This window comes from Cheilinus undulatus, linkage group 21 (assembly GCF_018320785.1).
Source record: "Cheilinus undulatus linkage group 21, ASM1832078v1, whole genome shotgun sequence".
Taxonomy (NCBI): Eukaryota; Metazoa; Chordata; class Actinopteri; order Labriformes; family Labridae; genus Cheilinus; species Cheilinus undulatus.
The window spans coordinates 4,843,530-4,914,668 of record NC_054885.1 but is presented as its reverse complement, the minus strand read 5'-3'; the positions used below and the strand labels follow the sequence as shown (position 1 = coordinate 4,914,668).

At 39.6% G+C, this 71,139-nt stretch overlaps 4 protein-coding genes and 1 non-coding gene across 5 annotated transcripts; all 5 read right to left on the bottom strand.

The window, feature by feature from the left end:
• Positions 1-3,926: 3,926 nt before the first annotated feature.
• Positions 3,927-7,278, bottom strand: spc24 (SPC24 component of NDC80 kinetochore complex). Its single transcript, XM_041778204.1, has 6 exons — positions 7,216-7,278; positions 5,082-5,257; positions 4,657-4,801; positions 4,445-4,549; positions 4,255-4,331; positions 3,927-4,168 (listed from the first exon to the last, which is right to left on the bottom strand). Exons 2-6 carry the CDS (start codon positions 5,245-5,247, stop codon positions 4,062-4,064), a joined length of 600 nt encoding a protein of 199 aa, XP_041634138.1. The 5' UTR covers positions 5,248-5,257; positions 7,216-7,278; the 3' UTR covers positions 3,927-4,061.
• Positions 7,279-8,171: 893 nt separating this feature from the next.
• On the bottom strand, positions 8,172-12,584 carry LOC121503638 (nuclear factor 7, brain-like). The gene is made up of 2 exons (XM_041778143.1): positions 11,962-12,584; positions 8,172-10,024 (listed from the first exon to the last, which is right to left on the bottom strand). Exons 1-2 carry the CDS (start codon positions 12,439-12,441, stop codon positions 9,098-9,100), a joined length of 1,407 nt encoding a protein of 468 aa, XP_041634077.1. The 5' UTR covers positions 12,442-12,584; the 3' UTR covers positions 8,172-9,097.
• A 2,317-nt stretch (positions 12,585-14,901) lies between these two features.
• kri1 (KRI1 homolog) lies at positions 14,902-26,481 on the bottom strand. The gene is made up of 18 exons (XM_041777732.1): positions 26,316-26,481; positions 26,108-26,181; positions 25,911-26,013; positions 25,128-25,221; positions 24,981-25,035; positions 24,858-24,907; positions 24,675-24,777; positions 24,518-24,595; positions 23,392-23,504; positions 22,023-22,251; positions 21,761-21,931; positions 21,021-21,096; positions 19,812-19,915; positions 19,534-19,696; positions 19,072-19,202; positions 15,941-16,005; positions 15,755-15,850; positions 14,902-15,632 (listed from the first exon to the last, which is right to left on the bottom strand). Exons 1-18 carry the CDS (start codon positions 26,398-26,400, stop codon positions 15,143-15,145), a joined length of 2,280 nt encoding a protein of 759 aa, XP_041633666.1. The 5' UTR covers positions 26,401-26,481; the 3' UTR covers positions 14,902-15,142.
• On the bottom strand, positions 16,100-16,196 carry LOC121504025. The gene has a single exon (XR_005991409.1). It is a non-coding gene; the product is annotated as a Z30 small nucleolar RNA (small nucleolar RNA).
• A 13,981-nt stretch (positions 26,482-40,462) lies between the features above and the next one.
• Positions 40,463-69,530, bottom strand: ldlra (low density lipoprotein receptor a). The gene is made up of 18 exons (XM_041777722.1): positions 69,293-69,530; positions 58,337-58,462; positions 58,109-58,231; positions 57,618-57,998; positions 56,189-56,311; positions 55,956-56,078; positions 55,693-55,812; positions 54,308-54,433; positions 53,773-53,944; positions 53,458-53,685; positions 53,082-53,200; positions 51,067-51,206; positions 50,788-50,929; positions 49,831-49,968; positions 49,443-49,736; positions 49,009-49,089; positions 48,760-48,923; positions 40,463-45,609 (listed from the first exon to the last, which is right to left on the bottom strand). The coding sequence occupies exons 1-18, from the start codon at positions 69,348-69,350 to the stop codon at positions 45,553-45,555; spliced, it is 2,715 nt and encodes a 904-aa protein (XP_041633656.1). The 5' UTR covers positions 69,351-69,530; the 3' UTR covers positions 40,463-45,552.
• Positions 69,531-71,139: the final 1,609 nt, after the last annotated feature.

The following is a 71,139-nucleotide window of genomic DNA, read 5'->3' as shown; positions in this document are numbered from 1 at the left end:
TGAGGGTTTCCACCCACTTCTCCTGATGTTGCCAATGAATTTGTGCAATTAAGACACTGTGTGGGAGTACATCTGCAATTCTAGATAACTGAAAATAAAAAATTGCCCGATATTGGGCGTCTATGACTTCTATTTTTGTTGCCGTGGTATCAAACAGATATCAACATTATATGATTTTTACTAATGGTAAAAAAAAAAATTGCACAAAAATGTTGGCAACTTTGGAAAACAGGTGAAAATTGGGCTCCTTGCCAGTTTCACTCTCTTCCAATATTTCTCATCGTAATTGTGCAATTTATACTGTGCAGGAGTGTGCCTGTAATTATGGTTAATTCAAAGCAATGAATCTCCCCAAATTGGGCAACTAGGTCTTGAAATTTTTTGTTGCATTGCCTTGGTTAAGTTTATTGATTAAAATGGTGTTCAAGTAAGATTTATGTCTTATTTTCCCACCAAAAGACAGAAATCAATGTCTTAATTGCATAAATGCATTGACAATATTTGGAAAAATAAGTGAAACTAGAGAGAAGAGACGGCTTCCACACACTTTTCCAAGTGTTGCCAATTAATTTGTGCAATTCAGACACTGTGTGGGAGTACACCTGCAATTCTGGATAATTGAAAACCAAAAAAAAAGCCCAAAAGTGAGTGCCTAGTATCAAGCAGATATCATTTTGTTTTTACAAATGATATAAAATTGCACAAAAATGTTGGCAGTATTTGGAAAGGTGGATGAAACTGGAGCTCCTTGCCAGTTTCACACACTTTCCAAAGTTGTCCATTGTAACTGTGCAATTTATACAGTGTGCAGCAGTAAGTCTGCAATTTTGGATAATTTAAAGCAATAAATTGCCTCAAATTGGGCAACTACTGCTTTATTTTTATTGCATTGGTATCAAACGGGGTTCAACAGGATTTCATTTACAACTTATAAAAGTGGTCATCAAATAACATTTATGCTAACCAAAAGAAAGAGAGCAATGTCTGAACTGCACACTTTGATTGGCATTATTGGAAACAATAGGTGAAACTTTTGAGAAGTGACGGTTTCCACCCACTTGTCCTGATGTTGCCAATGAATTTGTGCAATTTAGACACTGTGTGGGAGTACACCTGCAATTCTGGATAACTGAAAACAAAAAATGCCCCAATATTGGGCGTCTATGACTTCTATTTTTGTTGCTGTGGTATCAAACAGATATCAACATTATATGATTTTTACAAATGATAAAAAATTGCGCAAAAATGTTGGCAACTTTTTGAAAACAGGTGAAAATTGGGCTTCTTGCCAGTTTCACCCTCGCTTCCAAAATTTCTCATCATAACTGTGCAGGAGTGTGCCTGTAATTTTGGTTAATTAAAAGCAATGAATCTCCCCAAATCGGGCAATTAGGTCTTTAAATTTTTTGTTGTATTGCATTGGTTAAGTTTATTGATTTAAATGGTGCTCAAGTGAGATTTATGCCTTATTTTCCAACCAAAAGACAGAAATCAATGTCTTAATTGCATAAATGCATTGGCGATATTTGGAAAAATAAGTGAAACTGGTGAGAAGCACAAGGTTTTCCAATGATTTTGTGCAAATCAGACCATGTGTAGAAATCGGCCTGCAATTTTAGATCGGTGTCAACAATGTTACCAAATATTGGTGGCTATGGCTCCTGACTTTGGGAACCTTTTGGCAGCTGGATGGCGAGGACCTTCGCTGATTAATGAGTGATCCCGGATTGCTCTGGCAGCGTTAAACAGGAAGAGCACTTTTAACCGCTTTTCTCCTACATTATGTGAAATTCATCAGTGAAACCAAAATCGTGGTGTACTGATTAGTAAATACTCCTCATTGAGAGATATTTTTGCTGAATACAGTCCTCCATTAGAAATGAGAGGTGAGCTACAGAGGTGGGTAGGGCTTGTTACTCTAACCTCTGTTAATTGTTTTAAATAAGAACCCACTGGCAGTGCAATGAGAAGTCTTTAAAGTCATTTTTCTTAAGAGTTTATATTTTTTGAACTAGTGTAGAAAATACTGTGCTCCCCTTTTTGTACAACACAGAAAACTTATTCTGTTCTGATTTTAAAATGCCGTCCTGGTAATAGAATTGAACAGCCGTTCTTCTGATGCTAAGCTGATGTGACACATGTTCTCCTCTGACAGAAGACTGTCGGTCTGCAGAACCAAAAACCAAACCAGCTTCCAAACTACATCATTCAACAAAACAAGACCAGATGTATTTTTTACTCTTGCATGTTGCATAAGCGTGTTGCATTTTACATGACAAAATCAATCATCTTTTGCTGTTTTTATGTTTAGTTTTATCTGTTTTTTTTTCTTATGAGTTTATCACCTAAAAACTGCAGCAGAGCTCTTCTGCAGGCTCTTTAAGAAAGCAAGCATGTCCTGATTGTTTGACTTCAATCACGTTTTTGTGTGTTAGAGGGTGAAACATTGGGGGAGACTCATGAAAAAGGCCTTTGCAGGATGATGCAGATCAGAAGCAACAACTGCATTAAGGTGAGAGCTTCAGCCGAGGCAGGGAGTTTTGGATTTAGAAAACTTTCTACAAGGCTTACAGAGGCTCTAAAAAGTTAGCTGGACGGGCCTCTCATCTTTAGTGAAAAACAGCTTTAGCTCAAATGTGACTTATAAACAGTTTTTATATTTTAATGTGATTATGACTTTGAAACATGATCTGTATCTGAAGGACTGCATTGAAGAAGGCTACTTCTCTGTGAGGGATGCCATGGTGCACTGAACAAAAGACCCACAGCGACATCTAGTGGCTAATACAACACCTAATAATGCTGCAGCTATAAAATGCACTGTCTCCTTTTTCATCTGTTCGGCTTCATTCTTTTCTAACAGAAAGACAGCGATGACAAGGAGGAGATTAAAACTTTGTCAAATGATTATGAGAAAGCTGGTTATTCTCAATCAAAAGGACATTTTGAGTACAAAGGAATATATTCTCAATTTCTGTTGTTGCACACAATTATCACATCCTTTTTACTGAATTTTAAAATTCCACCACTACATTTAAAACTGTTTTATTTTGAATTATTCTACTGGCTCAACTAAGGGTAAATGACTTCCTGTTTGGAGACAGGCCTGCTTTTACAGGTACAGCCCCAGTTAAAAAACACTGGGACCAAAAAGAATGTTACATTTTGATTCATCTGACCACAGAACAGTTTTCCATGATGCCTCAGTCCATTTTAAATGGCCCAAAGATGGCCATGTTTCTGAATCATGTTCACACACAGCTTCTACTTAGCATCATATTTATTCATTTCAGAAGTGACAGTGTTTAAAGAGTTTCCCTTTGTTAGATTTGTAGTTTGCCTAACCAGACAGTTAGGCAGTTCTACAGATGAGCAGTTTTTTATTTTCTGTCACTAAAAGAAACAATTCTATCCCAATAAGTAAAAATTACACCTGAACGCTGGAAATAGTTTTAGACCTCCTGTATTTTAAAACCTAAATGATGGCAGCAGGCTGCATGAAGGGATCTGGGGTTAGCGCTGTTGCCTCACAGCAAGAAAGTTCTTGGTCTTCCCGGTCAGGGCCTTTCTGTGCAGAGTTTGCATGGGTTCTCGCCAGGTACTCCAGCTTCCTCCCGAAGACATGCTCGTTAGGTTAACTGGTGACTTTAAATTGGCTGTGAGTGTGAGCGTGCTTGGTTGTCTGCCTCTCTGTGTCAGCCCTGTGATTCACTGGCTACCAGTCCAGCATGTAACCCCCCTCGCCCAATGACTGCTGGGATAGGCTCCACCCACCCCTGCGACCCCCAATGGGATAAGCGGCATAGAAAATGGATGGATGCTGGCAGGTATTTGCTTGTGTCTTAAACAATATACATAATAAAACTGTCTAAAAACGTTCAGTGGAACCCTTTTTTTTTTCAGAATAATACAATAAGAAAACATGCTCTTAATGACATATGTGAGATATTTAATATTAAAAACAGTGTAAGTGTTATGGAGGACAAAAAAAACTAACAAACATGTCTACAAACAAACAAATATACACAGCGCCTCTGCACTTCACCGCCACCCTCCATGATCTACCATTCTGTGCTGACGAAGCCCCACAGCTGGTCGCTGATGTCACTCCGAGACCGCACAGACGTGTCGATGTTGATGGGCGTGGCTAAATCTGCACCGTAATGAACTGTAAGAGGAGAAAACACGCTAAGAATCTAGAGCCATAAACAACTAGAGACACACACAAAACAGAGGCAGAAGAATAAACCCTACCTCCCCTTAAGATGTTGGGCTGCGTGTCATATTCCCACTTGATCTTTGTTATCAGGTAGTACACCTTTGCCACGTACCTGAGACAGGTAGATGGAAAAACAACTTTATCAATCTACAAGAGGGGAGAATTGGTTGCAAACAGAAAGTTGAAACGACAGCAAAAACAAGGCACTGAACCGTGAGTGCTTACACAGCAGAGGGGATGACCTCCGTGGTGTCTTCGTCCACCTCGTCCTGCAGAGTCTGCAGCTCATGTTCAGCGTTTCTCAGACTCTCAAACTCTCTCTGCAGGAATCTGACAGAGGGATTAAGGAAACCGGCAAAGAGGAGGGTGAAATAATCCAAGAATTCCAACTTTTTTTGTTTAATGTCTCACCAGTTAACGCATGTTAAAAAGGATACTGTAGCTCTGACTCTGTGATCTGGTTCTTGGCTGAGCACTGCCTCAGCTGCTCCTCCAGACCGTCCAGCTCCATCTCTCTCTGCTTCTTCTCCTCCTCCATGTCCAGCAGCCTCTGACCGGCACTCTCCTCGATCTGAGCCACATCTGAAACACAAAGGAGAACCACCTGATGCTCGCTGCCTCCAACTTGTCTTCAGGAGAGGTGGGATTTTTGAAGCTGCTGTTGTCTGTGCCTGTCATTTACAAATGCTAACTCTATTTGAATATTTAATGCTGTTAATTGGTTTACTATGCAAGTCGGTGGTTCCTGACCTTATTTTAAAATTTGAAGTGAAGATGTACGACTTTCTTACACCCACAGTAACCCTGAAATTAAAAGCAGTTTGATGAACAGTTTCTCTGGTGGAAATGTGTTCTAACTAACCTTTTAAAATCTGTGTGACGATCTTTTTGGTCTCTAAATGTTGGTCAGAAAGAGCCTGGTGTTTATCTTTAACTCGTCTCAGCTGCTCCAGCTGTCCACTGTTGATGAAGGTCACCAAGGTCTCGGCCATCTCCTCCAAATCCTGAAATTTACTTCCTTGAGACATGGTGGTGAAACTGGGAACAAGAGGAGACTCATTAAGAGAGTTTTTATCCTGAGTGAGGCACATAGTTAAACAAACACTCGAGAGCACGGGTGTCAAACTCAAGGCCTGAGGGCCAAATCCGGCCCGTGGAACAATTATATCCCGCCCACAAGATCATATCATATTTGTATTATAGCTGGCCCACCAGTATGAGGTCTGCAGATTTCCTCCAGTATAATAATGTAAACTTCAACTTGATTACTTAAAATATCCTTGTTAAGCCATAAAAATCTGAAAAAGTAAAGAGATTTCATAAAAACTCAAAATGTGGGGAAAGAAATTCATCTGTTTTATTTCATATCTAAATTTTGCATCTCAAGATTACAACTCAAACTTGTGATTTTGACTTTTCATTTCAAACTTTAACCTTTTCAACCCAGAATTTGGACTTTATGTGTAACATTTTTATCTTTACGATTCCCGATTTTATACTTTAGGTCATACTTTGACCTTTTCAACTCCTTACTTTAGCTTTTTAATCCCATATTTTGACTTTTAAAAACATTATTTCAATTTTTTCTCATATTTTGGCATTTTGAATGAATAATTTGTACTTTTTATATCATATTTTGACCTTTTACATTCCCAATTTTGATTTTAACTCATCATAACTCATCAAAGTCTACATTTTTAACTCTTAATTTTTGGCTTGGCATGTTATGACCTATCAGACTCATAATTTAAAATTTTAAGTCATATTTTGACTTTAAATTCATGATTTCAAATTTGATCTCATATTTTGACCTTTCAAACTTATGATTTCAACTTTCTCCTCATATATTTGCTCTTGAAAACATCATTTTTCTGTTTTTAATATCATGTTCTGATCTTTTGAATCAATAAATTGGAATTTTATCTCAGATTTGAGGCTTTCCACTTATCATTTTTACATTATTGAATTTCCAAATGATTTATCATCAGTGCTGTTTTTTTGTTTTTGTTTGTTTTTATTACTGGTGAGGTTGATTTTGTGGTAAATGTTGACCCTATTAGGCCCTCAGGTTAGACCTAAATCCAGAATCCGGCCCCTGCTGTGATTGAGTTTGACCCCTGTACTAGAGTGTCCTTATCACAACACTAAAGATCGGAGATGTCATGAAACCAGACGTTATCTTAGATACCTTATATGCAAGGATCAAACAAATCTAAACTTGTTTCAGTACTACAGCCAACTAAATACAAGCCCCAGGCATCAATATAGAGCAATTATTTGTTTTGATTACCAAAAAGTTATTGACGCGATTTCTGAAAACTTTCCATTCACATCCATGCTGATCTCATTTATATCTGAGCGGGGAAAGTGTTCAGATATTGCCTAAACGGCTCTAAAAGGCTTCAAATGCAAGTTTACAGAGGCGCTGTTATGGTTTAATGCGTTACCGTGTTCACCGGTGACTTTCAGCGCCGTCATTGAGGACGTGAGGAGTCTTTCTAGTGACCCTTTGATCGGCTTTTAATTTTAGAAACATCTCAGAATATATTTTTACGTGTTTTGAAGAAAAGGGGAGCTTATTTGAGAACTTCTCGTCTTCGGGTTTTGTTACAAACGATTCAAAGGTCGGCTGAAAGTCTCCAATTGACACGGTCACAATTTAAATTGTAACACTGCACCAGTTCCAAGGGGTTTCATAAACGTACGTTAATTTAAACGGCAATGTATTATCTACGCTTTCTTTTTTACAATCAAACTGTGACATCTGTAACATTTTCAGTGATTTAAATGGTTGAAAACTCTCAGTATGTTTTGTTTACATGCCGCTTCGCCAGTTACACGTAGTTACAGCGTTACCAAACATAACGCTTCATTATGGTACGGTGATAATGGCACCGATACAAATAATAAACAATATTTATAGCTCAAAAAATCGATTTTGTGTTTTCAAAAATTACTTTGACTTGTTTCTGGTCGATGAAAACAAGATAACCTACCAGACGGATCTTCTTCCGGGATTCAAATCAGACCGCGCAACACTTCTTCTTCTTTGGTTGTTGGCGGACTCTCAGTGGCAGCTTCAAAGCACACCGCCACCTACCGTTCAGGCGTTTTATCAGGCTAATTTGGAGGATGGGCAAATGTTTTGACATTCAAAGCAAACAAAACCACATCAGCTCTTTTCATTGGAAAGAACTGTAGAGGAAGATATCAAAAATATAATTCCTTTAGGGGGACATGCCATTTGTGGTAGTTCTTTTCGAAAATAAAGTTATGTATATTCAAACGTCCTCAGTCTATCTTATGAAAATAGACCACTAACCCAGTCCTGGAGATAAACAACTAACATGTTTCCTCACCATAGTTACCATTCTATAGTATTACATATTTTTCTTATAACTAGGTGTTTATTTTTCTGTATCCTGATAAAATTTGTGGGCTAAAGTCCATGTTCAGACAATGATTTAGTGTTGTAATCTAATTTTTAAGGTATATCGCAGCATTGCATTAACACATTTTAACATTTATGATTTAAAAAAAATCATAACACATTAACAAACATGTGGCCTGCAAAGGTTTTTGTGTCCTACTTTAGCTCTGCAGAATTTCTAAATTCCTAAATGTTGTTAACTTTTTGAAGTCAAACTGATATTCATAAACTTCTGTTATGATTTTAATGTTAATTTAAAAACCTGGCTAACAATCTAAAACTTTTTAAAATATCTATAAACATGTGCTTCAGTCCATATCATGGAGATGTCAATAAAACTGTATTTTTCATTGTATTTAAAAAAAAAACAAAAAAACTTTAGAAATGCCACAGGTAGACACACTGATTTATAGTCACTCCAGTTTCTTTAAAGGTGGAAATTAAGATTAAACACATGAAACTTGTTTTTAAAAAATTGTTTTAGGGAGACAACAAACACCATATACATAACATCTCTTTCTCATAGCTCTGGTCTCCTTTTTCAACACCCATTTAGATGATTAAAGTTAAATACAAAGAAAAATAAAATGACATGTTAAAGGAGCAAGTTAAGAATGTAAAACAATACAGTGAATATAGTCACTTCTGTACATCCATAAATTATACTTTCAAAATCTCCCTGTTATATTGTGTAAAAGGCCCTTCAAAGTTAAAAATAGTTATTTTAAATTAGTAGCAGTGAAAATAGAAGAAGGCACAGTTAAGAATTCTGAGCATTCTCTCATTTTTAAAACTCTTCATTCACATTGTCACAGTATCGCCCCAAATTCCTTTATTCCCTCAGGAATAAAAATGTAAAATTTGTTATCACATAATTAAAAGCAAAAACATTTCAAATTCTGCAGCCATGTAACATCTAAACTATTAAGAAATAAAAAAAGGAAAACTTGAGGTTTAATCGGCATAAGAAGAACCAACTAAGATGACAGAAACCATAAATGAGAAACATTTTTAAGATTTATATTCTGATTTTAAAGTTCGATCAATGTCCCATCTGTTAACATGGAGGAAGCAGCGTTTTTGACATAGTCAGCCAGTAGGGGGAGCTCCTTGTGTTTTGGCTTCACTTTTAGGGAGCTTTCATGTTGTCCATCTTTTAATCAGGTAAAATCGATTTTGTAAAATAAAAATGTATCAATATATTTTAAATCCCATGCAGTAAAAATAAAAGTATTGAGATATTTATTGTTTCCAATTCCCAAAAATTGCAGGGAATCTCCTGCACATTACCTCAGTTGCACAAAAACATTGACAATATTCCCAAATGAGAATATTTCAAACCTAAACAGCAGAATGATTGTCTTAAAATGTGAGGTACTGAATATTCTGGATAACCTCTGTCCAGTTTATGATAGTCTCTGAAATATCAGCCTTGTATAAAGTAACGATTATCTCCTGACTAAGGAGTGTGCTGGATCTTTTTTTTGAGTCACTTGCACCTTTCGAGGTAAAATCTTTATTTTGTCAGTACATCCGATAAACGGAAACATCTTCTCAGTGAACGGGTATCTGAAGGTGTGAAGGTTTTCATTGGAGTCAGGGTCTGAGAACGTCAGCTTCCCTCTGGTCCAGTCCAGTTTCACTCTGACCCTGAGGAGCCGATCCCTCAATGAGAGAAGAACGGTTGGAGAAATAGGTGAGTAGGCTCTGTACTGACCTTTTTGGAGGCGTATCCTCCACAGAGCCGCCTCTATGTCTCCCTTCCTGGGTCCAGACTCTGCAAACACACCCAGAGACCACCCTTCACTGTCTCCGACCTCCACGTCCCAGCTGTGGGTCCCCCAGTCGAAGCCCACAGAGCTGAGGACGCACCGTGGGACAGCCAGCCTCTCTGGGTTGTCAGGAGTCTTGTTGCCCCACTCTCCTCTCCCATAGGTCAGATCTTCAGACAGGATGAAGTTTGGACCAGCTGTGTTTGGGTCCAGAATGACAGGGGTGTAGGAGACCATGTCCTTCATCTTGATCCAGATGTTGAAGCCCAGGTTGCCCAGGTGTTTGGCCTGGTCCATCAGAGCTCCAGGAGGCAGCTGTGGATCCTCCAGCAGGAGGCGCTGCTCGGCTCTCTGCTCTGCAGCTCTGTAGTTTTGTAGAAATGTGACGTCGTCGTTCCTCAGCTCCTCCTCAGTCGCTCTGACCGCCTCTGATAGAGCGTCTACCTCTCTGCTCAGAGCCTCCATCACCTCCGTCATCCTCTGAGTCTTCTGCTCCTCTTCCTCCTTCACCGCGGACAGCCTCGCCTCCTCTTCCTCCTCCAGAAACTGGCGGAGCTTCTGAAACTGTTCCTTAATATGTGCTTCTGTATGTCGAGCCTGGACCTGGATGAAGGGTTGTCATGATGCCAGAGTTTAAAAGTCGATATTTTCTCTCTATTTAACCTTTCTTATGAGGTAGATGTAGTTCCTGTAGGCTTTGTTACTGTTGGGTACTATTGATCACATGATGACTGGTCTCAACCTTTTCATCCTGATTCTTGATTATTTATATAACCCTGATCGATTTAAACAATTTACATAAATGTATAGATTCCACAGCTTACAAATATAGTAGACCAGAGGTGTCGAACTCAAGGCCCGGGGCCAAGTCTGGCCCGTGGTACAGTTATATCCTATTCTTATTATAACTGGCCCTAAAATATAAGGTCTGCAGATTTCCTTCAGTATAAAAATGTAAACTTAACCTTGATGATATCAAATATCCTTAAGTCAGAAAAATGTAAAAAATAAAATAAAATAAAGAGTAAAAATAATTAGATAAAAAGAAATGTGGGAAATTTATTTGTGTTTTCATTTTATATTTTCAATTTTGCATAGCACAGTTATGACTTCTATCTATTATTTGGACTTTTATCTTATGTTTTGAACTTTTATATTTATCATTTTGACTTTTTATCCCATATTTTGACCTTTTACATTTATTATTTTGACTTTTTATCCCATATTTTGACCTTTTACATTTATCATTTTGACCTTTAGCTAATATTTAGGCTTTTTAAATTGATTATTTCGATTTTTTATCTCATATTTTGACTTTGTCAATTTATATTTTGACTTTTGTCTAATATTTTGGCTTTTTCTATTTATAATTGCCTTTTTATCTCATATTTTGACCTTGTACATTTATTATTTTGACTTTTAGCTAGTATCTAGGCTTTTTAAATTATTTCTTTGATTTTTTATCTCATTTTTTGACCTTTTCAATTTATAATTTTGACTTTTTATCTCATACTTGTACCTTTTATGTTCACAGTTTTAAATTTCAAGTCATCTTTTGGCCTTAAAAACATGATCTTGACTTTCTTTTTATATATATTTGCCTTTTAAAAGCATTATCTTAACATCTAATTTTGTGTTTTGACCTTTTGAACTAATGAGTTTGTTTAATGTGGACCCTGTTAGGCCCTCAGGTTAGACCTGAATTCAGAATCCGGCCCCTTCTGTGATCGAGTTTGACACCCCTGTAATAGATGATCTAGACATCCTGTGTTGGTTGATGTCTTCATTGTTTTTTGGAGCTGAAAGTGTGTCACACTATTATTGGGTTCTAATGCTGGAAATATTTATTAGTGCCACTTTTGAACCACTTTTCCCACCCAATATTGCAATTTTTTCCACAATTTGGACAAAATTTTACCTCTTTTTGTACCCACGTTTGCAAATTTTCACTCATTTTGACCCCTTTTAATAACTTCTCCCACAAATGTTGCTGATTTTAAAAAATGTTGCCATTCTTTCTCCATATTTGCAGGTGAGGAGGTAAGCCCTGACAACAGCTTGAGCTCTCTCCTCTGTTTGCATTGGGCTCCTGTAGTGCAAACCTTCCCCTATCCTGAGCGACAAAAACAACATGGCTGCCAGCATTAGTGTTCATGCAACTCATCTGAAACTACACAGTGTACCTTTAAAGACAGATTTACTACTTAGAATTTACCCCTGGAAGAGAAATTCAGCTTGCCTTTTTAAATCATACTGATTAAATTAAAGCAAAGCTTATTTTGAGTGATTTCTGCTTATTTAAGATGGATCAAACATTTAAAAAACAATTTAAGTTTGATAGTCTGAGATGTTGTGCTTGGGCCATATTGCCCAGACCTAGACTGGTTTTCTCCTGTTAAATTAGCTTTAAAAATTAGATGCTTTTAACGAACTTTATTGTAATACTAGTGAAAAATCAAAGCAACCAGATGAACTGATTCATTCAAAGGAGATTGCATTGTGGTATCTAAAGGTGTCCCAACATTTTTCGACGATCTTACTTGAATGTGTTCTTTGGCTTCATCGAGATTGACTCTAACGGTCTCTGAAAGTTTAAGTTTCTCCTTCAGGTTTTCCAGAGTTTCCAGAAGTTTCTTCCTCGGTTCCTGAGCAGCTTCCCCCAAAGGTCTGAATCCGTGTCCATGGTGTTTCTCCGAGTCCCTGCAGATCAGACAGACCGGCTCCTGGTGGTCCAGACAGAACAGTTTCAGCTTCTCCTCAGGATGGAGACAGCAGAGAGACTCTGAGGCTCTTCGGTCTTTCTCTAATAAAAATGCTTCACAGAGGTTCTTTAAAACCAGGTTAGACGGAGGATTGCCGCCTGAAAACACGGTTTTACAGACAGGACACTCTCTCTTAGTCTTGTGACTCCACCAGCGGTGAACACAGTCTTTACAGAAACTGTGAGAACAAAATAAAAACACCGGGTTTCTGAAAACCTCCCTACAGACGGGACAGCACAGGTCCTCCTCTGAGGCCATTCTGTCTGCTTTAACCGAGATTTACAGTTTCTGAAAGTCCACAAGATACTTAAAGACTTCAAATAACTATAAGTTTCTGTGATAAAATCGTCTTTAACGGCTTAACAAAAGCAGGATGTTGCTACTAGACCTCTAAAGTTTCCTCTATCAGAGGGAGCAGTTAAGATAAACAAACTTTTCTTCTTGTTCTTTTCCCGCTGTTAGAGAACGAGGCTGCGGCGCGCTGCCGCCACCTACAGGTCTGGAGGTCAAACCGGGAACTACAGTACACAAAGGAAGTTAGTCTTTTTTTTTTTGCATCGTTGTCGTCTTTTAAGATTTTAACTTCATAAAATGTATCTTTATATTTCTTATCTATTCTTTCTACAGTCTATGGATTTTATCTTTTATTTCCTGTCTGTTCAGCTCTTTAGGTTAGGACGGGAAGAATAAAAGAAATTTAAAAAATAAATAAAAGATTAAAAAAAAAACATTTAAAAAATATATATATATTTGATATTATGAGAATGAAGTCATAATATTACGAGAATAAAGTTGTAATATTACGAGGTGATATTACGAGAAAAGTCGTAAATTTACAAGAAAAAAATCGAAATTTACGACTTTATTCTCGTAATGTCAAAGAAAAATGTATTCTTTTTTTTTCTCTCTTGTGTGGCCCTAATTATCCAGTCGTATTAGGTTGCCTACTTTCATGTACAAAAGTATTCAGATCAGTGTTAATTTTTCTTGGCTAAAACTCTGACTAAATATATTTGTCGACAGCCTTTTTCCCGTGACAAAAAACAAGACCAAGACTAACCAAAAATAGATTGTATGACTAAAAGGTGTTTAGTTTTCATTAAGATGACTAAAACTAGACAAAAATGTAATTTAGCTTTGTCTGACATTCAAAATCTATGATAGTTCTCCACTGTGGGTAAATCTGTCAAAAAACAATGCATCTGTATGTCTTAGTTGTAGAAAGCTGGGAGCCCAGGTTTGACAGGGTGCATAGAAAAATTTAATGTATATGGTTAAAGAAAATAAGTGCTTGGACTAAAAGTAAAGACTAAAATGTGAGGACTTTTTATGGACTAAAACTAGACTGAAATGTTTTCGAGTTTTCATGACAAAAAATAAAAAGACTAGCATTTAGAAAGAATTCAGACCCCCTTTAATATATATATATATTTGTATAAATTTTATATTTCAGCCTGATGCTACAGTTAAAAAAAAAAATCATTTTTATTTTCATGAATCTACACTCAGTACCCCACCATGTCAACATGAAAACAGAATTTTAGAAATTTTTGAAAAATTATAAGAAATAGAAAACTGAAATATCACATTGACATAAGCAGTGGTGTAGTGCAGGCTGTACCTGAATAAACAGAGGAGTATACCGAGTATACTCTCAAAGACTGACAAAAACTAAAAAGGGTAGAAATGACTTAAATGTGACTGACACGAAAAATAGCTGTCAAAATTAAGACTGATTCAGACCCCCTTTACTTTTTTTCGTTTTGTTATGCTACAGCCGTTTAAATTCATGTTTATTATCATTAATCTAAACTCAGTACGCTATCATGACAAAGTGAAAACAGAATTTCATTTTTTTTGTAATTAATCAGAATAAAAAACTGAAATGTCATATTGATTCAAGTATTAAGAACCTTTGCATTAACACTGTAAATTTAGCTCAGGTTTCTCCCATTTTTCTGGATCACTGTTGACGTGATTTGGAAAGGCACACACCTCTCTAGAGAGGGCCTCACAGCTGACAATGAAATCAGAAAAAAGTTTTACAGCTCTGAAGCACAGTGGCCTCCATAATCCTCACATGGAGGACGTTTTGCACAACCAGGACTCTTCCAAGAGCTGGTCACCCGGCCAGTAATCGGGGAGAAGAGTCTTAGTAATAAAGGTGACCTAGAACCTGGCGGTCACTCTGACTGAACTCCAGAGATCTTGTGTTGAGATGGGACAAAGTTCCAGAGGGACAACCATCACCATTTATGGAGTAGATGGAAGCCTCTCCTCGGTGCAAAACACATGAAAGCACACTTGGAGTTTGCAAAACACACCAAAATTAAAGTCTAGCTACTGGAAAAAAAAGTTTTAAATAAAGGTTCTTCTACAAAGTGGAATAACTGCAGTACTGTAAACATAAAGGCCTTTCTGCAGCATTGTTGCAGACCTTTCATGCACCACTCAGTGCAAAAATAATCACAGTCTTTTATGTGGTCATGTAAATGCACAGAGTGTCACTGCTACTGTGATAACAATAATCATGCACAAACACTCTAGGCTGTCAGATCTTTTCAAGACTAAACACTAATCCAGAAAGATCTCAGCATTTCAGCAGAGTTACAGTGGGAAAGAAAATCTTATTCTTCATTTTTGGACAATTTTCACACAGTTCAAAGTTCACTTGAATCAGAGAGACACGTGTTGAACAATCAATCACAAATGAGACACTTTCTATGACAGACTTTGTCAGAAATAATTGGTTTAATAAAATTACAGCACAATTACAGAACAGAAATCTGTTCAGCACACTGCTTTATTTCCACTATGTTGGTATAAACTTTACAAACAATGTGAGGAAAAAAATCACATTTTTGCTATCAGTAAAATGTTTTCTTTAAATTCTTCTCAGTGGTGAAAAAAGTGAATTTTATTATTTCTTTATCTAATTCCTGGACCATAAAAGCTGTTTTCACTGTTTGTTTTTCTGCTTCTCTCTCTTCTCCTGAGCTTTCCGTTTCTGTCGTCCCAGCTGTCTGAAGAAAAGTCTCTTTGGGTTCAGACCGTACGCCTTCAGCCTCTGTCGGCTGAACTCCCGCCCGCCTATTCTCAACCCCCCGGCTCCTTTAACCATGGCGTGCTTGTGCTTCTTCTTGGACCACTTCGGCCTCTCAGTCCTGACTTTCATCTCTTTAGTTTTATCTGCTGAATCTTCATCGTTAACCACCACCTGGGGTTGCTCTTCTTCTACTTTCTGCTTCTTCTTCACAGGTACCATGATCTCCTCCTCTTCTTCGCCCTCGTCCTGTCGGAGAGCCTGAGCCAGACTTTCTCTCGTAGAGTCCACGGCAGATGCGGGGTCTCCGTCTTCTTCAGCTCGGCTTTCTTTCTCAGTATTCTTCAGACGGTCTCTGCGCTTCTTTCCCACTTTGGTTTTCCCATCTGTGGCCTCCTGATCCTCCCTGTAGAGTTAATTCAGATGTTTATTGATCAATTAAGATCAATTTTGAACCTTAATGTTTGAGTTGTAAAACCTGCAGTAAAACAAAGTTTTAATCACTGACTTCCTTTTAGTTTTACTCACTCTGAATAGATGGAGCTCAGGATCTCTTTCTTCTTCCTTTCATTCTGAGCTTTGATTTTATAATTCTTCAAATCGCTCATCTCCTCCTTTTCAGACCTACAAGAACATTAAAAACAGAGCATGCATTAGCTGATAACTTCACCCTGGATAACAGCACAGATGTCACACTTTAGCTGAAGCTGGTACCTGAACATGCAGGTCTTCTTCAGAGAGCACCAGGAGTTCAGCTCCTTATCATTCGCTTTGAGAATCTAGAAAGAAAAAAACAGTCACTCATTAGTTTTAAAGAAGCTTTAAAGATTATTAACCCTCCACATGGTCTGCTGGCTTTTTAAAGCATGTGATGTGCTCAGAGAGAAGATTAACGTCAGATCATTCTCTGGTCAGAGTTTTCCCCGGAGAGAAACCAATACCAGATCAGAACAAACCCTCATCACAGCAGCATCCTTCACCAGCATCCACTCAGCCTCTCCTACATCTGCTTGCTGAAACCCCTTCTTCGTGTAATGGCTGTCCAATAACTGCTCAGCAAACCTTCTCTGTTCTAGACTGGGTCATTTGCACTTTAAAACTGCACATCTTCACATTTCAAGACCAATGGCGTGCTGCAATTTACAAATCCCAGAAGCTGCAATATTTCTTTAACTTAAAATGCTTTAAAATACCTGTTTAATAAATTCCTTTTTTGCAGCACATTATGCAAACATTCAAGTGCCAATTTTTTTTTTTAATGGCTGAAAAAAAATCCTCCTTTTCTTGTTTTATGTACATTTTTCTTCATCAAAACAAATTACATAAAATGATAATTTCCTTCAATAAAGCAACAGATAACAAATTTGCAGTATGAGCAAAAATAATTGCAATTAGATTTTTTTTTTGTTGTTATTATTGTTCTGCCCTGTTCATTGAAACGTGGCGTTACTTCACAGAAGTCATACCCCCCAGCCACAATGAGCTCCCACAGTCATTCACACCTCTCTCTTTCTCACTAATCCCTGCCAGCATTAATGCTAACGCACCAGACTGCTGCTGCTAGCAAAGCTTCACCTCCTCCACCCCAGCCTCCTCCTTTATAGCTAACACGTATTCAGAGTCAAGCTACTATGGATTAATTACTTCTGAAATAACGTCATTATTTTCAATGCACATTGTCATAAACGTATCATTTCATATTTCTAGCCATGCACTCCCTGGAAAGTCAAAGCATGCTGCTTGACAAACCCAGGAAGAATCTTTTGAGCTTCTCCGCTGAGTAAAACTGTACATTCATTTTCCAATAAAATGGTTAAATGTATGATGAGTGTTCCTGGCAGAATGCAGGTTATGTTATCATGAGATTTATTGCTTGAATTTGTTGAAAAATTCATAAGTTAGGAACCCAATAACAATCACATATGCAATCGCAATATAGGAAAAAAGGATTGCAATTAGATTATTTTTGCACATCATTCAGCTCTACTACTCAGCATTTAAAACCATTCAAAACAAGAGAATAAAAGAGCAAAAAAATGTGATAATCCACAAAAAAAAAGCTGCAACCTTTACCAAGTCTGGCTCACCAGCTGGCTCAATAAAGCTTTAAGAATGATGTCTGCAAAAATATCGCAAAAACTATTAAAACTGAAATAACAGTAAAAGTCAGAGACAACTGGTCACTTTTTAAAATTTGCCGTGCTACATTCTCAAGTCGTTTGGGGTGTCTTTATCTGAGTCTCGGGGCGTGCTCTTCAGGAAATGATCCTATTTACATTAAAAATGGGTGATTAACAGGGCACTGATGGCCCAGTGGTTCGGTCACGCCCCATGGAAGCAGAAGACTAAACTACCATCAGACCATTATACCTCTATGATAGGGATGCACATGGTTAAATGGTTAAATTCTTTATAAATTAGTCGGCACAGGATTTATAAGTGTGTTGGAAAGTGTATGCATTGGAGAGCTGGTCTCTCTAAACTGCTTTAAAAGTAGACTGAAGGCACTGGAGGGAGATGCATCAGGCTACGGAGGTTTCTGATCTGTGTTTTGTGGTGTTTCTGGCTGTCTGCTGAGATCAGCCCTACACACGGGTCAGTGTGTGACTGACTGACTGAGTGACGTTCATACAGAGTTGCGCTATGGGCGGTTTACTTGTTCTGAAAGCTCTCGGTAATGGCTGTGATTACCTCGGATGAAGCTTTAGCATTGCGTCAGTTTTACCAGAACTGGAGCATGTTTCTGTATGAAATAAAGAATTAAAACACCCTAAAAGCTTTTCATGTTATTAAAGATGTTTTCACTCCTTTGCTGACCTGCTTCACCACGATTATGTGATAGTTAAGGGGAAAGGGTAACTTCTTGTGTGACTGCTTGTATACAAAGGCTGCTAGTGGAGTGATTAGCTAAGAACTAGCCACAGCAGCACTTTAGTCAGAAAGAGACAGCATTTATTTTTCAAACAAGCGCTAAGGGCAACACTTAAAGCTTTCCATGACAGAAAAGATGTTTTACTCTTCTCCCGCTGTGTTTCGGCATGGATATGCAATCGTTACGGTGGGGTTTTCTGATGATTAATAGGGGCTGCCGCCGTTGTAGCTGTTAGCTCGGATATAGCTGTTGGAAAGCAGCAGTTTAAATGGATCTGGACATTCTTTTTAAAATCTATTTCTTTTTAAAACAAGCAGAAAGAGACCCACTGGAAGCTTGTCTAGGCACAGAAGTTGTTTTTTGCACAGAGCGGCCTTGGCGTCAATCTTACATGAAGCTCCGCCATTAACAATCTAAAGCAGCAGTGGCCTGCACAAGAGTAGTGCATGCGCACAATGTCATTTGTCACTCTGATTGGCTCGTCATAATTGTGAACACTCCTTCAATCACCTTCTGAAGATTTTTTGAAAAGTTCAGCCCTTCCTGAAAGTTTTCCATGGGAGCTTTCCCAGAAGAATGTCAGATATATTCAGTCGGCCTGGTACGCCGTTTCTTTCAGACGGTTTTGAACTTTCAGCATCCTTCAATTCTTAACCAGCACGATCACACACCCCAAACACTAATCACTCTGCCAGAAGTGTCAGGCTTTTCAACAGGCATCCCAGATAGCTGCCTGTTGTCTGAAACTCTACAGTAGCAGCAGTGACCTTTGACCTCCAAAATATAATCACTTCACCCTCAGGTCTGAGTGTAGCTTGGTGCCAAATTTAGCAAAAATCCTTCAATGAATTCTTGAAATATTTGAGGTCACAGGAGCTTTTACCCCCAAAACCTGATCAGTTCGTCCCGGAGGCAGAGTGGACATTTCTGCAAACTATGAAGAAAATCTGAGTTCACAAATTTAAGTCCTCACCTCGTCCGTGGTCAGGCCGAAGTCGTTGGGTAGCACCTGTCTGTAACGAAACCTGCAGGGGAGGTCGTCTATGATGTCCTCATAGTCCAGTTTATAGTACTCATCCAGGTACTGCTCGAAGGTTTTCTCCTCTGGAAACACACAAACCAAAGTTAGACTATGACAAAGAAGTACTCTGTTTGACCCTCTGGACCCTAGGAGCCTGAACTTGTGTTTATAGAGTGACGTCTGAATAAAACATCTCTAATTCAAAAATGGTAAATGGTATATTTTTCTGAAACCCCCTTAAATTAGAGCTGAAAGTCTCCTGTCCTATCTTGTTTAGTTACATCCCACTGTGGTGATAAATCAACATAAATCAATTAAACTGTTCAAATATTGTAGCTGCAGAAACATCTTATGACTGTATTTGTGTCTGATGGGGTTAAAAATCCAGGACGGCTCTGTTGTACTGACACTTACGTGGATCAAACACAGGTTTCTCTTTGGTGATGATTTCTGCAAAATGAGACTTTTTCTTCCTTTTGCCCATCTGAGGCAGATCCTCCTTCTTCATCTTCTTCCTCTCCTTTTTCTTCTTCTTTTTAGAGGCTGTGTGCTGGCTGGGGTCGAAGTCGGCATCCATCTGTACCCAAAATAAACTCTCCTGGTGAGTGGGTCTACCTTTACCAGGACTTAAAAACTAAAAAAGTGGTCTCCAGTATAATAATGGCACTCGGTGTGAAAATAATCTTGCTCACATTGAAGTTTTCATCGTCACAGTGTGGCTCTGAGGCGTCGTACTCCTCTCCATCGTACTCTTCCTCCTCTTTCTCTCCGGTCCATGTGTCCCAGTTCCAATGCTCTGTAAAAACCACAATTTCACCATTAATATACAATCACAACCCTGATATTGCTGAATTATTTTAGCCCTGCATGTACACCTTATCCGCCTGTTTGTGATAACACACTCTTCCTTTTTCTAGTTTTTTGTATTTATTCAGTTTTTAACTGCCTTTTGAAAGTATGTATTTTTAATTTGCATTCTGCCCTTGTCTTTTTGGTCTGGTTTTTGAGGTTTAATTCATAATCCCTGAATTCCTGCCTTTTCTTTGTCTGTAAAAGCTCCCAGTAAACATCTACTTCTAAAGAAGTCTTTAAATTAGCATTTCTGATATTTCAACCTCCATCATTGGTCTTCAAAACTTCCCTTTAGAAACCAAAGGTTGGCCGACTGCGTCCATGTTTTATACAGTCTATGGTGTGTTTTCAACCTTTCTTGCCCAAGGCACACCATATCCATTCAAAACAGCCTCTTTAATACATATTGCAGTATCTTTAGTTCAGTCAGCACCACTCAGTCAAAAAACACATAGTCTGCAGTTATGATATTCTATTTTATTAGCAGCTATTATTGTGCATTTATTCTGGCTGTTTTAAGATCTCCCTGCCCCTTCCACGAGTCTTCATGGAAAGCAGGATCAGCACATGCTCCCGCTCTACCTGTGCAAGAAAAGCCTGAGGCCGGGAGAGAAGCCACAAAACCCACGGAGCAGAGCGGGCATCAGTGACAGCAGAATGACATCAAGTCAGATCTAGCATAATGGAGGAGCTGGGGTGGAGGAGGATTGCAAAAGAAGCTTGCAGAGGGCACAGCGAAGAGTAGGCAGCAAGAACAATTTAAATATCGCGGCAGGAGTGCATTTAGCCAATAGAAAGCTTAGCATGAGATCAGCTTATCTCAATGAAATGGCAGCGCTCGACACCGCAGCCTGCCTGAACCAGCGCTAAATGCTCAATTTTGTTGTATAGTCTAGTAATATCCCACGGCACACCTAGACTGGTCTCATACTCGTTGAGAACCACTGTTCTATTGTGGAAATGCACATATATAAATAGTATATTACTGCCTGTTGTGGCATTAATCGCCTTTAAATGTTGCTAACTTTGCCAGCATAAAAACATCTTACCCTCCAGTTCATCATCATCATCAAACTGAGGTTTCTCCTCTTCTTCCTCTCCGTAATATTCATCCCCAAAGAACTTCTGAAAACAGGAAAACATGGATGTTGAAGTCAATGAGATCAAATAAAAACAGGAAAAGGAAAAATTAAATGCAATTTATCTTTATGAAGCGATCAGAAAAACTTAAGTAATCCTGCATGTATGTCAAATTAAACGGCGACTGAATAAGAGGCGTTCCTGCAACTACAAGACTCAGCAGCCAAATGAACTGATTGATTCTTTGTCCACAGCATTTAAACATCTAAGCAACATTTTAGCTTCCCTCGTTAAAAAATGACACCATAATCCTAAAAACTAGAAAAGCACTCGGAGAGCACAGACCTCCGCCATTAGCCCTATCTCCCAATAGTACAGAATCCTTCACAAAATTCCTGAAACCAGACGGTGATCCGGATCACTCCAAAATCTAATCAGTTATTCATCATGCTGTTTCTGATATTTCCTGAAAATTTCCTCAAAATCCATTCACAACTTCTTGAGTTATGTTGCTAAGAAACTAACAAACAAACTAACTAACAAACAAACAAACCCTCCCGATCACATAACCTCCTTGGCGGAGGTAATAAAGCGACTCTGATACCTGCTTTGTCGATAACTACAAATATAGTCCTAAGTCCTAAGCACCAATATCAGGTCATTTCTTGTCCTAAATGATCAAAAGTAAGAGTGAAGGTGTCTTATCGACCTGCATGAGCATCTCGTGCTGCTGTGGGTCGAAATCTCCCTCCAGGTCATCCTGACTGAAGGCGAGCTGCTCGTTCCCCGTCAGCTCCTGGAGCCTCTTCAGCTTCTCCATGATCTCGTTCCTCTTCAGGTTCTTCAGCTGCTTCAGCTGCTCTCGCTTCTGCTCTTTCTCCTGAAATTCAAACATGACGGGCCTGGTCAGCTCATGAATGGAGATCTAAATTTATATTTCCAGGCCTGGTTAGACTAAAATGTTTACACACCTTTTGCTTCCTCTCTTTCACCTCCTCTCTCTTCCGTTTGCGGCGGTCGTCTTTGGAGCGCACAGACGTGGCGATGTTACGCGGATACGTTTTGATCTCCTGGGCGTCAGGTTCTTCAAAGCGGAAGTTGTAGCTTCTCTCAAAGTCCGCTTGGCGCTCCAAGAATGTCTCCCCTTCCTCTTCAGAGTCCTCCACGTCATCCTGGACCACCTCATCATAAGTAGGGATCCTAGAGGAACCAGAGATAAGTCTCTAGATTATTCTGCATCTAAGCTTTTCTTATCCCTTCAGAGTTTTTGGGGGGGGGGGGCTTTTTGGGACTGATGTGACCTTAAACATCTGATTTTGTCTGATTATTTGACAGCTTTGGAAAGGTTCATACAAAAGGTGTTGATCTGTGGAGTTTTTTATGTACTTATCAATGCACAAGAATCTCTAAAAACACTAAATTAGTCAGAACAACATTAGAAAACCTTACTATAGAGACAATGATGAATGTCAGCAGCATGATAAACCTTTTCTGCAAAGCAAGACATGCTTATTTATCACATTAAACAATAAACAAAACTTGACTGATGGGGGATTTTCCTTCTGTTATTTTAAATGTTATGTACTACATGATTGATAAGGGAACTGAGGGTTTATGATCTTGCTGCACCCTTAATAAAGATTCAACAACAGCAGCAACATCTGAAACCTTCTGCAATGTTCGCCTGATAGATGCTTTATATCTCTGGGGACAGAGGTGGATTTTTCTTGGTTTCTAATAAAATATGGAGCTATTATTATTGCAAAACTATTTGCAATTGCATACAAAGATCTGTACACAAATCTGCAAATGTGTGTACCGAGAGTGTGAAAATTTGCAAATTTGTGCAAAGATTTACAAACGCGTGCACTAATCTGCAAATGTGTAGACCGATGTGTAATTGTGGACTCAGTTCATTGTGGTTGAGAAAACTCACTCTTTTTTGCTTTAAGTTGTCAAAATGCTCACAAGACATCAGTTACAACTGAACTGGCTGTCATACACGTGACTTCTCCAACACTTATGCCGTGCATGATCTGCACATGTGTACTCAGATCTGTAAGTGTAAAAGCACTGGGTTCTGTTGCCCTCAGTGCAGGCTCACAGGCAGGGCTGCCTTCCTCACAGCATGGGCATCACACAGACGGAAGGCAGCAGATTTGTTCACGCATTTGCAGATCTTTGCACAAATTTGCAAATCATATCTATGCATTTTCAGTTTTGTGTACAGAACTTTGTACGCATTTGCAAATAATTTTGCTACAATAGCTCTGTAGTAAAACTAGTGTTTTATGTCCCCTTAATTTCACCAGGAGAACAAACTAACAGATAGTAACCCACCGTTCATCACCATCGTCGTCCTCATCCAGGTATCCTTTGTTGAGGACGTAGTCTCTCAGGAAACGCTCTTTCTCGTCCAGCTCAGGGTCGTTCCAGTAATCTCTTAAATATTTCTGTCACATCAGAAAGAAAATGCAGGTTTATAAGCATCTCAAACTGAATCTTCCATCATGCTTTTGGTTTTTATTTGAAGAAAAATATTTAGATCAATACAGGAACAATGTGTGCATGCAATGTCTCAAGCTCAATGGAACTAACTTATCACAGGAAAACCTGCAAATTTAGCTTTTATCATATGAAAACAAAGTAAAATATGGATTTATGTTCTTTTAGGGTTTTTATAAAATGTACATTAAGATGCACAATAAATGAAAATCCACATAGAAGTTAAAATGCATGTGCATTATCAGCTAATGTATATTATCAGGCACAGCAAGGCTTCTACGAGGCTTTCCCAAATCTTTGCAAACATAATGGACTAATTAAAAAAAGGCTGTTTCTTTTTGGTTAGAAATGTTCCGGCGCACAGATGGTTGAGTGGTTTTGGGCACGTCTCATGTATGCGGGCGGCCCGGGTTCGGATGCGGCCCTTTGCAGCATGTCTCTCCTCATTCTTGTCACTGTTTCCGAATCTGACCACTATCCTTCTCTATCTAATAGAGGCACAAAATGCCCAAAAAGTACATCTTGAAAAAATAAAATATTCCTAATATAATGTTTTCAGGTTTTCTGGTTCTGGCTCTGGCTCAGAACTTTGGTGCTTTCTGGCAAACGTACCCGCGTTCACACCAGTTTAAATGGAACCAAAGCAGGAGGGTGTTAGCCTTGAGGCAAATTCGAGTGCCTTGAGGAGTTTATTTTAGTTAAGTCACTCAAACTACTCGAGGAATCTTTTCAGCCCTAGATGCATATTTTGCAGTCCATCTGTGGAAATTTGTTGTTTTTACACAGTAGTGCAGTAGGATTCCCATATCACTGCAGTCTTTTCCTAACCTTTTATCTACATCTTTTATCTTTGTGTCATGTTTTCATCAAGATCAGTCAAGGAAAAGTAAACAGGAAATGATTAAAGAAGCACATTTCTGGATTTCTGAAACAAACTCTTACAATCTTCTCTCACACTCACCATGTCCTTCACCTCCTCTGGACCCTCGAGATCTGCCTGACCTTTCAGCCACTCCATGTAGTCCGCTTCTTCTTTATCCTACAAACACATCGGATTAAAAGGCGCTCTAAGACATTCTCCTTATCAAGACAATAAGTTCCCAAAAACATCTCCAGACCTTCTCCTCCTGAGTTTTTATCCTCCTGGTGAGCAGCCGAGAGTCTTTCTCTCCATCGCTGCCTTCGTCGTCTTCATCACTGTCCTGGATGAACTTACGGAAGCTGAAACATGGTTTCAGTTTCAGTTAGAAGTCTTAAGCTATGTTTTCATGTCGTACACTTTTATATTGTTTCAGTCTTACCTCTCCTTCAGCTCCTTCTGCTCCTGGATGTAACTCGGAGAGGCGGCTCTCTTTAAAAGAGAACAATGATTATTAAAGCACCCATGACTGATGAGGATCTCATCATCTGAGGCCACAGTTTACCTCTAGTCTCATGGCGGCCTCTTCATCATCACTGTCGTCATCATCCTCATATTTTCTGTTCAAATAAAATGGAAGAATCATGGTTAATACAGATATACTGTTATTAAATGTTTAGAAATAGCCTGAAATCATGAGTATGTCACTAACCCTTCTCTTTCCAGTATCACTTTTCGTTCATAGTCCTTCAGATACATGGGCTTCGTTTTCTTTGAGGTTGAAGGTTTCTCCTCACTGGTGGACGCTGTAAAAGACGTGGGATTTATTTGAAGATGCTTCTAAAACGGTGGTGCAAATGTGCAGCCCAAATGATACAGGAGAAAGAAATGTTTTTGGTCATAAACGCCCAAATTTGATGATTTCTGGAACATTTAGTGCCTCTATTCTATCTATATACAGTATTTTCATATATATCCTAACACTTTTTGCAGGTGTGCTGAGCTGATTCTGAACAGTTTAACTATCTAAAAGAAGATTCATGCTTTTTTTTAAGGAAAATCTGGTAACATAAGGGTGGGCTGAAAGGATTTTTAAGAGGGCAACTTGGTAGCCCAGATGTTTAGAGAATTTGACTAATGTTTCACAATAGATTAGGGCATGTCTTAGTCAAAAGGCCTTCCAAAATTTAAGCCCTCTCACTGGTAAAAATCAGACTATCTATAGCCTTCAATTCCAATGTGCAATTTCAGATCATTAAGCAATTTCAATGATCTGCAGGAACCCTGTAAATATGTTTTTTTATCTTCAATCATGTGACAGAGCCTAGGATGTTTTCTTAAGCTGCTGCTGATAAAACAGGGCCCTGGCATTTGTCACCCACGTGAAAATTTACCAAACATTTCAATTTAAAAGGCTAGAAAAAGGCAGAAATGTCACCATCAACGTGCAGCTTAAAGAGAATAAAAAAGACTGTGAAATCAACATAAAAATCACCTTCAGAGTAGAACTGAGCATCAGTCTGATAGATTTTGGGGTCTTTCTTCTTCAGCAGGGACAATGTTCTGTAGAAATCCCGTTCAATTTCAGGGTCCAGCTCCTGTCAGACCAAAACAAAGGTGTAAAAGTCTCTAACACACAACAGCATGTTACTGAGATACAGTAGATGTGATAGAGAGGGCATGGATGCTAACCACTTCACTATCATCAGAGCTGGATTCAGACTCAGAGTCACTCTCATCCCCTCTGTCTCCGTATTTATCCTTCACTGAAACACAAAATAACCACGAATATTTCACACAATAACGACACAACAGACAGGTAAACAACTTTAACCTAGCAGAGCTTCCCCACGTTTTAGCCTCACGGGTTAGCATCGTCAGCTAGCATTGACACACTTACGTCTCTGCAGTTCTTCCTTCTGTCGGTATTTCTCATATTTCTGAGCGAAATTTGAGTTGATTTTTAATTCCGATTTTCCTGACATGGTGTCAAAGCAGCAGATATATTTGTTTACGTTGTGGCTGTAAGCACACGCTTGTAAAAAGGAGACATTACAACCGTTATGTGCGCATGTGTGAAGCAGAGCTGCGTAGCTTCCGGTGAAAATCAAACATGTCCTCTAGAGGGCGCGCCAGCACTAGTTAATCTACGAGCAGTAGAGTTGCTTGAGACAAACCGCTCATTTTAGGATCGATATATAGTATTAATGGTTTATAATTGATTTGAAAGTATAATTCAAGTGTCCTTTCGAAAGACTGTTATACTTGCTGACGTTAAAATGTGTTAATTAATCTGATTTTTAAAAAATAATGCCATTTGTGGGTCTTATGTTTTTGAAGGATGGGTTAGCCCAGCATGTAGGCTAAATATAGGCTTAAAATAAGTATTAACCTGTATTCCTTGGCTACCATTAAACCATGAAGACAAGAGAACATGCCAAGCAACTCAGAGAAAAGGTTATTGAAAAGTATAAGTCAGGAGATTAACATACCAACAGTGGTATATGTGGTACATGTGTAAATCTGCCTAGATGAGACCGTCCTCACAAACTAGGAGAGCCCACAAGAAGGAGACTAGTGCATACAAGTGTTGGCCGGGTTCTTAGGCCCTGTTGAAGAAAACTCAGATTAAATCAAGAGCAGAGTTCACCAAAGGTCATGAGGGAGACTCCATGGTCAAGTGGGAGAAACTTCTTTGGTCTGATGACACCAAAATGGAGCTTTTTGGACATCAGACAGGACGCCAAACACTGCACGTCACCACAAACACACCACCCCCACTGTGAAGCACGATGGTGGCAGCATCATGCTGAGGGGACGCTTCCAGGCGGCCGGCCCTGGAGGGCTTGTAAAGTTAGAGGGTAAAATGAATACAGGAAACTCTGGAGGGAAGTCTTATTCAGTTTGCAAGAGGACTACGGCTTTATTTCCCAGCAAGACAATGAGCCGAAGCATACGGGGAAAGCTACACAGAAATGGTTTAAAGACAGCAACTGTAATCAACGGCGTCAAAAGTACAAAAAAGAAGCTTTGCAAAAACAGCTTTGTACAGGAACAAATTCATCAAATGTCTCAAACTAAGGGGTGCCCAGATGGTCGAGTGGTTTAAGATGCACACCATGTTCGCGGGCGGCCTGGGTTCGAATTCGGGCTGTGGCCCTTTATTGCATGTCTCCCCCCCCCCCCGTCCCTATTTCTGAGCCCATCCACTGTCATCCAATATCTAATAAAGGCTTGAAAAGGCCCCCCAAAAAGACTTAAGCTAACCGTTACTCTGTATTTCGATGTTCATTTGACATTAAGGAGTTGCTAGCGAGAGAGCAATGCTAGCTAATGTTAGCATCTCCACAAACAAAACTTCCCCACTATTTGAGCCATTGAGAAAATTCCTAGCAAATATTTACTTTGGGTTTACACTTTGCTTATAGAATTACATTACTGTAAAAAATATCATCAGCCTCAGCCATTTTCTGGCTAACAGTAAATAATCTACTTGGGCAATCAATGCTAACGTTAGCTGTATCTCACGTTAACCAGTGGGTTATCAAACGTCGTTATTACTTGAACCTCATGTCCCTTCAGATTTTGCGCCTTTTTTGGTCTTTTTCCTTTTTAGCCACAGTCTTTGCAGGGTTCAGTTTGACAAATTTTCCAAAGTATGACAGCCTCTTTTCTATTGAATTAGGAGTGTAAATAACCACATGGGTGAATAACACTTTTGGTAAGAAGTGAGTGTTTGCAGGACAGGACGCTTAACCTACTTTTGATCCATGCACAGGATGTTTATTTAATCTGGGGAGAGCTAAGGGGGCCGAACTGTGTGACAAATGAGATGAGACAGTTAACATCACACCACCTGAATGAGAAGACCTTCCAGAATAAACTTGGCTTGATTGTGACTCAGACGGGTAGAATCAGGTGAAGGCAAAGGCTTCCAGGAATTCCCACACAGTTTACATGACTCATTTACAATCATGTCTGCAGAAACTTGGCTTCAACAGATCCCCGTACCATTTACCGTGTAGTTTTCTGGTCCGTTAATTATGCTGCAGCTACCTTCAGTTCATACAGTCATGTCTCTTGTGGGGTTCAAAGATATTTGTTTTTTAAATTCCAAAATTAACCCAGTTGATATAAATATTGTATTTACCCCCAATGACTGGAAACTAGACCCACTGACAGATTTGGCTGGACCCTGACAAACCCAGAGACTGGCCCTCAGCAGATATGATTTAATGATGATATCAGTGTGTGTTGAATTCAGTGGCATTGGTGCTAGCATCCTGGCTAACAGTTAAATCACTGGTGCTAGCATCCTGGCTAACAGTTAAATCACTGGTGCTAGCATCCTGGCTAACAGTTAAACCACTGGTGCTAGCATCCTGGCTAACAGTTAAATCACTGGTGCTAGCATCCTGGCTAACAGTTAAATCACTGGCGCTAGCATCCTGGCTAACAGTTAAATCACTGGCGCTAGCATCCTGGCTAACAGTTAAATCACTGGCGCTAGCATCCTGGCTAACAGTTAAATCACTGGTGCTAGCATCATGGCTAACAGTTAAATCACTGGTGCTAGCATCCTGGCTAACAGTTAAATCGCTGGTGCTAGCATCCTGGCTAACAGTTAAATCACTGGTGCTAGCATCATGGCTAACAGTTAAATCACTGGTGCTAGCATCCTGGCTAACAGTTAAATCACTGGTGCTAGCATCATGGCTAACAGTTAAATCACTGGTGCTAGCATCCTGGCTAACAGTTAAATCACTGGTGCTAGCATCCTGGCTAACAGTTAAATCGCTGGTGCTAGCATCCTGGCTAACAGTTAAATCACTGGTGCTAGCATCATGGCTAACAGTTAAATCACTGGTGCTAGCATCCTGGCTAACAGTTTCCTCATTGGTGCTAGCATCCTGGCTAACAGTTAAATTACTGGTGCTAGCATCCTGGCTAACAGTCAAATCAATGGTGCTAGCATCCTGGCTAACAATTCCCTCACTGGTGCTAGCATCCTGGCTAACAATTCCCTCATTGGTGCTAGCATCCCGGCTAACAATTCCCTCATTGGAGCTAGCATCCTGGCTAACAATTCCCTCATTGGTGCTAGCATCCTGGTGCTATCATCCTGGCTAACAATTGCCTCATTGGTGCTAGCATCCTGGTGCTAGCATCCTGGCTAACAATTCCCTCACTGGTGCTAGCATCCTGGCTAACAATTCCCTCATTGTTGCTAGCATCCTGGTTAACAATTCCCTCATTGTTGCTAGCATCCTGGTTAACAATTCCCTCATTGGTGCTAGCATCCTGGCTAACAGTTGCCTCATTGGTGCTAGCATCCTGGCTAACAATTGCCTCATTGGTGCTAGCATCCTGGCTAACAGTTGCCTCATTGGTGCTAGCATCCTGGCTAACAGTTGCCTCATTGGTGCTAGCATCCTGGCTAACAGTTGCCTCATTGGTGCTAGCATCCTGGCTAACAGTTGCGTCATTGGTGCTAGCATCCTGGCTAACAGTTGCCTCATTGGTGCTAGCATCCTGGCTAACAGTTGCCTCATTGGTGCTAGCATCCTGGCTAACAGTTGCGTCATTGGTGCTAGCATCCTGGCTAACAGTTGCGTCATTGGTGCTAGCATCCTGGCTAACAGTTGCCTCATTGGTGCTAGCATCCTGGCTAACAGTTGCCTCATTGGTGCTAGCATCCTGGCTAACAGTTGCCTCATTGGTGCTAATGTTGAAAACAGTTATTTGTGCCACACTTTTTGCGGATGATGTGGTTCTGTTGGCTTCATCAGGCCGTGACCTTCAGCTCTCTCTGGAAAGGTTCGTAACCGAGTGTGAAGCAGCTAGGATGAGAATCAGCACCTCCAAATCTGAGGCCATGGTCCTCAGTCGGACAAAGGTGGAATGCCTGCTCTGGGTTGGGAATGAGATCCTGCCCCAAGTGGAGGAGTTCAAGTATCTCAGGGTCTTGTTCACGAGTGAGGGAAGAATGGAGCGGGACATTGACAGGCGGATCGGTGCGGCGTCAGCAGTGATGCGGTCTCTGCATCGGTCTGTCGTGGTGAAGAAAGAGCTGAGTTGAAAGGCGAAGCTCTGGATTTACCGGTTGATCTACCCTCACCTATGGTCACGAGCCGTGGGTTGTGACCGAATGAACGAGATCACGGATACAGGCAGCTGAAATGAGTGTCCTCCGCAGGGTGTCTGGGCTCTCCCTTAGAGATAGGGTGAGAAGCTCGGCCATCCGGGAGGGACTCGGAGTAGAGCTGCCGCTCCTCCGCGTTGAGGAGCCAGATGAGGGGGCTCGGGCATCTGGTCGGGTGCCTCCTGGACGCCTCCCTGGTGAGGTGTTCCAGGCAGGTCCCACTGGGAGGAGGCCTCAGGGAAGACCCAGGACACGCTGGAGAGACTATGTCACTCGGCTGGCCTGGGAAGAGCTGGACAAAGTGGCTGGGGAGAGGGAGGTCTGGGCTTCCCTGCTTAGGCTGCTGCCCCCGCGACCCGACCTCGGATAAATAGAGGAAGATGTATGGATGGACTCTTGTAACATCTTTTAATCACATTTTACAGCCAATTTTTGCCACATTTGTTCGCCATTTATAATCAATTTTACACACCTTTTACCCAGTTTGGCCATGTTTAACCCCTTAACAGCTTTTTATTTTCACCTTAAATTTTTTGACTGTTGACCCTTTTCCACTTTTTTTGCCTCTTTTAATCCCATTTTACCCCGTCTGCCACATTGAAGTCACATTTTAACTTCTTCTGCCTAGTTTTCCTATTTTTGGCCACTATTTTCTACCTGTTTTAACAAATTTTTATGTTTATCCTGAATGGCCCTTAAACACTGTTATAATAATGGATATATGGACCTTTATTTAGACTGTTTTTGAAGGATAAGTGTCTGTAGACCTGTTATGTTGGGATTTTATCAGCTAAAACAGAACTATTGATATTGGTGTGTGTTATTGTGGGTCCTGGGGACGGGGCTTTAGTTTTCATAGATGTGAGTACGGGGGCCTCACCGCTGCCTTAATGCTTCTGTTTGTTACAAAAGCATTGCACATTTACATCAGAGCTTACATTTCTGAGCAGGTTCCGACAATTCTACTCAATGTTTGAGAGACCTGGGGTGTGAGGATCCAAAACGGCTCATCTGATCCAACATCAACAAAGAGTCAAGTGTACGGCCACATGAGCATCCTTGATCTTTGTCCACTCTGTGTTTTGTTGGTCGACAGATCGGCCTGCGCCGAAGTGGACACACACTACTGACCAAATAACAAAACCAATAATAGAGACACTCACAATATTTGATCAGACAGGTTCACAGCAGATCCGATGTTCAGAGAAAGTTTTTTTACATTCTTAGAATCTATCGTTTTCTTTCAGGAGGAAATCACATCCTCTAAGTTTTCTCCTTAGATGACCTCCAGTCTTATTAGCGACTAAAGACTCAATTAAGGACTTTAGCTTTTGAAAAAGTATTTGACCAGACAGTAAAACAGTGTCATGGGGTGCTTGAATATCATTACCTAATAAATGGGACACTGGTATAAATAGGCCTTTTTGCTTCCGGCATAAGTGGGCCGTACTCTAAGTGGTCTCAGCGTATACAGCGGCTATAAAAAGTCTTCAACCCCTCGAGTGTTTTACACTTTTATTGGTTTTATAAATAAATCATGGTAAATATGATTTGGCTTTTTTGACCCAAAAAAAAGTATTCATGGCTACCGTTACACAATGAAGACAAAAGAACACTCCAATCAACTCAGAGAATTTTTTTTGAAAAGTATAAGTCAAGGGATGGATACAAAAAATATTCCAAGTCAAAGCTTTATGGAAAAGTGGCAAAAAGAAAGACACTGTTGAAGAAAACTCAGATTAAATCTGGACTAGAGTTCACCAGGAGGCATGTGGGCGACTCTATGGTCAAGAGGAAGAAAGATCTTTGGTCTGATGAGACCAAAATGGAGCTTTTTGGCCATCAGACAGGACGCTAAACACACCATCCCCACTGTGAAGCACGGTGGTGGCAGCATCATGCCGTGGGGATGCTTCTAAGCGGCCCTGGAAGGCTTGTAAAGGTAGAGGGTAAAATGAATAGAGGAATATCCTGGAGGACAATCGTATTCAGTCTGGAGCAGTGGTTCTCAACCTTGGGGTTGGGACCCCTGAGGGGTTTGTGAGACGCTGAGAGGGGGTCGCAAGATGCTCTAAAAAAACTTTGATTATTTTTTAAATTATACTTTTGCCACTTTACACCAATTTTTCTAAATTTTAACCAGTTTTTAACACTTTTTTTCCCACCAATATTAACACATTTTTTGCCACTTAAAACCCATTTTTTTCATTTCAAACCCTTTCCAACACTTTTTTTCTGCCTGTTTTTGCCACTTCTAAACTTAGTCTTGCCACTTTACACCTGTAGTTGCCTCTGTTGACCCATCATTGCCTCTATTAAACACTTTTTACCACATTTTACGCCCATTTCAAACACATTTCACTATTTGATATGCTCATTTTTGCAAGTGTCACCAATTTCTGCCCATTTTTCAGTCTTAGTTAACCCTTTTTGCCAGTTTATATCAATTTTTCATCCTATTTCACCAAGTTTTTCACCCATTGTTGCCAATTTAAAGTAATTTCAGCCACTTTTTGATGCCTCTTACCCCTATCTATGCCCATTTTTGCCACTTAAACCAAATTTTGCTGCTTTAACCATTTTTTACCACTTGTTGCTTATTTTTTGCCAATTTCTTCAAATTTTTGCCACTTCAAACCAATCTCTGCTACCATAAATATCCAATTTCACCACCTTTTCCACCAATTTTTTGACATTATTATCTATTCTAGCCATTTTAAACCCATTTTATTTCTGTTTTTAACAAAAGGGATTTAAACCCATTTTTAAGAGAGCCATCTACCACACAGATGAATAAACATATACTTGCCTCTTTGGTAAAAGTGGTTATTTTTCAGGTTAAAGCTCTCCCCTATATCCCCCCTTATGGGCGGCCTTGTCTGCTCAAGATTGTAGACTGTGCATGGCTGTGTTCAACCATCTTCAGGTACAGTGGGGGTCCCCAGTCTCTTGCACCTTTATTTTTATTTATTTATTTATTTAACCTTTATTTAACCAGGATTTATTCCCATTGAGATATAAAAATCTCTTTTACAAGGGAGTCCTGGGCTGAAAAGGTTGAGAACCGCTGGTCTAGAGAACTACCAGTAAAAGCCTTTATTTGTTTATCAGACTTTAAGCATAAATGACCTTTAATGGCCACCATAGTTTGTTTTGAAAGGTTAATTTTTTTAAAAATTGTATAAGAGAAATGTTTGCAAAGCCTACACCAATAATTCTCCATGGTCTAGGCTCAGGACCCACCAACAACCACCCAAATATGCAAAATATTTTCAGCCACTCAGATTTAAAGACGTTTCAGTTTGGACCTTAGATGGAAGAAAACATTTGATACAGGACAAAGCAGACATGTTTGAAATGCATATTATTACAGAAGCTGTTGAAGAGCATGCATATGTTTATTTTACTCCTTTTTTCCCAAGATCTTATGGTCTCAACACACAGTGGTGGGATAAAAAACAGCTGAATCATCCAAATCCATCCCATAAATAAGCTGAGATCTTAAGAAAACATGTAAAATTTCATGGCAAAATGGAGTAAATTAAAAAAGAATGCAAATTTATGCACACTTATGGCTTCCATACATTCTTGTGCCACAGTCACACATTCACAACCCACTGAAAACAGCCCCGCAGCCCACTTTTAGGTCCCAACCCACCAGCTGAGAACCACCACTATAACATGAATGGTTACTGACTAATGCCTTATGTAAAGCAGCAGTAATGCAAAGATCTTTTTGGAGTAAACAGGATGTTCTTTCATATAAAAACATGTTTATTCAGCGTAAAGAGACTCCAGCTGACGTCTGTGTTTGGGACTGAAATGAGCCGTTCTATAGAACACGACCCTTTAGGTTAAAGTAATGATTGATCGTGCTGCAGAATTCAGACGTAACTTTCTTTGAAGCTCAGACATTGATCTGCAGTCTGCAAACAAAAACACACCAATGCTGCAGCCTCAATAACAGCAGACTGAATAAAAATACAGAGTCAAAGCAATCTAATCAGACATTACACAGGCCTGAGAAAATTTAATGGCAAAGTAAAGGCTTGTAACGTCTAAAAGGCTGAGTGTTAACCACACATATCTACAGATGCATGTATAAATGTCCTGTAAGCACACATAAACTATACATCTGCTTGTTTCAGAGTGATTTAACCGCAAGTTCTGCTACCAAAATGAGATTAAACAGTCAGAGTGAGCTGTTTGTCTTCTTCTCTGTTTACCTTCAGATACGTCGCTGCATCTCTCCTCTTAATCAGCAGAACGTTTCCGCTCTTCCTCAGCCTTGATCTCTGCACGTGACCCGACCGCTGTGAGGTTTGACCTCAGATGTGAGAGGTCAACGCCACGTTTGTTTTTCCCCTGTTCTGTGGAGACTGCTGTTTTATTATTAAACTCAAAGTTAGATTTTTTTTACCCACTTTTTAGAGGTTTAAGCAAAAAAACAACTGAACTTTCAGTGCAAACAGAAACAAACCTGTTTATTCTAGGAGTCATTGTGAAATCTCTGCCTGTAAACAGCTGGCTTATATAAACGTCATCAATAAATCAATACATTCTGATAAAGTTTGTCCTTTCTCATAAAATTGAATAAGACTCTATATAACAGTGTAATATGTTCAAGGCCGCCCATAAGGGGGGAAAAGAGGAGAGCTTTCTGGGGTCCAGCCAAATCAGGGGCCAATGGGGGTCAGCAAAATCCTGGTCTATTGTAAAGTCAGCTGTGATATCAATATTTTATCTTTTACCTGAATAATAACAACTCTCATCAGAGCAACACGGATTTTTATTCATTTATACCATAGTTTACAGCTTTAAAAATGAATGAAACAGAATTAAAATAAGATAAAAGTGGCAAAAATAGGTTATAAATAGAAAACATTAGTTAACAGAGGAAAGAAATTAGTGGAAGGGATTAGGGATTAAGCGTGGCAAAAACAGGTAAAAAAAAAAATGAGACGCAGTCAAAATCTGCAAAAAAAAGTAGTGAAAATGGGTGAAAAGGTGCAGAAATGGGCAGAAAGGTGGTGAAATAAGATTACAAAGCAGCAAACATGGGTTGAAGGAGACAAAATGGGTTAAAAATGGCAAAAAAAAAATTTGATTAATAGAGACAAAAAAGTTAAATAAAGGCAAAAAAGGGAGGTTCAAAAGTGGCAAAAATGGGTAGAAAAGTAGTTAAAATGGTTTAGAAATGGGTCAGAAGTGGTAAGAATTGGCAGAAAAGTGATTTAAAAAGTGGCAAAAAAAAAGGGTGGAAAGGGTAGTGAAATAGGATTTGATTTTAAATCTAGCAAAAATGGGTCAAAAGTGGCAAAAATTGGTTGATTGAGAAAAAAATGTATGCAGAAGGTGGCAACATGAGTTAAAGGAGGCAAAAATCTGCATAAATGGCAGCAGAACAGGGTTTTATAAGTAGCAAAAATGGGTTAAAAATGGAAGTTAATTATTTATGGGTGAAAAATAAGCAGAAAGTGGTAAAGATGGGGTTAAAGTGGTAATAACGATCAGAAAGAGTAGCAGAGGGGATTAAGTGTGGCAAAAACAGGTAAAACCTAAAATGAAATTCAGTCAGAATCGTCAAAAAATGGACAAAAAAGTGGTGAAAATGAGTGAAAAGGTGCAGAAATGGGCGGAAAGGTGTTGAAATAGGATTACAACGTAACAAAAATGGGTTGAAGGAGGCAAAATAGGTTAAAAATGGCAAAAAAAAAATTGGCAAAAAAAGAGTTGATTCATGAATAAAATATACGCAGAAGGTGGCAACATGAGTTAAAGGAGGCAAAAATTGGTGTGAATGGTTGTAAAATCGGGTTTTAAATAAGCAGATAGTGGCACAAATGGGTCATAAGTGGTGCAAATGGGCAGAAAGGTGGTTTAGGACCACACAGTGGTAAAATGGGCTGAAGGAGGCAAAATAATGAAAAGTTGAAAAAATGGCAGTAAAGTGGTGAAAGCAGTTTTATAAATGGCAACGCTGTTTAAAGTGTGAAAAACGGGCAGAACAAATTAGGATTTTAAAAGCAGCAAAAGTGGGTTAAAAATGGAACAACAAATGCTGACAGAGGCAAAAAATAAGCTCAAAGTGGCAAAGATGGGGTAAAAGTGGTAATAACAGGCAGAAGAGTGGTGAGAATGGGGTTCATGTGGCAAAAATGGGTTGAAGAAGGAAAAATGGGTCAATTGGTACCAGGCAGAGAAAGTGGTGAAACATGTTTAAAAAGTGGAAAATAGTTTAAAAGTGGCAAAAGTGTTAAAAATACCTGATCCAACACAAATACGGTCACATCACTGCATCACAACTGGAGAGGGCCTGTTCTCTGTTTGCTAGGGGTCCAGCCAAATCTGTGGGCAGACATGACCTCATACAGGAAATAGGCCCAAATATGGTCAACAGGCAGACACACGCTCCTGTAGGGGGCGCTGGTAGCTCAGTGCAGTGGTCAGCAGTGTCACCTGTTTCCACTGATGAAACCCCAGTGCAGGCCTAAACATTATTTTTCCTCAATCTTCAGTTCCATAAAAGTTGGGACACTGTGCAAAAATGTTAATAAAAACAGAATACATCGATTGTCAGATCTCATAAACCCATATTTTATTCACAGTAGAACATCAGCAACATATCAGATGTTGAAACTGAGACATTCTACCATTTCATGTAAAATATCAGCTCATTTGGAATTTGATGGCAAAAAAAAAAAAAACAGCTGGAGATGCATTTTGCAACTGATTAGGTTAACTGCCAACACCTCAGTAACATGACTGGGTATAAAAGAAGCATTTTGGAGAGGCAGAGTCTGGGGCAGGGGTTCATCTAAAAATTGTTAGACAATTTCAGAAAAATGTTCCTCAGTGTAAAATTGGAAAGACTTTGAATATCCCACCATCTACAGTCCATAATATTAAAAGATTCAGAGAATCTGGAGAAATCTCTGGGGTCAAAGGCCAAGGCTGAAGGTCAGTAACGGATGCTGGTGATCTTCAGGCTCAGCTTGTACATCTGGAAAGGAACTATCAATGCTAAGAGAAGTTTCAGAGCAACATCTGCTCCTATCCAGACGCTAAACCACATACCACAGCCATCACAACGGCATGGCTTCACAGGACAAGAGTCCGGGACATTCCTCTCCCAAGGCTCTGGCATCAGGTCTCCTCACTTCACAGATGTTTACAGACTGCTGTTAAAAGAAGAGGGGATGATTCACAATGGTAAACATGGCCCTGTCCCAACTTTTTTGGTACATGTTGCTGCCATCAAATTCAAAATGCGCTAATATTTTACATAAGGTGGTAAATTGTCTCAGCTTCAATGTCTGATGAGTTGTTTATAGGGGTTTATGATATTTGACAAGCATTGCATTATGTTTCTATACATTTTACAAGGTGTCCCAACTTTTTTGGAATTTGTGTTTTACAGAAAGACATTTGTATAAATCCTCTGACCCCTTTATTATTAAACATGTAAATGTTGAACTGTGACTGTCTAATACTCAGTAAACCCCTCTCTCTCTCTCTGAGGGGCTTCTATGTGCTGACCTGTAGATGTAAACAAAGCAGAGAGGCTCTCACTCTCTCAGGGTTACTACAGGTCATGTGTGGGAGACCCTCTGAAAAACGTGTGTGGTTTTGCCTTTCACTGTGACGACCTGACCTTCCAAGAAAGAGGGCTTGTTTTCCACCGAAGACCTACAAAAGCACAGCCCGCCGACCCCCCCCGTGAAAATACGAGAGGCAAAAAAAGAGAAAAAAAAACTTTCTTTATGTCTTCTGCCATGTCTGCATACCAAAGCTGTTGGATGGAAACAAGGGAAAACGTGGATGAACATTCGTCAAAGCGTCGAGCCTCTCAGGATAACAACAGAGAAGAAACAGGAGGCCATGATTGGACAAATGAACAGCCAATAAGGCCTATTTTAAGATCTCTAAACTCTGAATCATTTACTCATAGATCAGGACTGGACCACAGGAGAAGCCTTTTAAATATGATAAATTATTTTCTCCTTAGCTGAAATGAAGAGAAAAGAACCTCTACACATCTGCAGACTGTTAGCCTAGATAACAAAGCTTCCAAACAACAGACACGTCACTATTAAAGCTACTTCTGCAGGTGAGGATTCAGGAATCTGGTGCATTTAAATTTCTGTTTTCTGTTCGTTTTTCTGCCCTAATCTGAAGACAAAGTCCAACACATGGTGCATTCTGTAACAGTGAAGATGTTAGCCATCCATTTCTGGAGAAAGGGGGGAAGAAGAGGAAGGGTCTGCTGGTTCTCAGCTGGTCTCCAGTCAGGACTCATTACAACCTCCTTAACAACAAATCACAGAGTTTCGTACATTTCTTAATAAGATAAAATGGTTAAACGCAAAATGAGGCCGTTTGGATTTAAGATGGAACAAAAGATGGAGTCATATCCTTCAAAATAAGAGCACATCTTGGACTTTTCTCCACTGTGTTACTATTGCTGGTTATCCTAAATTAAGTCCTAGCCTTTATATTAAAATTGTCTTTATTTTTGGTCACATTCTAGTTATTTTTCACCCTCATAGTTTCAGTCTCAAAAACATTTTAGTCTAGTTTTAGTCAATAAAAGTCCTAACATTCGAGTCTTCACTTTGAGTCACATTTCTTTTCTTTGTACGAATTAATCAGCCAAATTGTAAAATGGATATAAATCTATTGCACTTACATGCAGGCCTGCCCCCAGAGCTGCCTGGGCCCTGAAACCCCCAGAGAACTGGCCCTCCATAGCTGTGAATATTGGTATTATCAATGCACGTGTTCAATCAGTGGCATTGGCGCTAGCGTCCAGGCTAACAGTTACTTCATTCTGGAGCTAAAAAATGTGTCCAGCTATAAGTTCTGATGTTGAAATTATCTATGCATGTCATTTTTAACCAGTTTTCATCACTGTTTTTCACCCACTTTGCCACACTTGTTTCCACATCAAACCCATTCCACTACTTTAAGCCAATTCTGCTTCTTTAAACTCATTTCACTACCTTAAATGCCATTTGTTGCCACTTTTTAACCACTATACATCATTTTCACTACCCGTTTTGGCCACTTTTTAACCACTTTTCACCATTTTGGCCACTTCTTGACTACTTTTGACCATTTGTATGATGCGTTTTGGCCACTTTTTGACCACTTCTCACCATTTTGGCCACTTCTTGACTACTTTTGACCATTTGTACGATGAGTTTTGGCCACTTTTTGACCACTTCTCACCATTTTTACAACCCATTTTGGCTGCTTTTAACCCCTTTTCACCATTTTTAACAAACAATTTGCACTTCAGATACATTTTGTCTCTTTGCAACCACTGTATACCATTTTAATCAAACAGTTTTGCACTTCAGATCAATTTTTGTCACTTTTTTAACAATTTTTTTTTACCTTTTTGTTGCCAACTTTTGACACCTTTTTACCTTTCTTTACCCACATTTTCTGCTTATCCCTTTTTTTTACATCTTATAACCACTTTTTTGCCACTTGCAACCCACTTTTGCCACTTTTATCTGCTTTCACCAATTTTTGCCACTTTTAGCCATTTTTTGCCATCCTTTCACCACTTATTCCTGACAATTATAAATGTGAAATTTTAACTGGAACCATGGATGCCATGTCTTGCAGACTAAAGAAGAGAGAGACCAATCAGCTTGTTATCCTGGTTCAGTTCTAAAGCCTGCATCTGATGATCTCATCTGGTATGTTGTTCATGTTCTACTGTGAATAAAATATGGGTTTATGAGATTTGACAATCATTGTATTGTTTTTATTCACATTTTGCAAAGCATCCCAACTTTTTTGGAATTAGTGTTTTACTTCTGCAAGGCTTGCAGACGAGTAGTTGACAGAGGAAAAATAAAATGTCTTTAAAAACAGACTCCACACAGCAGTGATTCTATAATAAATAGAAGCATTTATTTATTTACATCAAATGTTCAAAGTTTACAACAAAGTCTAAATCGATATTAAAACCAGAAAACAGTGAAGAACAAATATGTACATTTATGAACATTATATTTACATGATAAACCTGCACCATTAGTCTGTGAATTTAACATGACTCTATGTACAGATACAGAGCACGTATGGATGTTTAACTAACAATCCCCACAGTTTAATCACTACAGAAACTATTTAAACTGTGACGTTAGCCTCCACAGCCCCTGCTAGGTGTGCCTGTGCTTTGAGATTAAGGCTTGATTTCAGGTGCGTTTGCTCATAGGCAACAGAAAAATTAACGGAACAAAGACATGACGAGTTTATGAAGGAAGCAGAGATGTTTTATAGGACAGTAACGATCTGTTAACAGACTTCAGTCTGCAGTGTTGTTCACACACCAGGTAAACTGATTTACATTAGGAACAAATAAAGTTTTTGTTTCTTTATTGTTGTTTTATTTGTCTCCGTCTTGTTATACTGCTCCATCTTTTATAATTAAATAACAGTATTGTTAGTATTGATAAGGGCTTTCTCAAAGTTAGCAATAAAGGAGGGTTTTTATGTTTTTTTAAGGGACTTAAAGTTTTGCATCCATACAATTTAGATTTCTCCATTCTCCCATGATAGCTTGCAATTTGCAGTTGTTTTTTGTAATCTTGACTTGCTTATCAAAATATCTTGTTAATATATTTTAAAATGGTAAATTAAAGTTATTTTGTCTAGATTTACACTGATCTTAATATCTTGAGATACCAATGCTGGATTTCCAGTAATGATGGGTAAGTTTAGGTCCAAGATTTCAAGGAAAAATTAGCTTTATAAAAAAAAAATTTCATCTTTGCTCCATGTACATCCCCACAGTATTACTTATCATGATTAAGCCATCTGTGACAACACAAATAAGTTGAGAAAATATCCAGAAAACTACCTCAAGAAAGCAGTCATCTCAGGAAAATGGAGTAAAATAAATGATAAAAATTGATATGGGCTTCTGCAATCAACCATTAATACAAATAACACATTTGAAAGGCATGTAACACCGCCACATCACAGACAAATGACAACAAACATGCTGATTTTATACAAATCTACTAAGTTCAATAGCACCAACATGAATAATTAAACAATAAATTTCATTAAAAAGGCACACTTTTGTAAGAAATACAAATACATGAGCTGAAACAGCTGGTGAGAGTTGCGTACCAACACCCATGAAGGGGCACATGGCTCTGTTTTCGAAGGAATTCTGGTCTAAGGCAAGTTCAAGTTCTGGTCCTGAGGGAGGATGTAAATAAACACGTGTCGCGCTACAGAAGCGTTAGCGTTGACCTGATTGGTCACATGTGGTTGTTTCAAAGCTTTTCAAGCTCTCAGGAATGTACCGGCCCTCCCTCCCAGGGGAGGCATAGAGAGGGAGAATTTAAAGATGGCCCTCCAGCACACCGGGATGAACACAAATCAGGGGAAAGTATCTGAAACTCTCCAGCAGCAGACAGCTGCTGGGAGCGTGCTGTGACCATATGGTGCAGGCTATCACCAGATAAATCAAGGCTAAAACACGGTACGGTCGTGTGTGTTCTATAAGGTCAACTACAGCAGCGTCTTTAGGTCCCTTTGGAGGATATTTTCCCTCCATTACTGAGGCAATAGCGGGGTTAAAACTCAAAAACAGGCTTGTTGAGGTTACACAGGTTAGCTTGGCACATGCTGAGTTTATGACAAACGATTCATTAAACTTTAAAACAGAATGGCCGTGAAATATCAGGCTCTGATAGAGAAATTTGATATTTGGGAAAGTATTTAGTCATTTTGTTGGCTTAGAGCTAGTTGAGAAAAAACTCATATCTGTGGTTACACAATGAGCTAACGCCAGATGCAAAATTGGACTCCCTTAAAAGAAGTGAGATCCAGTCGGACTAAATGATTGGAAAAGCTAGCTTTTGTTCCATCAGCCTGTAAAACCCTTACATTATTAAATTAAAGAGCTTTCTAGCTCATATTTTATGCTAACATGAGCTAGCTAGCCCTTCAACTCACCAGTCAATGAAAAGCACTATGTTATGGTTAAGTATAATTTTATTTCACTGATGTTTGATAATATTGATAACACCCTTCAACCTTTCGTTTTTTGCAAAATTAAGCTGACTAAAATGAATTAGCGTAGCTTAGCACGAAAAACACAACAACAGTTACCAGTTTTGCTAACTTTGTGCAAAGATAAGTTTTAAAGATTTTAAATCCAATCTGGTCAAACTAACACTACTATAAAAGTGGTTTTGTAATTGAGCAGTCCATAAACTAATAAAAAAAAAAAAAAAAAGTTTATAAAACATGTTTTAGGCTAACCTGAGCTAGTTAGCACTTGGCTACAGCTCCACAGTCAAATAAGTGTACTGTTTTTTAGAGAATAGGTGTCTTTCACTGAGAGCTCCATGATAAAACTGACTACACCATGATCTTTTTTTGGTGAAATTAATTAAAAGGCAACAGGGTTTGTGTAGCTTAGCTTAGCTTAGCTTAGCTAGCTAGCCTGGCTTTGTCCAGATGAAACTAAATCTACCAGCAACAAAATTCAAAATTCACTTTTGAATATGTAATTTTCTTCTCAGAGCCTAGACCACTTATCATGATTGATACTATTTGGCCATTTCATGCTGGTGTTTACTTGAAATATTTTCATGCTAACGTGACGTGCTAACGTTTGTTAGCTTTCTCCTACAGCTTTGCGGTCAAATGAAGAGTATAAAAATTTAAAAAGTGAGCGGATTAGCTCATTTTGATGAGCTGTATGATGCCATTTTTACGTCCGTCTTTTAGATATGTACATGAAGCAAGAAACAGGGTAGCATAGCTTAGCATGAAAATCAACAATTAAGTTGCCCGACGTTGTCTTAAAGTAACAAAAACAAGAAAACCTACAGAATTTGTGTCATAGAATGTTAAATCTTGTTTAAACATTACTGAATAAAACCACAAATGTAGCTGTTTAACATTTATAATGCTTGGCTTTATGTTTTATTTCCTTGTCCAGTTTTTGTTGCATTGGGACAGAGTCAGGCACACTCGGTAAGTCTCCTCCAAGCAGTCTGGTTTAGTCTGCTACAGTACAGCACGCAGTTAAATTTGGTAACAGGTTCCATAATTTTACTGGTGAATAACTGATCCGTACCGTTCTTCTTTTCTGGCACCCTTCTGTTACGGTACAAAGGGTACTTATCTGACTAAACGGTGGGGTTTAGAGTCAGTCCCTTGATTAGTCAAAAGACGTCCAATGTGGACCTATAAGGGTATGGTTTGCTGTGGAGACACAAGCAAGATCAGGGTTTCCCATACCAAACTGTACTGAACCAAACTAAACTGATTGGTGGAGACAGACCTTATATCTCATGTTTCCCTCCTTTTCAACGTTAGCTAGGCTAGCAGCTGACCAGCTAGAGCCAAGCATTTAGAGTTTTCAGAGTTTAAGAAAGCAGTTAATATTGTACCATTAATCTACAAAAATAACAAAAATATATATATTTAGAAAAAAAACTCATTTGTGAATTCTCCGTCTCTAAAATTTCACAGTTGTGTGATAATGGGCTCAGTTAAACTGGCGTACACAAAAACAGACACACAGTGGCTTTTACAGTTTTTCCAGTCAAATCATCAGAATCCCAAAGAAAAATAATGCTAAAAATCTATACTCCCTTTAAGGATGTTAAATCCAATGTTGATCATAACCACAATGATCGGAAATTTTATTTATACGTAAAAAACGCTAAGAGATTACTGACCGAAATTTGATGTTGATAGAAATAACTAGCTAGTGGCTACTGTTCAGTAGAACCATACCTGAAACTACGTAACCCACAATCCATTGGGATTCATTTTATTTGTTTTGAAACCATAGAGTTAACCTTTATCGACAAGTATCTCTATTGTAGTGACTACATTTTTAATGATAATGTCACATGTCATAGTTTGTCATCAATAGTTGACAGCCTTGGTTCATGGGCTTGCTAGACATTTTCACAGTAACCTGAGACCCCACCCATTAGAGACGTCATTGTGACACCAATGCATTGTGGGTGTTGTAGTATTTTCTGGCTGAGATCAAGATTAAACTATGATTTTCTTAAAAAGGAGTTGATAACTTGCAAACTTTTGCCTTCTACAGGAGTATGTATCATCGTTTTACTCTCAGGTTGTTTTCGGTAAGTCTGACTTGGAAACTTCCAACAATATGGCTGATAATCAAATCCTCGATGGAGAAAATGAAGGGGAATTTTACTTCTGGAACCACACTGCTTGAAAACACCCATGGGCGACCTTGGAGGTCCAGACTTTCTTAGAATTACGATGCCCTGCTATTATGTAACCGCCACAGCAATTAGGCTAACACCTCCGCCGATCTTAAAGGGAATGGTTTGCTGCGGAAACACAAGAAGATTTCCCATACCAAACTGTAATGAACCGAACCAAACTGATTGGTGAAGACGAAACTTAAATCTTCTGTTTCCCTCCTTTTCAAAGTTAGCAACGCTAACAGGTAACTAGCTACAGCATCATGTATAGCATTTAGAAACTTACATAGTCAGGAAGGCAGTTAATATTGTACCATGAACCTACAAAAATAACAAAAAGAGATATTTACAACAATCATTTGTGAATTCTACCTCTCTAAAGTCAAAGAAAATTCACAGTTGTGTGATAAAGAGCTCAGCTGAACTGGCGTACGAAAAAAGAAGACAAATAGTGGCTTTAACAGTCCCCCAATAAAATATCATCAGAATCACAGTTATACAAAGTAAAAAGGCTAGATTGTCTGCTGATTTGGTATGATTTGTTGAGGAATACATTGTTAACCTGATAGAAGTAAAATGTGCAATTTGGTCACCCTGGTTTCTTCACTGTAGAGCACTTGCTTCTCTGTGAGGATATAATGGTTTCTCTGGTCCTGGCTTTGACTCCCTTCTTTGTGCAGTGTGAGGTAAAAATGCAAAAAGGACCTCTAAAGTAGCTTATCATCAAGGCTCGTCTTCCCACTCTCCTTGGCCTGTTTTCAGTTTTCTGTGAAGGCTGGGTTGTCTGCCTCTTCAGTGAGGCTCACAGCTTGTCTCTGATAGGAGAGAAGAAACAAATGTGGACATTAGACACAATATGCTTCATGTAGAATAAATAAATGGGGCTTCTGAGGGAGGAATTCTGTTACAAAGGTGAGAGCACGTTTATGTGCACGGTTTAGGTCAGCTATGGTTATCGCTCTACGTTATTTAACTAGACCCCTGCCATGGTCTCAGTACGTGGGTTAAGTAGAGGTGGGGATGTGCCCCCTTTCAGCTACTGGATTGCTTTCTCCTGACCTTGCTAACAAGTCAGCAAGCAGCTAACTGTTGTATAACAAATACATAGACAAGAAGAAAAAGAAAAAAATTTAAAAAACATAAACAAAACCAACTGTTTGTTTTCTGTTTTTCATTTTACATTCTCTGTTTCTGGTTGTTTTTTATTTGAAAACTATTTTTTAAATGTAAATGAAAAATGAGAAACAGATAAAGAGAGATGGAAACAAAGAACAAACTGGAAAACAACCAAAAAAAAGAGTACAAAAAAATGAGAAATGTGTGACTAGAAACTAAAAACTGAAAATGATCTCAGACTGCATTAGAAAGGTGTGTTACCCTGAATTTCCACATACTCCACCTGCACTGTGACCTATGGTGCACGCACTATCATCTCATTTTGGCTTCAACTGAGTACGTTAAAAATGAAAAATGTCCATATTTTATAGAAATGATGTGAGGTTTCATGTCCGGTGGTATTTTCCCCCCAAAAGATAACTTTTCTTTAACAATGGCGTTCTATGACCCACTGACTAACCAGACCCTGTAGCTTGTGCTACAGGTTGAGACATAAAATCAAGAATGCAGGCTGCAGACATCAGACATCCATAAACACTCCTTTGCATAATTTTACAAGTTTAAGAGTCAATACATTTTTAGAGTTGAAATTATTGAACTGCAATGTTTGTGATCAATTTGGATATCTATGACCAACAAACAGCAGTTACAATTTATCTTATAAAATGGCTAAAGTCAAGTTGAACATCTTTGTCAGTCGTTTACATATCTGTATTTTTCCCCTAGCTAACTGGATGCTAGTTCAAATTAAATCCTCATTACTAAATATACACATCATATATCCATGTTTATGATCAATTACAAGTTTTTAACTGATAACTCTGTAGTCAGGATGGGTACAGATGGCATCTGCATTTATGGATGTCTGCAGCCAGCTGCCTCTCCATATTGTTAATGTAGTGGTGATTTACTATCAGGAGTCCATGCATTTGAAGCTTGAAGCTGCACATTCTTCTTCCTGTTGGAATCAATCTACTCTACGTGCATTGTTGTGATTTGGCTGTAGCCTTCACTGGAAATAGACCTGGCGCTTACTATGTGAAGTTGAGTGGAGTTGTGTGCCAGAGACAGACCTGAACATGTGCAGTGGAACTAAAAAGACTGACTAGAAATGGAGCAAGGTATTGCACTTTCTCAAAGATGCAAAGAAAGCTGATAGAAGCTACCTGAAGTCATGGGCAGAGGACATTTGCATTCAGTAGCTTGGGATATGTGCAGGAGAAATTACGAAGACAAAAAAGGACTAAAATTGCATGCCAGGAAGTAAGTGCAGAAGTTGGCCTGCCTGTTTGTCTTATCTTATAATGCCTTTAACTTTCACTTAAATGGATAAATATATTTCAAACAGCGAAGATGATTCCCATAGAGATGAATGCACTTCCGGTTGGCTTGCCTCATTCGGCTCATCAGACTTAAGGGCATTTCATTTGCTACCATTTCAGTCCATCTAGCACAGTGTTACTCAACCCTGCTCAACCAAAGAGCCAAATTGTTGAAAACTGCCTTTGCAAGAGCCACGACCTAAGTGGTGAAAAGTGGCAATAAAAATAAGTTCAAGGTGGTAAAAATGGTCAAAAAGTGGCAAAAATGGATGAAAAGGGGCAAAATAAGCTGAAAATGGCCTAAAATGAGTGAAAAGTGGCATACTGGAGACAAAATTATCAAGAAAGGGCAGAAATTAGCAAAAAATAGGTTAAAAGTGACAAAAAAAGTGAGTTATGGGTGGCAAAAATGATCAAAAAGCAGGAAAAACAAAGCAAAAAATTATTGAAAAGTGAGTAAAATTAGCAAAAGGCAGCAAAAAGTTGGGGAAAATTAGCAAAAAGGGGCATTAAATGGCAAAAGGCAGCTTAAATTGGTGAAAAGTGGCAGGAAGTGTTTAAAGTTGCCATAATAATAATAAGTGTAAGGTGGCAAAAATGGATAAAAAGGCACAAAATATGCTTAAAATGCCTGAAAAGTGGCAACATGGGTAGAAAACTGGCGAAAAAAAAGGCAGAGAGTCACAAAAGTGGGTCAGAAGTGACAAAGAAGTGAGTAATGGGTGGCGAAAATGGTCAAAAAGCTGGAAAAACATAGCAATAGCAATAGTGAAAAGTGACTTAAATGAGTAAAAAGTTAGGAAAAATTAGAAAAAAGTGGCATTTAATTGGAAAAATGCAGCTTAAATGGATGCAAAGTGGCAGGATATGGTCAAAGTGGCAATAATAATTAGTATAAGGTGGTAAAAATGGGCAAAAAGTGGCAGGACATGGGTAAGACGTGAAGAAAAAGTGAGTTACAAGTGGCAAAAATGATCAAAAAGCAGGAAAAATGAAGCAAAGAATTAGAGAACAGGGACGAAAATAAGCAAAAAGTTATGAAAAATGAGCAAAAATGCAGCTTAAACGGGTGAAAAGTGGCAGGAAATGGCAAAAAGGGGAAAAATTACAAATAAAAACATAGGCAAGGAGCAGCAAAAACTGTAAACAAGTGGCAGAAATTAATTAAATTGTCAAAAAAAGGAAAAAAGGGGCAAAAAATTACAAATAAGGGCAATGGAAATATACAGAAAAAAATAAAGGCTTGACAATTAAGTTTGACAATTAAAGCCTACTGTATAAGTGAGGGAAATAAACTGACTTGTGACTTGCAATGCATGATTCCTGAAGTCAAAGTTTCCCCCTTTTTAAGGTTTTCTGGGGGAATAATATTTCAAATTAAGGCACAAAAGAGCCACATGTGGCTCAAGAGTCACATGTTAACACTGGTCTAGCATGTTGTATTTTAAAAGTCCAGTTTTGACTGCAGCCACTCAGTGATCTGACTTTGGCTAACATATCTGGCTGTTCACTCAGGTTTTTACTCACTTTTGGGTAGCAGTAACCATCAGGGCTGTGGCTCCTCCAAATGTGAACCTGGTCCTCTGTGGTTTTCTGATAGACGGGGTTGTCAAAGTGAATTGTGTTGGTGTTCTTGAGTCTGTAGTTCCTCCATAGCAGCACTCCTCCGACAGCAACAATGCAAACAATCGCTGCAGAAGAGAGACATTACAAATTTAAGATGCTGTTATATTGTTTATTTTTATCTGGGTAAAGGTGACGTCTAATGCTGCTCACCAAGAGGTAAGATGATATAGAGAGCCAGCGGGGTAGTGGATGCAGTACTGGGGATAACTGCTGCAAAATCCGGTTTGGATTCTGGAAGGAGGTAAAACCAGAGAAGGAGTTAATCATATATACCGCTAGAGTGAATGTCAGCAGGGGGCAATGCACTCAAAAGACCTCTCTGCTTGTTTTCAATGAAATACCCCACTGACCCAAAAACGTATAGACTGTGTACATAAGACGTCAGCTGTGTCCTCAAAAAACACCCTGCTGGTTATATCAGTGGAGGGAAAACACAGATCAGTTTACAAAAGAGCAAAAGTTGACCATGTTTCACAGGGTTAGCCTTTATGGTTAACTCGAGTATTCCTACACAAACTAAACGTCTCAGCTTGCTTAAATAATAAAGGAGGGCAAAGATTTAAATTAAAGTCTGTGGTTTTTACCTGTAGTTGTGACTGGAGACACAGTGGTGGTCTGGACGGTCTTGGACTTTTCTGGTTTTGGTGGGGAGGTCTTTGGTTGAGGTGTGGTGGTCTTCAGAGGAGCTTTGGTGGTACGTAGGGGAGGCTTGGTTGGAGCTCTGGTGGTCTTAATGGGCACTGTGGTTGTCTGGACCTGGACCTTAGGGGTGGTGTTGATCTGAGGCTTGGCTGTGGTGGTGTCTGGTTCTGTTGGTTGAGGAGTCGTGATGACTTCAGGAGCTTGAGGCTCCGTGGGGGCTTCAGGTGTCGGAACAGCTGGTAAAAACAAAGACAGACAGAAGTTATGATGTTCTAGTCCATATCATACCACTGTGTTTTTGTCTTTCACGTCTTTTGATCTCTTACATACCAGGCACACACGTCCTCATATCTCGAGCCAGCATCATGTTATCTGGACAAACACAGGTGTATTTTGGAGGATGTCTGCCCACCTGTGGAGCTGCCAGACACATGAACTCACAGCCGGATACCTGGCACCAGTTTCTACCTGCAATGGAAAACACGTGCCAGTGTTAGTCTGGTCAAAGTGCAACGCATATTTCATTTTACCACAGTAATAGTTCGATATTTTAGGAAATTAAACCTGATCTTACAGCTGGTTTACATTTTGATGAAACTGATACCCAGTTTAGACAAAAAGTAACAGGAATTCATATCCATTTTGGGCTTCAGATACCAGGTGGTAATCCTTTAGACTTTGTGTGGAAGCATGGAGGTGGTCTGATATGTTTTTATCAGGGCTGTTTGCTAAATCTCTTCTTTTGCACGCTCTAATAGCTGCTACCTGGCAGCCAAGATGTAAAAACAGCGGTTCTCTCAGGAAGACACTCCACCAGCCACGTCAGGCCGTGCTTGGCATAGAGCAATGGCGTAAAGTGCCTAAGCGCAGCACATCCAGGTGCATCTGGCCACCACTGATGCAGTTTTGTTCATAGAAAATAACAACATGATTGTTTGGATGCTTGTGGACAATGCTAGTAAACTTTTGGCTTGATTGAGGTCAAAGCAAATGTCTCCTGTTGAAAAGCACAGGAACAACAGGCAGGGCAAACATGATTGATCCCTCCTATTCCTGTTCCCTATTGGTTGGTTCACCAAAAAATCAAGGAGCAGAAAAATATATTTTGAGTGTGCAGATAAAGTTTTGTACATGCATGGAAAAATGGGAGCCAAATATCTGAGTTCTTGAGTTTTGCAATAATAATGACACCATAGACAAAAAGGACACATGTAGCTTCCCATGTTTTGCTTGATATAAGAGAAATTTTCCCCTGATGTGAGTATGGTGGATGGGGTTGTCTCCTACCAGCAGGCTGTTTGAGGTTGTGGTACAGAATAATATCTTCTGGTGATGACAGATGCTCCGCCACAGGTCTAATGTCGTCACCCGTCAGCCTGTTTGCACTGAGGATGGCGTTGTTACTGACGTCTGTCCAGAAAACTCTCTCCTAAGAGCAGAAAAAAACAGTCAATATTTACAGCAGCAGAGGAGACGAACACGTGTTATGAAGAGTTTATGGTATGTAGTGTTTAACATGCTGCAGGTGAATGCGTGACAGGATTTTATCAGGTGGTAATGATCTACCTCAAACACAGTCAGACCCAGAGGGTGAGCCAGGTTATGTTCATCGATGATGAGGGTGTGTCGACCACCGCCCTGAACGTCGATACTGGAGAGGGTGTGGAGCTTTGAGTCCACCCAGTAAAGCCGCTGGTTCAGCAGGTCTGAGGAGGGGGAGAAAGAGAGGACAGGAGGGGGGTCAGAGGTCAGACCAGAGTAACTTCCAACATTACCATAAATCAAATTAAAAGACGAGGATTTGAGCTAATGCAATAGTGAAAAGAAGAATAAGCAGACCTTAGGCTTTGTTAAATGTGTACACTGAGCTTAAAATGGTTAGCTTAGCTTGGCAACTTTCTAAAAGATTTCTCAAAGCGTTTCTTGTTTGAAAGAAACTTTCTCCTGAGCACACAAAACTTTCTTTCAAATATGCATAATTGCATAACTGCAATCTTTTGGTACACAGAAAACTGATGCAAACAGATGTCTGTGCAAGACATGAGCAAAAAATATCTTTAATACTGTGTTTCCATGCTTTCTCATAAGCATGGAAGTCTTTCTCAACATGCTTAAACTTTATCGTTAACATAACTTTCTCTAACTTTTCTTTGTGAGTTCACAAATCAGTCATATGAGAACATAACACTTTCTTATAACATGTACCTTTCTCATGAACACATAAAAATTTCTCATTAACATGTTAAGCTTTTTTTTTAAGCCCTCAAACTTTCTCATGACACTGAACTCTCTAAATGAGACACAAAGCGTTCTATTGATTTAGTAAAACTTTCTCAAAGCCACATAAAAATTACTAACGACTCGGTAAAACTTTATCACAAGTCAGTAAAACTTTCTCATGGATCAGTAAAAGTTCCTCATGACTCCATAAAACTTTCTCATGGCTCTATAAAACTTTCTCATTATACATAATACTTTCTCATTTACACAAAACTTTCTTGTAGCACATAAAACTTTCTCATTGCTCTATAAAACTTCCTCATGACTCAGTAAAACTTTCTTATGACTCTAAAAAACTTTCTTGTGACTCCTTAAAACTTTCTTATGACTCAATAAAACTTTCTCATTATACATAAAACTTTCTCATTTACACAAAACTTCCTCATAGCACACAAAACTTTCTCATGAACACAAAACTTTCTAGTGAAGACATATTCTTCTTAGGAGCACACAAATATTTCTCATAAGCCATTGAAAAAGTCTTTTCTGAACCTAAAATTGTCCTGTCATTACCTGAAAATTTCTTTCAAGCAGGCAAAACTCTCTTCTGAGAATATGAATCTTTCTGTAAAGCCTGTAAACTTTCTCATCAGAACACAAACGTGCACAAGAAGTTTTCTCATGAGCATGGGTTACTGTCTGGTGTGCAGCTGTTCTTCCAAACATTAAGCTCTAGTTCTTAGCATTGCACAGGCTGATTCTGGGCTATTTTTTTTCTTCTTGACTGAGATTTAAAATCGGTTCTTTCTGCTTACATCCAAGTGTTCATTAAGCTGTACTGACCACATACAAATCAATGCTTTAAATTTACTACACAGAGCTTTTCCTCACCTTGAAAGCAAATTATGACTGAAGCATGACTTGGTTGTTAAGTAAGTAAAAGAGTAGTACTTGGTCAGGTGATTTGCAATAACTTTGTTTATGATATGTTTTTTCATGTTTTATTGGTACTCCTCACTTTCACTTAACTGCTATCATGGGTCATTGACCCTTAGAGGCAAAAGGACTGTGCAGAGTGAGCAGTAAGACCATGAACAAGCTCTGTCACTTCCATAAAAATTAATAAAGTTGAGGAAGACTGCCAGAATGCAGAATAGCTAAACATAAAAAATGTAAATCCCTGCAGCGGTTAACCTTTGAAATGGAAATTTGATTTTATGAATTGTACTTGCTGCTTATTTTACTTTGGTTATTTCAAGCCATGCAACAAATTTAAATAAGGGGATAATACACATATCTTTGCATTTTTAGCCTGTGAAATAGAGCTGGAAATAGGAGAGAAATTTAATGCTTGGGTTTACCAAGTGTGATCCCATTAGGCCACTCGATGTTGTCGGTAACCAGAGCGGTGCGGTCTCCTCCATTCAGACCTGCCTTCTCTATCTTAGCAGGATTCCCCCAGTCAGTCCAGTAAATAAAGCTGGAAAAAACAGATATGGATACAGTTTAAGAGCAGGAATTACATTTCTACTTTGTTTTTCTGCAGAACAAGGTTGGTTGCTTAACATTAAGTCTGGTTGTGCTCAACGTTTCTTCTTGTTAAAAGGGTGTTTTCGTGTAAAATATTGGCTTAATATTGGGTTACTCTGAGTAACATTAAAGTCAGAGAAAGTAAAAATCAACAGGCTGTTGAGTACACAAACAAAACATGGAGGCCATGATGGCTCTGCGACTTACTTCCTGTGTGGATCGACCACAATGGCGCGAGGTTTTGATAGGTTTCTCCTGAAGAGAGTTTTGCGGCGGCTCCCATCAGCTGTGACCACAGAGATGCTGCTGCGGATGCTGTCAGTCCAGTACAGGTTACCGTGGACCCAGTCAAAGGCGATGCCTTCAGGAGCGTCAGTGCCGTTGTTTATGAGGGTGCTGTGATGTGACGTGTCATCAGCAGAGTCCATCGGAGCTCTGGATGGAAAGTAAAGAGACAGACGGTTGGAATGATGGGTAGATGGAAAGGGAGCGTTCGGATTGTTCAGATGCTTCATCTCTCACTTGTAGATCTTTTTGTGGGAGATGTCCGACCAGTAGATCTCTTTGCTCGCCATGTTCATGTCGACAGCTACGACGTTCTTCAGACGAGGGATCACCCTGGTGTACTCGCTTTTATCCAGAGTCATTTTTCTGACTTCATGGCGGTTGGTGAAAAAGAGGTAGGCTATTGTACCTACGACAGAAACATGTGAGGTATTATTTAAACATGCTTGACATCGATGATGTCCAGTTCTTTTACACTTTTCAATATCATGTTTTTAAAGTAGACACTGAATGCAAATGACCTACGACCCCTCAGGTAGCACTGCATTAAAAACTAAGATCACTCTGTCAGATTTTACAGGGTTGGTGTGGGGGTGCATTCGTGCCCATGGCATGGGTCACTTGCACATCTGTGAAGGCAGCATTGATACTGAGATGTACATATAGGTTTTGGAGCACAGTGTCTTTTTCAGGGACGTCTCTGCTTATTTCAGTGAGACAATGCCAAGCCATAATCTGAAGGAGGGTTAGCACACAGCGGTCTGATATTTACCAATGGCCTTGCACTCTCTGGTTGCTGGGTCAACTTGGTATCCCTCCTGACACTGACATTTAAAACTGCCGATCTGGTTGATGCAGATCTGGCTGCACGTGTCTGGTTCGGCGCATTCATCGATATCTGGAGAAAAGACAAGATGGAGAAATTAAACACATTTATAGAGTTGCAAACATCTGAGTCATTATGTAAATAAGATTTACAAGAGTCTCTCTTTATCTAACGTCAGAGGGAGTGCCAAAAGTTAGTGAAATAGTAAACGGATATCTTGTCATTTGTTTGCATGACTGAAGTTCAGGGTTGGCATTCAACCTTGTCCATTGTAAATACGGATGTCATGTTGTCTGACTGCTTTGTTCTGGGGTGTCATATTAAACATGCAGTGAGAAAATGTACAGTTTCAGTCCCAGTACACCCCTTGCTGCAGACAATGAATTATAGAAGAGCACTGTGTCTAAGGCTATGACTGTGGAGCTATTATTGTAGCAAAACTATTTGCAAAGATTTATACACATATCTGCAAATGCATGCACAAATCCACTAATGCATGCATGGGTATGCAAATATGTGCACAGATCTGCAGATGTGTACAAACATCCACAAATGCGTTATAATCTGCAAATATGTAGACCAATTTGTAATTGTGAACTCAGTTCATTTTGGTTCAGAAAACTCACTCTTTTCTGCTTCAAGTTGTCAAAATACTCACAAGCCATTAGTTACAACTGAAATCTGCCTCTCAGTTGGCTGTCATACACATGTGACTTTTGTAACACTGCTATGGAGCTATTATTGTTGCAAAATTATTTCCAAATGTGTAGATAGATCTACAAATGCTTGCACAGATCTGCAAATGTGTGCACAGATCTGCAAATGTGTGCAAGGATCGGTAAATGCACGCAAAGTTTTGCAAATATGTTTAAAAAAATGTGCAAATTTGTATAAAGATTAAAGGATACATTCACTAATCTGGTAATCAATCTACAGATTTGTGTACTGATCCACATACACTTTTGCAAATAGTTTTGAAACAATAAAGAAGTCAGAAAAATATTCTAAAAAGAATAAAATCTTAGCTAGCAGAATAGTCAAGAGAATCTACACCATTTTCTAGAATTTTGCACCAGTATCTAACTGTAATGTTTGCAAATAAGTGGTTCATTTTTTAATAATTGTAGCTGATAAATGAGTAAATGTGTTTTTTGACTAAATTTATGGCTTGTAGCTCATCCAGATAGCCCCTATCCTTTGTCAGGTACAGCAGCATGCTTATTTGTTGAAACTTGCAAACTTTTAGATTACTTCAAAACAAAGTACCACCAGGGACACAGCAGTTTTATTAAGGAATTTAAGCACAGAGTAGCTGTGTGGGTGGCTCTTACCTTCACATCGTTTTGTGTCCACCAGACGAAATCCAGCGGGGCACAGGCACTCGTAGCCGATCTTCAGGTCGTTGCAAATATGAGAGCAGCCTCCATTGTTGTACAGGCACTCATTGCTGCCTGTGGTGGGAAGAAGAAAAGGTTTACCATCTTTTTTTAGAGGATGTATCGTAACTAGCATTTTCACGCTGCAGACACTCTAATCAAATCCATAAAAGTAGTAATTAAGCCGACAGTTATGAATGAGAGGCCTCTGCACTCACGGCATTCCCTGAGAGGCTCATCTGACCAATCCCTGCAATCACGGCGTCTGTCACACACCCTCTCCATGCTAATACACTCTCCGCTGCGGCACTTAAACCTCGTGGGGCCCTCGCAGTGAGTTGCTGTGGATGAGATGGAAGGACAGATCCAGTTACAGACACAGACCAGTAATCTTGGAGTTTAATTGGCATACAGGGACCAAAGTGGGAAGGGGAGGGGAGATGATTGGTACCATTGACACAGTCGGTTTCATCGCTCATGTCCGCGCAGTTGTTGTGATGGTTGCACTGGAGGCTTCCGTGGATGCAGGTGCCATCGCCACATTGGAATTCATCAGGGCGACAGGTGGGACGGGCTAGAAGGATTCAACAGGAAGCAAGATGTGATGTCATGCATAAAAAAATCCATTATTACAGATTCAAAGACAATAGTTTGAGTTCATAAATCTCTCATTTTGGTCACTCAAGGAGGCTTTATCAAACTTGTGGCCACTTGCACTAGAAATAAACAACGCTATTAAGTTGTTTTCATGATTTTGCAGTCAAATTTTCATGGCCTTTTTTACTAAGAATGAATTTTAGCATGCATAGCTCCAAAAATTGTGCTTCTTTGGCTCCCAGGATTTGCCGCTACTCAGGGCTAAAACCCTGAAAAAGCTAGCTAATTATATCCAGATATGCTATTGTCTAGTTTGCTCTTGCATTTGAATGTAGAGAGAAGCTATGTGCACCTTTACTCTGAGTGGATGAAGCTGATGAAGATTAGTTCTGTCCACCTCAAGATGATGAGCTCGGAAGATTTTTACACTTTATTGTGAGTCCAGACTCAAAGAATGTGATACGCATTTTACTGTTAAAAACACAGCTTCTTCCCTGAGTGGAGAAAGTAATGACAACTACGAAAAAGCAACACGGGATCCTCGCAACATGCAATTGCTTCAGAATGTCTCCATACATGTGGATGAAATGTGATGCTGCTGACAGCCTCAGACACTCCTGATACCTTGTCATCCCCCTCTTTCCACACTCCAACTCAACACAAGCAACAGAGATGAAAATATAAACTGGGTGATTAGGTAAAAACACCATGCTGCGTTACTCTAGGCTGTTGTAGTGGTCAGGGAGGTCTCCAAGGGTCAGAAGAGTTGAAAACATGACTTGAAACATCTCTTTACCGCCACACTGCACGTTTAATGTTTGCAGGGAAGCTCAGACATTCTTCACAGGTCACATAAGCACAATTTTGTGGAGGAAAAAGCAAATAAATGGTTTGAGAGTCCCAACTTACAAACAAAATCGAAGCGTCTTGGTACCGGGAACAACTCCTGTCTGACCTTGAGGTGTACAGGTTACACCCTCACGTTGGGGTGCGTCACCATAGTAACCAAAAGCATTTAAAGAAACACTACACAGAGAGGCGCTCATTTATGGTTTCAATTAATTGCATGTGTTTTATAAATTTGACACTGTATTTTGTCCCAAATGCACAGGATTAGCAGGTGCAAAAACCATGCAATTCTGGCAACCAAGCCCTTAAGTTTTTAACAAGTCATGCAAGCTGATGCATAGCCTGTTCATTTACTCAGTACTCAGTATGACTCAAGTATTCACCCAGACCATGGTATAACACCTTGTAACCAACAGAAAAAGAACAAAACTTACCGCAATTAGCTTCATCCGATCGATCATGGCAGTCTGCACCTCCGTCACACTTCCAGCTACTGTGGATGCATTCTCCGCTGCCACATTTGAACTCCAAGGATGAGCAGTGATGTATAGGGGTAGCTCCAGGTCTTCTTGTGCCACAGTTCTTCGGCCACTCGTCTGAGCCGTCGGGACAGTCGGCGTCACCGTCGCATGCCCAAAGGTTTGGGATGCAAATGCTGTTGTTGCACTGGAAGGAGGAAGCACTGCAAGTCACAGGCGGGCAGGAGGCCTCATCACTGCCGTCGTCACAGTCCGCTTCATCATCGCACATGAACGAGGACGAGATGCACTGGCCATTTCCGCAGCGGAACTCGGAAGTTTTGCACTGCTTTGGCACTACAAGAGAGGATACATACTGTAAGCATCAAAAAGCCTTGAACAGTTAAGAACAAGCAGCAGGAAATCTTAATTTGTGGATGCTGGAGACTGTAGCTGATTCTACTTACCACATCTGTCTTCATCTGCTCCATTCTCACAGTCAGCTTTCCCATCACAGCGCCAAGAGCTCGGTATACACTGGTTAAGGCGGTCCGCACAGCTGAACTCTGTCGTTCTACATGTTCTGGCCGCTGGAGGTAAAATAGACAAGTCATCAGACTACGAAGCTGCAGGATTTACAGGTTTAATTGTAACGTTCTTCGTCTTTGTTATATCAAGCGATGTTGGCCACTCACAGCAGGTGCCGGGGAGTTCATCAGTGCCGTCGCCACAGTCGTCTGTACCATCACACGCCCATCTGGTGGTGATGCATTTACCGTTCCCACACTGGAACTGCCGGGTTCCACATGTAATCAACGCATCTGTGACAGGGAGACATTAGCACAGGTCAGCTACAAGAGACTTTAAGTTATCATCAATCAAGAGACAAAACTGGATGGTTTTCAGTGAACTGTGTGCTGAAAGCAATATCACAGAGCTAAGTTAGTCTGTTTACCACCTTTGTTAAGTGGTCTAACATGCTGACATTCTCTAGTTATTTCTTTGCATTTATAAGGAAAAGGATGTTACTATTATTTTTTTTTGTCATTCTACAAAGAACTCACACTATACTCATGGGGAACCATGAATATAGTTGGTTTATTCTTGGTTAGTCAAGGCATAACGGAAAACAGATAAGCAACCTATTGGTGGTGTTAGGGAAGACTAAAGATCACCAAACTCTCCAAGATTATCGTTAATTGACAGTGAATAAATGCTGAATCTAACAGCAATTCATCCAGTAGTCTGAAAGACATTTCAGTGACTGAACCTTGAGCCTCATGGTGAACAAGAGGGACAGTTTGGAAACCAAGGTTGACAGGATTTACCCTTCAGGACCACGAAGATTTAGACCAGCTTTCACTGCAACAATCAATTGAAAACCAATTGTTCTCCTGACTTTTTAAGAAACAGCCTTTTGATGAGGCTAGGGAAAACATTTGGGTATCACTGGATTTAGTAGGTTTTATCCTTTGAGTACTTTTCAGTTCTTTACCTTATTTAACAGCCAACCAGCAGTTGTAAAGGTAAGCCCCTGCAGTGACGTGTGAAAATATTTTGGGAACAGAAAAGTCAGTAGGATTAATCCTTTAGGACAGTGATTCCCAACCATTTTTCCTAGGAACTGCACCAATCCAGCTGATGACTATCACATCAAACCATCTTTAAAATGGAATAAAAGGTGAACCAATCTGTGGAGTGAAGAAACTTTAAGGTGTCAACAAAGATAGTATGATGTATCTTCAAAGGACCCGAAATAATTGTGCTGTTTTAAAGGCCAGAATTCACAAACCAACCAATCTTGGCATTTCATCCAGCTGGCAAAAGGGGATCACCAAGTCAGTAGGATTTATCCCCAGGGGGGCATGAATACGCCTATAATTCTTCATCCAACTGTTCAATCCATGCCATCCTAAAATACCTGTCAAGGTCTTAAACTTGAAATCAAATTAAATAAGAAGTGAACATATATGTGGCGTCAAAAGTCCTAAGGGTACCATCAAAGTTAGTATGATGTATCTTCAGGGCATCAGGAATAATTGTGCAAATCCTAAAGGCCATATTGTTTCCAACCACACAAAAAATGAACTAAACAACTAACTAACCTAGACATTTCAACCAGATGAAGATGTATCAGAACCATAACAGGATCACTAGTCAGTTGGATTTATCCTCAGAGGAGAATGAATATGCTCACCATTCTTTATGACAACAATCTATCCAACTGTTCAAGGGCATGCCATCCTGAAATAGGGGACGAGGTCTTCAAACCGGCTTGATTGTAAATGTATAGGTGGTGCTGTATGAGAAGTTAGAACATTTTCCAAGTCAGAAGGGTTTATCCTAGGGGGATTGAGTATATCTGCACCAATCTATCCTGTGACTCTCTAATCAAACCATCTTCAAAACTGAATAAATGTGAACCTATATGTGGTGTCAAAAATCCTAAGGGTACCATCAAAGTTAGGATGATGTAACTTCAGGGGACCAGGAAGAGGAGCATGAATATGCTCACCATTTTTTATGACAATAATCTATCCAACTGTTCAAGGCACGTCATCCTAAAATAGGGGTCAAGGTCTTCAAATCAACTTGAATTTGAACCCATATTTTAAGACAGAAGGGTTGATCCCCTGAGGACTAAGAATAGCTATACCAATACATCCAGGACTAGGAATAATTGTGAAAATTCTGAAGGTTATAATTCCCCCTGTTGTTTTCAAGGTACGCCAAAAAAATCTAACTAAACAAGACATTTCAACTTGCTGGTGATGTATCAGAACCTAAGAGGATCACCAGACTCAGAGGGATTTATCCCCAGGGGAGCATGAATATGTCTACCATTTTTATGACCACTGTGCCTAAATGCTCATCAAGGTTTTCATATCAACTGTAGAATCTAAACCTTTATTGGTGCTTTATGAACTTTCCAAAATTTCTAAAGTTAAATGGGTTCATCCCACGGGGACAAAGAATATCTGTATCAATTAAACCACATTAAAAACAACTTTAAAGTACAACGTGAACCTGATTGGGACTGGAAAAACTTAAGACTTAACTAACTAGCCTTGACATTTCACCCAGCTGGTGACCTAAAGGGGAGCACCAAAGTTGGTAGGATTTATCCCCAGGGGAGCACGACCATGTCTGCCATTCTTAATGACCATAATCTATCCACGTGCTCAAGGCTTGCCACCAAAAATAGTTGTGAAGATATTCCAATCAACTCTAGAATTTAAAGATATAGTAAGTAGGTGGTGCTTTATAAGACAGTGGACATTTTCAAAGTTAGAAGGGTTCATCCTCTGTGGACTAAGAATAAAAGACATTTTACATAAGTGCTGACCATCTGTGCAATATTCATCTGCATTCATCCACAGCTGATGAGAAATTTCCTTCTGGACTAAAAGACTTTGGCTGAACTTCACGTCTAAATCCTCAGTTGAGTTTCATCACAGTTTGGGCGGAGCTATTTCTGCAGGCATGGCGATAAATCTGCTTCCAGAGCAGAAAAGGCCCTGGAGGTAATCGCTCTAACATGTCACACACATGCACAAACCCACACGTGCCTGCTTTTTGTTTAAACAGCGCTGATAAACGGCCTCACTGGGAGTCAAACAGGGATACAGTACCGACGATAACAGCCCACCCTGCTTTTATCAGGCTTCAGGAAGAAGCTGCTGATACGGCGAGTTCATAACCACAACACAGATCTCATCATACTGCGGCGTTCACGGCTGAAAATCAGACGCTGAAGACAGAGAGACGCCCTCCCAACCCCCATCTTTAATGCAGCCGATGAAGCCGCTGAACTGGAAGGAGCAATTAGTCTGTACAGCAGAGAAAAGGTACTCCAGGCCATTCCTCACTCTGGCCCCAACTGGGGGCTCCAGACCCCGGACCGCCACCTGTTTCTGAGAAAGAGGGGGCAGAGGGAGGTGCTTACCACCAGACAGCTGCTTTAAAGCATCAGGATAACCAAATAAAATAGGAGCAAGAAGGGCTGGGAAATGTAAAGAGGTTTAAAGATAGATACAGATATATTTAAAGAGTTATAGGGTAGAAAAAGTGAGTTCATTGTTTTTAAATAACCCAAAAATTGCAGGCAAACTTCTGCACACTGCTCAACTCATTGGCAACACTGGGAAAAGTAGCTTTAATAGGCTCGCTCCTTGCTAGTTGCATCCACTTTTTCAAAAGTTGCCAACGTATTTGTGCAACTTAGACATTGCTCTCTCTTCAACTGAGGATCATGACGTTTCTGATACTATGGATCATCAAAATAATAAAGATTTGATCATTTTGGAGAAGGGCTAAATGATAGCCAAAAATAATCTAATTGCAATTTTTTCCTGCAATATTGCGATTGTGATTTGAAATGTGACTATTTAGGTTCCTTTTTTCTGTTGTTCAACAAACATGAGCAAGAAATCATTCGATATTATAACAAGTACAATATTAGATAAGTTAAACTAGGGCTAAATTTAGAATTAAAAGATCTTACTGTTATTTTGGCTCATATAGAAATTTTGATATCAATTGCTTTATTGAAGGGGAGGATTATTTCTCATATTCTCAGTTTGATGAAAAAAAATAAATGCGTGAGCAAGAAAAGTACGATTTTTGTAAAAAAGAAAAGAAAAGAAAAAAGATACTTGAAGGTTCGAATAACATATAGAGTAGTGATAACGCGTGCCTCTAGAGCCACGTGGTTCTTTTTTTGTCTTCATTTTAAATATCATTCCCCTAGAAAACCTTAAATAAGGTAAACTTTTTGCCATTTTTCATCATTTTTCCCACTTTTTACCTATTTAAGCAACGTTTTGCCTTTGAAAACTGCTTTTTTGCTACTTTTTGCCCATTTTTGCCACTTTTATCCCATTTTTGCCAATCAGAGCTATCTTTTGCCATTTAATAACACTTTCTCCCAACCTTTTTGCCCATTTTACACTTTTTTCTTATTACCCATTTTTTGCCACTTTTATCCCATTTTTGCCCTTTTTCACCCTTTTCTCTGCATTTTCACCCAGTTAAGCTACCTTTTGTCATTAAATACCACTTTTTCCTAATTTTTTCCAATTGTTGCCAATCTTGACTGCCTTTTGCCATTTTAGTCACTTTTCTCTAATTTTTTTTTCAGGGATTTGCCACTTTTGAACCATTTTATGCCAACTGTAACTCTTTGTTTAGTGACTTCTCACTCATTTTTGCTACTTTCTGACTCTTTTTCCACTTTTCCTCCCCATTTTCACCCCTTTTGACCCATTTTGGTTGTTTTTTGACCATTTTTGCCAACTTAAACTTACTTACTTCAACAGCATTTCTTGTGTCCAGGCCTCTTCACCCCTTGGTAACACACCCGGAGGTTTTTGGGCCAGTACGACCAGGGGCTCGTGCTTTCTCACCACATCCACCTCTTCCTCCACCCTAAAGGTGTGGACTTTACAACACATTATTTTGGGCATGAGAAGACATGTAGAGCAGTGGCTCTAAACTGGTGTTGCCATAGGATCCACCACCCACTGTAATGTGAAGTAGGGACCCAAATTTCTGTTTTTTTTTTTTCAATAATTCAACGAAAAATGCTGAAATTTGGACCTTGGAAGGAATGCAACAAAAGACTGAACAAAGAGACTGGCAAACACTTTGGGAGGACATGCATGCAAACATTTTATTTCACTATGTTTTACCATTAGAACACTTTTTTTTAACAGGTGACAAGACATTTACAAATTTTCCATTCAAGATAACAGGAGAAGATCTCAAGAAAACAATCCGAATTTCCCGAATTGTTTCATTTTTTGAGGGTTCTTTTGCCTTCATGGTGTAATGGTAGCCAAGAAAACTGATTAACCAACATTCATGAAATAAATGAAGAATTCTGGGTCATGATATCTCCTAAGGAGGAGGTGTTGGGTCCTGATGCCTGACCAGTTGAGAACCACTGATTTAGAGCATCCTCATTCTCACCTGATGGGCAGACTTACTCGCCACGTCTAGGCCTAACTTCAGCCTCAATTTCTGGTCCAAACGTGCCTAAAAGTTCTGTACAGTTCTGTGCATCAACTGACGACTTTTTCTTTGGTCATCCTTAAACTAGAGAGTTCGTTTTAAGGTCTTAGGTTTTTGCATCTGACTAGGTTTATATATAGATATCCTTATCAGTATCAGTATCAGCTAAAAACAATTTGTTAATATTGGCATATCAAAAATCAGATACAAGTAAATATTCAATGTTGTGCATCCAAAAATACCTGCCTACATGTGGACTAGGCCTTAGCTTGCAATTTTTGATCACTAAAGCTAAAAAAATGCCCAATATTTGGTGTCTAAACCTTTTATTTTTGTCGCTGTGGCATCAAACAGGTTTCAAAATGTTCTGAATTTATTTGATTCATATCAATATTTTATAATTTTGGTATTGGGATAGCTATTTTTCATTTCTGTACAGAAAATACAACGTGGAGTTATATTTGGTCCATATTGCCCAGCCCTAGAACTTATCATTAAACCAGATAATATAATATTAATGGGATGTGCATTTTCATGATTCTCTGCCCAGCAGGAATAAACCTGGAAAGACGAATCATAAATAATGCAGGTCTGTTCCTTCTAGCGAATGAATCATAACGACGTCTTTATGAAGTCAGACATCTGTTAGTCAGGGTTCGTACTCCCACTGTCATTAAAATGTCCGTTAAAGGCGTGGCTGAGCTTATCTGCAGGATGAGGAAATGATTTTATCACTGTTGTAGTATTTTTATACCAGTACTATAAAAGTGAACTGACTTTTAGCATAGTGCAGGGTGTTAATGATGCAAGATTTGAAGTTTGGTTCTATTCTAGTAAGAATTAAAAGATTATTGATGCTTTTTTGGAAGCCAAAGCCATAAAAATAAAGTCATAGGTGTCTAAAGGTGAGTAAAACTGTGTTTAAATCCAGGTTAGGCTCCTTTAATCCATCAGAATCCCAGCGTGGCTGTGCATTTGTGCAATTTAGACCGTTTAAAGTAGTTTGCTTGCTTTTTGTGATGGGTTTATTCCTCTCTAATGCATCTGCATTAAGAAACAGCCTTTTTAAAGCTTCTGTACTTGCTCCTGACACTTGTTTGAAGAATCTGACAGCCTCTGGCGCAAAATAAAATCTTCTTTCACCTGTAAAGCCGATCATTTCTTTATATGTGAAAGGGTTTGTGTTATTGCCCCGTGAACCCCGTGACCCTCTGATTCTTCTTACAAAAGACAGAAAACAAACGCTGAAAGGCTTCGCCTTCAACTTCAATTCAGAACGCTAGAAAAAGGGAAAACACCCTGAACACGACGTTTTCTCTTTATAGATCTTGTCTCATTCCATGAAAGCGACGGCTCGTTACCTAAAATCAACTTCATGCTGGCTGTTTGCTTAAAGGGCTTAAAGTTCAGACCTTGGCAGATAAACTGGACCAAATGGCAGTGTTATTGATTCTGCTTCTGTTTGTTGCCCAGTCTGTGACTTCTACTGGGTTTAACTTTGTGTTCATCAGGGAGCAGGAACAGATCCAGATCTCCGCTGAAATGCTTCTTCTATTAGGCGTCTCTTTGTGTCACTTTGAGGTGATAAATCAGCGTCAACTCTGGTCCTGGAGATGCAAACATTTCACAATAATTGGGACAGACAGGTTTTTACATGTCAGCATGAAGGCAGGAATATTTGGGCCAATTTTAAAGGCCATCAAAGATCAAACCATTGTCAAGACATGCTATGAAATATCAGCCAGGTAGCGGTAAAAGTTTACGTTGAGGTCAGACTACAGATAAGTGTGATTATAGCCATCAGTCGTACGGTTTCAGGACTTAAATTAGGCCATTTCATCCTGAGTTTCAGGTCATCTGAATCCTTTGGTGATGTTCTGAGTGCCTGAACTGACTTGATTGTTTTGATTAAAGAGGGTAGGACTAGACAGCTTCATCCAATCAGATCCAGACAAAATTTTTCTGATGTTATAACAGGTTTAAAGTCTCAACTATTGAGGCCACATCAGGGACGTCTCATAAATCTCCAAGGGATCACCAAATATGTCAGGATTTATATGCAACAAGCAAAGAATGCCAGGAAGAATCCATCTTTAAGGACTATAACTGTCTTTTTTGTCACTTTTAGACAATAAATCTGTACAAGTTCCATTTTTCAGGGGCTGAATAGTTTGCAGCACTTGGTACGGACATGTTTAAACCCTCACATACCCCCAGGAGAGCATCAATATTTATACCAATCTACACAGTCCTAATACATCTCATTGTTGTCAGGACATGCCACTGAATGTCAAACAGCTACAGTGATGGAGAGGTGCCATTATGGCAGACTGGGTTGTGTGTTTGCTGCGTGACAGCTGCAGCACGTGTCAGCTCCAGCTCACGCCATCACAGCTGAGCTGCATGTTGGCTGTCTCTCTTTGCCGTCACAGCAAAGAGAAGCAGCCAAGAGAAGTTTTACCTCTGTAAATCTGTCTACAAGTGACCTGAATGGTTGCAAAGTCAAACTGAGACCTAAAATGCTCAGAACAAAAGCAAACAAAGTAAGGCTTCGCCATGTAAATGCAAAACAGGGCTTTTATTTTGAAAAACACATAACATGATAGTGTAATTAAGCTGTGTCTTCCCCAGGACAGAGTGATGTGGAAACAGAAAGCTCAACATTTATACTCATGTGGAGATATATCTGCTAAATGGCTCATGGAAAAAATAGGCAAGCCTATTTGCCTATTCTATTCTTTAGATCAGGGGTTCCCAAACTTTTGAGCCTTTGACCCCCAAAATAAACGGGTGCGGAGACCAGGGAACAATTTTGCAGAAAGCATCAGAAAAAAAAAAAAATTTAGGGAGATTTGTAAACCTTACTTACATTTAGACATAGATCTCACTTAATAACAATAATTTTATTTTAAATTATACGCATTTTAGGTTATATTTTACAATACTGATTAAAAATATCACTAAGAATCATTTTATTTATTTATTTATTTTGATGATGCGTTACTTTGGTAACCACTGCTCAAGATCAGGGGCGGACAACTGGAGCCCAGAGGCGACGTGCTGCCCCCCTTTTTTCATTCAAAGCGGCCCTCGAGTGTATTTCAGACATCAATAACTCCAAACGTGGCAGAAGTGCTTTTGTCATCAGGAAACACATTCTACCAATGTGCCTATGATATCTGCTTAAACAGGGTAGATGTGGCTCTTCATCACTTGTTTTTCTGTCTGTTTAGGTCGAGAGATGCAGAAGGCTCACGGAAAAAATAGGCTGGCCTTCTTTTCTCTAGATCAAGGGAGAGTAACTGGGGGACCTGGGGCCAGTTTCAGCCCCCTTTCTCGCTCAAAGCGGCCCTCCAGTGTATTTCAGACATCAATAACTCCAAATGTAGCAAAAACCTGGCAAAATATCTGCTTATGAAAACATAAAAATCAGAAGTGCTTCTGCTTTTAGACTTCATCAGAGTTATAAGGAAACACAATGCATTTCATTCTACCAATGTGCTCATCATATCTGCTTAAACAAGGTAAATGTGGCTCTTTATTGATTGTTTTCCTGTTCTTTTTGGCCGAGAGTTGACACTGTCCCTGACGTTGTCAGTGTGTGTTCTGTGTCCATAATCTTCCAAAAAATGTGTGAAAATAAGAACACAAACGTTATGTTTGAATAATGATTGGATGATGAATATATTTGGGGTGCAAATATTGAATGTATTTGATTGTGTAAGTAGAATAAATATGCAAGTAATTCCTTAACTATACACACATGGATGTTCAAGTACAATTAGCAATGTGTTGCGATAAAAAAAGAACTTTGTTGCGTAAGCTCTTATGTAAAACCACATTCATTCAAAGAAAAGAGTCGATGACTTCTGATAATTTTCTGTTTATGTGTTGAGGTACCTGGAATAAGGCGGCCTATTGTGCATGACCCTGTCAGTAACATTAATGATTAATCATGTCACAGAATTCAGACGTAACTTTCTTTGAAGCGCAGAGATTGATCTGCAGTCTGAGCAAACAAAAACACATGAAACCGCAGGATGCTGCAGCCTCAATAACAGCGACACTCCAACACATTCAAACTGCACATAAAGAGACTTAGCAGAGCTAAATCCATTAAATCAGACTTTGCAAGCATCTAAGAGGTAAAGACTTTTAAAACACTATATTTCCTCTTAAATGTAAAGATGCAGGAACCATTTAGGCACCAGCATCATTTAGAAAGTGTTGATTTAGCACCAGCATCAGAAAAACAAATACCCAACACCAGTCATGGTGCATGACAACTGAGGACACTCATGACTTCACAAGGGTTTAGTTAAGACATTTGTATAAGCAAGCAATGTGTGCAAAATTACACCAAGACATGCAAACTAAAAATTAAATGTGGATATTCTTGTTTGTTTGAAGAGGGAAGTCTCTGGGGTTCATGGTCGTCTATTGTGTTCCCATAATGCACATCTCTCTTGTCACTTCAGGGTAATAAATCAGCTCAAATTCCATTTTTAAAGAGCCAACTACTTCCCAACATTCGGGACGGACACGTTCAAAAACCACACACGGATCTGTGAGATCGTGGTGTCGAAATCCGTGTGACCAGTTCCAACATGTTTCACCACACACCATTTCCCAGAACCAACACACTGGGAACCCGTCTGACAGCAACTTCACATCAAACCGGGTGTACAACCAAAACTTGAGGAATGCCGCACGCAGCGGGACAATGTGAGTGTTTGTACTGGAGGAAGAGTTGGAGGGCTTCCATTCATAACCACAACGTGGGGCGTTTAGGGTAATGGCTGGATATTGCATCATGTAGAGCAAATATATCATGAAGCCGAGCTGCAGCATTCGGTCAAGTTCATCCAAATGTTCCCTCCGATGGATTTGCTGCAGGGATTTAAAGTGGCGCCCAATTCTCACATCATGAATGGCTTCAGAGAGCAGCTTTTCAGAAACCCCGCTTGACATCTTTGCACAGACTGTATTCACACTGCTAGACGCTCATTGGCTGCACAACCTGCTGAGCGCCAGTGAATGAAAAGCATTCAGCTCCATTCAAAAAGTGGCATGGATTAAATAAAAAACTATGACGGACAACTTTTACTCACTCTTAAGTCACTGAAAAGCACTTTAAGTAAAAAATAAAGGAGTAATGTGCCATTTTAGATCATATCTAGATCATTAAAATGAATTTCAGTGCAAAAGCAAAGCATGAGCTGCACATCTAGTTAGCTCATTTTCTCCTATTTTTCCCTTTAAATCTTTATTGCAACAGCATGCAGCATCATGAAAGCATTCTAAATGAACACATGAAAGAGTTATAATGATCAAAAATGAGCCTGAGTGGGGGTAAAATATGCATTGTGTAGGAAGCAGCAGCAGAAATTTGACCTACATTCTGAGTGTAATTGCGCCCTCCCCCCATCACCTTGCATCCTGTGCTGTCAGAGGAGTGGGCAATTTAAACCCACACCTCAAAATACGTTACAAAACCACATTTATCAACCGTTTTAGTCACATTTGTCCACACAAAAACATTTATTTTAAACACACATGTGATTTATATTGATTTAAAATAGATGCCATGTGAAAATCAAGCGTCTAAATGACATAATTAGAGCAATAAAGGAACTTACTTGTGTGAATAAGAGAGCAGCAGAGGAGCAACAATGAGGCGAGACGCGCCAGTCCCATGTTTTCCAGGCGGACTGGAATTAGCACGAGCACGTTCAATGATACTGTAATTAATAATAATGACCCTGTTGGAGCGCTGGCTGCTGATTGGCACTTCAACACTGGTGTCAGAGGATCTACTTTACGCCTCCGCGTGCTCTGCTGTGTAAAGATGCTCGCGCTGAAGGACCTGAGGAGGGATGCTCGGCACACTGTAATGTTTGACAACAACATCAGACCCATTTCAATGTGGTCCAGCAGAGGGCGGAGCCAAGAGGGGCCCGAGAGGGGGAAGGCGGGCTCGGGAGTGGTGTGATTCCAGAGGCACACAGCCCCCAACAATCCGCGGGGTGGAGCCCTGAGGGGAGCGGTTTTACTACGATTAACCCCTTCAGAGAGGCTGCAGTGGGATGGAGGTGTAGTTTCAGACCCTGGGGGGGGGAACCCAATCAGACTGATTCATTCATACAGGGGCAGAGGCAGAAATCTGGAGGAAATCTTCTCACAGGTGTCGAAAATGGGTAATGTATGGACGCCCAAAGCTGCCAGTAAAATATTTTATTAATTGCATCAAAAATGTTGCAGGTTTAAGATGTTTCTATCAAGTCCACAGCTGAGATTATGGCCAGAAAGTCACAGTTAAAGGATGTCAGGAGTAAATACGGAGGCCCATTGCTGCCAACACAATAATTGATAAATGCCACGAGACTAAAATGTCCCTAAGACATAGATGGCCTTGTGGGTAAAGCCTGATGTATGCTTCTGTGTTGCGTTGACGGCGTAGCTGCGCCTAGCCCTCTGTATCGACGCGGACCCCTACGCCGTAGCCTGACGCGCACCTCCAAAATAAATCCTAACTACGCTTTGCGGTGATGCGGACCCAAGGTTATTATAATTAACTAAAACTAACTAAATAACAAAGGGAGGGGAGTATGCCATGTTGGTGAAGGACATGCGAAGTATTGACGTGGAAAAACATTTTCAATACTTCCAAATGACACGTGAAAACTTTGATGATCTAGTTGGGCGCCTAGCCCCACTCCTTCTCCACTCTGGGAGTCACCGCTCATCTGTCAACGCTGCACAGAGGAACAAAATGCAGGTCGGTGTCACATTTAATGCGGGTCGATGTGAAAAATACATGCCAGTGTTTTGTGCGACATCAGGACGCAAAGCGGAGTCCGCACTGTTGTAAAATTTGAGCTTTGCACGCACGGGCCTTGCGGATGTCCGCGCGGACCTCCACGGAGTTCGTTCCGCGTACGTCCTGCCCGAGTATGTTTGGGCCTTAAGGCAGCCTGTGGCTCCTTTCCTGCATGTCTCTCCCCCACTCTCACCCCTGTTTTTATCCTCCTCAAAAAATAAGTAAAGGCTAAACATGCCCAAAAATAAATTTTATACAAAGGAAAATAAAATGTCCCTGTCACAAGTTTGAATAAAAAGATATAACACTTTTACTTCTGAAATTAAAGTCACATTTTGAGGTCTTGAAAGCTTAAAGCTGCCAGTATTTTTTTTATTTCCTTAGAAATAAAGATCACTGATTTATTTACAATTGTGCTTTTTCCAGTTTTAGTAAATAAGTCGGTTTTCATCTTTATTTTACCTTTAAATTTGATCTTCATAACAGCTATAAGAATTAACGTTAAGGGTGTAAAACTAGCTCGAAAAATTAAATAATGTTTCATCTTTCAAGTATCAGACAAGGTAAAGAGTCGCGTCACAAATAAGGCTCAAATAATTTTAGATTTAAGGATGTTATTAAAGCTTTGCCAATGAAATAAGAATGAAAAATCTGTAATATCTCACA

Excerpts from the sequence above, each read along its gene's own strand:
- spc24 (XM_041778204.1), bottom strand. The coding sequence starts at position 5,247 with ATGTCTCAAGGAAGTAAATTTCAGGATTTGGAGGAGATGGCCGAGACC. Across the intron at positions 4,550-4,656 it reads ATCACAGAGTCAGAGCTACA|ATTCCTGCAGAGAGAGTTTG; the intron begins GTATCCTTTTTA and ends TCCCTCTGTCAG. Across the intron at positions 4,169-4,254 it reads GCCCAACATCTTAAGGGGAG|TTCATTACGGTGCAGATTTA; the intron begins GTAGGGTTTATT and ends CTCCTCTTACAG.
- LOC121503638 (XM_041778143.1), bottom strand. The coding sequence starts at position 12,441 with ATGGCCTCAGAGGAGGACCTGTGCTGTCCCGTCTGTAGGGAGGTTTTC. Across the intron at positions 10,025-11,961 it reads AAGCCAAAGAACACATTCAA|GTCCAGGCTCGACATACAGA; the intron begins GTAAGATCGTCG and ends CCCTTCATCCAG.
- kri1 (XM_041777732.1), bottom strand. The coding sequence starts at position 26,400 with ATGTCAGGAAAATCGGAATTAAAAATCAACTCAAATTTCGCTCAGAAA. Across the intron at positions 25,222-25,910 it reads TGCTCAGTTCTACTCTGAAG|CGTCCACCAGTGAGGAGAAA; the intron begins GTGATTTTTATG and ends CGTCTTTTACAG. Across the intron at positions 19,697-19,811 it reads GTGACGATGAAAACTTCAAT|ATGGATGCCGACTTCGACCC; the intron begins GTGAGCAAGATT and ends TTTTGGGTACAG.
- ldlra (XM_041777722.1), bottom strand. The coding sequence starts at position 69,350 with ATGGGACTGGCGCGTCTCGCCTCATTGTTGCTCCTCTGCTGCTCTCTT. Across the intron at positions 57,999-58,108 it reads AGCAGATGAAGACAGATGTG|TGCCAAAGCAGTGCAAAACT; the intron begins GTAAGTAGAATC and ends CCTCTCTTGTAG. Across the intron at positions 48,924-49,008 it reads CTATATCATCTTACCTCTTG|CGATTGTTTGCATTGTTGCT; the intron begins GTGAGCAGCATT and ends TCTCTTCTGCAG.